Source organism: Zingiber officinale, chromosome 6A, assembly GCF_018446385.1.
Source record: "Zingiber officinale cultivar Zhangliang chromosome 6A, Zo_v1.1, whole genome shotgun sequence".
NCBI lineage: Eukaryota > Viridiplantae > Streptophyta > Magnoliopsida > Zingiberales > Zingiberaceae > Zingiber > Zingiber officinale.
This window is the reverse complement of record NC_055997.1, coordinates 112,009,664-112,081,586: the sequence shown is the minus strand read 5'-3', so window position 1 is coordinate 112,081,586 and position 71,923 is coordinate 112,009,664. Positions and strand designations below refer to the sequence as shown.

General features: G+C 41.3%; 3 protein-coding genes across 3 annotated transcripts; 1 reads left to right on the top strand and 2 right to left on the bottom strand.

Moving 5' to 3' along the window:
* The first annotated feature begins 37,206 nt into the window (after nt 1–37,206).
* On the top strand, nt 37,207–41,717 carry LOC121997457. The gene is made up of 3 exons (XM_042551869.1): nt 37,207–37,588; nt 38,440–41,077; nt 41,164–41,717. The coding sequence occupies exons 2-3, from the start codon at nt 38,624–38,626 to the stop codon at nt 41,437–41,439; spliced, it is 2,730 nt and encodes a 909-aa protein (XP_042407803.1). The 5' UTR covers nt 37,207–37,588; nt 38,440–38,623; the 3' UTR covers nt 41,440–41,717.
* A 934-nt stretch (nt 41,718–42,651) lies between these two features.
* Nucleotides 42,652–46,040, bottom strand: LOC121997458 (proliferating cell nuclear antigen). Its single transcript, XM_042551870.1, has 4 exons — nt 45,575–46,040; nt 43,785–43,937; nt 43,596–43,693; nt 42,652–43,190 (listed from the first exon to the last, which is right to left on the bottom strand). The coding sequence occupies exons 1-4, from the start codon at nt 45,891–45,893 to the stop codon at nt 42,972–42,974; spliced, it is 789 nt and encodes a 262-aa protein (XP_042407804.1). The 5' UTR covers nt 45,894–46,040; the 3' UTR covers nt 42,652–42,971.
* Nucleotides 46,041–48,503: 2,463 nt separating this feature from the next.
* On the bottom strand, nt 48,504–52,473 carry LOC121997459 (LIM domain-containing protein WLIM2b-like). The gene is made up of 5 exons (XM_042551871.1): nt 52,161–52,473; nt 51,007–51,106; nt 50,903–50,934; nt 50,027–50,116; nt 48,504–48,932 (listed from the first exon to the last, which is right to left on the bottom strand). The coding sequence occupies exons 1-5, from the start codon at nt 52,299–52,301 to the stop codon at nt 48,723–48,725; spliced, it is 573 nt and encodes a 190-aa protein (XP_042407805.1). The 5' UTR covers nt 52,302–52,473; the 3' UTR covers nt 48,504–48,722.
* Between the last annotated feature and the right edge of the window lie 19,450 nt (nt 52,474–71,923).

Sequence of the window (71,923 nt, the reverse complement as noted above, 5' to 3'; positions counted from 1 at the left end):
AGATGTGATTCATTGTTTGATACATTTTCTACCAAGACTAATATTCTCCTATTCTTTTCTCATCCCATATGTGAGTGGGGAGATTGTCTTTTATTGATGTTGTAGGAGAATATAAGCTTCCGGAATGGATGCTTGAACTAAACCGCCTCCGTCCTCCAGAAAGAGTTTTCAAAAGAAAAATGATGACTAAAAAGGATTTGTTTGTTACAAAAACTACTCCACTACCGGCGTGGATTCTTCTTCTAAATCTTCTTCAACCACTGAGAATTAAGGGGAGTTTGTTCCTTGCTTTTATTTTTGCTTTATACATTTCTTTAGTTTCATATTTTACATCTACAATTTACTTCCATACTTTGCATTTTGTTTAGTTTACATAGCATTTCATTTTGAATAAATTCTCCATGGAATTGTTCTAGTAATATTTTTAAGATGGTAAAAGTTTCTTAAATTTGATCATCAATTTTAGGTCATTGGACATAATTGGATGCTTTACTTACATGATATTGGTTATGTGGTGGTGAATTCCACTTTGATTAATTGAGCTTGATTGCATGAAAATTACCTAAGGAGGACCACTTAAAGCCTATACTTCATTACTTCCTTTTGTGTGGCATGTACTCATAGCAATTGGAACTCTAGAACTTACTTAGCTTCATTTCAAAATCACAATAACACATGTATGCATGGAAAGGAAGGATATTTTGTCATTCTTGTTCCATCATAATTTCTAATTTCTTTTCCCATAATTTTCTTAAAACATTTTCCTCTTGCATTTTAACCTTCTATTACCTTTGCTTGATTTATTTTATTGAGGGTTTTGGTTGAATTCTTGATGAGTTAGATTTTGTAAGGTAGACAGAGTTTTAAGTGTGGGGGATTGAATATTTTTGAAGTTCATGGAGGTTTGATTAAGAATATTGAGGGCAATTAGTTTTGGTTGAAATGATTCATAAATTGATTCCGGATACTGTTTCTTAACAAGCATCAATTGGAATTCAACACGCTATTATTCCAAGTGACAAATGAGAGACTCTGTTAAGATGATCATTGCAGCACCAAATGATACTTCTTTGTAAGATGAAATCTTTATAGCTAGAGTTGGCATCATCGTGAGTTTCAATTCTGGACTTTATTAAGAGTAAATCATATTTGGATTTTGATTGCTTAAAACTGCAGTGAGTTTGGAATTATGAAATTAGATCCTGACCTACTGGAAATTGCAGTGCAGAATTCAAGAAGTTGGTATGAGTTTCAAGAGATTATTTTGGAATTTTGTTGCTGTCCATTTACTTGGCTGGAATTTTACAAGACATGCAAGATTGAAATATGAAATTAGAGTACCAGTTGTGTGTCAATTCCTGATACAAGCATCTAGGCCTGTTAAGCTAAAATGAAGCATTTGGTCTCTTGTTACCATTTGGTTTGTCAATATTCTTAAATTTACTATGAGTCAAAGCAATAAATGAACAATGGAAGGGATTCTTGGAATTGTCCAGCTCTACTGTAGTGCAAGGAATCAGCAGAATGGTTGTTGTTGAAAAAGCTTTCTAATGCTAGTGTGAGTTCCTAGCATTTGGAATGAAATAGAAACCTTTCTTTCCAATTGATCAGAATTTCTGGAAAAGGGAAACTGAATTAACAGAAAGGAGCATAATTTACTTTTATGACAGTGTTTGGAGAAGTTTCGGTTCAGCATTGTTTAGAATTCAATTTCCTATTAATTCAGGGATAAATGAGGTGAATTAACAAGCTTAATTCTTCAATCTTTGAGCTAAGATTACTTTGAATTCTAGAGTTTGATACTATAATCTGGAAATTAGAATCAAGAATTCCTAATTAGTCTAAATTCTGTGTTTGGTTTTGATTTGCATATGTTGTGAATAAAAGGTAGTCCTGACTTGCTGAGTATTTGTGATAAGAGTTTGAAAGTGTAGGAACAACAAGAGTGCAGGAGGAGAATCATGGATACATGTAAATTCAATGTGACTGATTTTCTGAAACTGTCCAACCACAACAAATGCAAGGAATCAGTAAAAGAGAGTTGGTCAAAGTTGTAATTTTGAAAATGAATTCTGCTGGAATTTGTTAGTTGAATCTATGACAATGGTAATGGGATCACTGATCAGATTAGAAGTTGTGTGCTATCCTAATATAAACAGTTCCAAAGTGTTACATGCTCAGTATGAACTTTGTGAACACTTAATACTAAAGGTCCAGAATAAAATCAATCAAGCTATGAATGAATGTATCAACTTAAGTCTCTAGTGTGCCAAGTTTTTGTTGTACGTTTCTGGAATTGATGAAGTGCAGGAATGCAATGGTGTGAACTTTTCAACCTATTTGTTGATCAGGAGCAAGGAAATCAAAGTCTAAATTTGAATACAGAAAAATATAGGGAAATTCTGCAGAATGTAGTTTGATCCTTTATCCATTTGATGCTTGGTGTTCTTGCAGTTTCTTTCAAACTTGAATAACTGAATCTAGATGTCCTGAAATCAGGAATCAAAAGTTAGAAATAGACATTAACCTGAATTTAACCCTTGAATCCGAGCATCAGTTTATTAAGGTGATTAACTCTGAAATAATAGGAGAGACTATCAAGAAGTAAGAGATATTTACAGAGAAAAGTATCGGGAACCTGCAGAAATGGAATTTGTTGAAACTATAGGAAGTATGAAATCTATGTGCTAAGTTCTCATTTGCAGTCTCTAAGCAATAATAAGTCCAAGAGAAGCTCTTGATCTATGATTGTCATTTGGTATTTCTTCATTCCCAAGACCATTGTGATTCAATCTGTTTCTAATTTTCGATACAGAAATCTATAGAAACATATTATAGAAACTAGTTGATTCATATACACTGAACTTGAGAATTTGCTACCAAGCTACAAGTTCTGTAGAAGCCACTGATTCATTGTTCAGTAACAAAATATGTTTGCAGAAATCAATTTAAAGTTTTAGAATATGCACTGCCAAATGATACTCTCTCCTAAGCTAAACCATGCAAGTTTTTGCCTGAAGTTCTCTGAGATTTAAATTCTGGAACTGAAACTGTGAATTGCATAACAGAATTTTATTCTGGCTGTTGAAACTACAGGGAAGGTATTCAACTATGTATTATTTCAGTAGGGACATTTCAGGAAGATGAATGTAAGAATTGGGAGATGTTATCAGTGGTTATTAATTTTGTTTCAGTTCTCTACCTGTGTAAAGTGGATACACCTTTTAAGAGGTTGAGGGAACAAGTGCTAGCACAAGAGCATGTAACTCCAATGAATCCAGAATCTGAACTTTGAAGTGCAGAATTCAGAATCTGTGTCAACTTCTCTTACAAACTTCCTGGACAGTGATTAATCCAAGTTAAATGTCTAATTTGCAATGTTATTTGAGGTTATATATTCAGAAGCTTGGAAGAATGTTGTTGTTGGCTTTTACTCGGAATTTGAAAATTGCAGCAAGTGTTTTGTGGGAAATCAGATAAGGAAGAAGGAAGTTTACACAAAATTTTTATCAAACTCCAAGGAATGTTTTTCAGATTGTTAGTTACTTGAATCCTTAGAGTCATGCAGTAACCACTCCACTAAATTGCCTCTATTTTTGTTGAATTCGAATATGCAGAGAAAGAAGGACAAAAAAAAATCTGCAGAAAGGGAAATAGTGGTTAGAAGAACAACAAGAATTTAGATGGCATGAGGTGTTGCATTGTCCGAGACGGCCAATACTTTAAGTGTGGGGGAGGAAACTCTTCTCTATAAGATGATTTGAGATTGTTTTAGTTTCAAAATGATGGAATTTAAGATAAAAAGTATCAAGTGTGAAGATAGAGTATCAAGAATTGTGAATTGCTATCAAATTAAAAGAGAGGTTAGCTTGATCTTTTGAATTGGTAACGACAAATGGTATTCATCTCTTTTCACATCAAATTGATCAACTCATCAAGTATATTCCTCCAATACTCTCATCTTCTCATTTGCTTTATTAAATTCTTTTCTTTTGCCTATTTCATTTACTTTTATTGTTCTTCTTGATTTCATCTCAATTCTTGATGATAAAATCCTTTTGATTCATGTATGCTATGTTTTATGGTAGTGGAGAATTAGAAAATAAACAAGCTTATGGTAGTGAAATGTTGTGAGTGACATTGAATGAGCTCCACTTATATACATGCTTGAGTGTGAGAGTTAAAATAGGTAAATACCTTGTGAGATTGCAACTTGCTTAATTTTTTAATTAGATTGAAACTACCATACCTACTGATTATTGTTTGGATTGTATTCATGATTGTTTGTGATCTTTAGAGGACCTTAGTTAATTACCTTTTACCATCTTTTAGGTATTGCTAGGGAATTATTGTGGAGATGATTTTTAGGTTTTCTTGACTTGAACGGGACGCCCAAGACTAAGTGTGGGGGATTTGATAACCATGAATGTGCTATATTATCTTGATTCATAATGCATATTTTTAATGATCTTTTCATATCTTAAACTCATATTTACTTTACATTTCACAAATTACATTTGATCTTGGACTTAATTGTAAATTAGTTTATTATCATGGTATTTGATGCTAATATTTGATTATTATTTTGTAGGCATCAAAAGGGTCCCGGACCCGATCAGATCATACCACATTTAGGCTCAAATCTAGGGATAAACAAGACGATCAAGCCTTGGAGCGATTTGGATCGTTCATTGACGATCGGAGAGATCTGAGTCATCCGTCAAGGATCTGGTCCATCCAAGCCAAGAGGAAGTACATCATAGCCATCGATCAAGATCCAGAGCTTTTGATCCTGATCTGATGTCATCCAGCCGTTAGATGAGATCAAAGCGTTCTGGACCATTGGATCAAATTGAGGTTGATTTAAAACCTGAGAAGCTACAGTGCATTCGTGGAGCTCGACGTTTCCTCACGATTTACCACTGTTCATTCTTCTTCTTCAACGACGCCGCAGTTTCCCTTCCACACTCCAGATCCAAGGTTGAATTCCTTCATCGACAGTGAGTTTTAGACAATCCAGAAACCAGCAATTAAGGATCAATACTTGATTTGAGGGTGTTCTCCGTTTCATGATTTTGATTCCGTGAAGTCCATCTTCGGTAGATTTGAGGGCGTTCGTCATTCTGTTGACGACGATCTTCGGGTGCTGGCGAATTCAGGCATTGCGAGCTTGAAGAGGGTGTTCCCCACAAGCTATGAACAATGTCGGATGAGATGGAAGTTCATAATTTCACCGCCGATTGCTTGATGGGCATTCCCAGATACAATCTCTGCTTCGCAACAGAGAGGAAGGAGTTTGAGCTAGGTTTTGGGTGTGGAATGCAATTTGATTTTATGTTTCTTTTCAAATTGTCATGAATATGCTTAGATCTGATGATCTGATTCCTTTCTTTGCCATTTCATTTTGTTAGAGTTTTCTTTTCTGCAATTCCGTTTCTGATTTTCTTACTTGAAACCTGATCTTATTGAACGTTTGCAATTCAAATCTTGTTTAAGCTACATACTTAATTTGCAATCTGTGTCCTGTTTAGAATTTGTAGTTTAGTTTACTACTAGCTTGTGAATTTTGGTTAATTAGTTGGAAAGTCTTTGCTCTGTGCCATTACTCTTTGTGACTATGATTGAGTTTAATTGTTGAAAGCTTAACTTGTTGATTCGATTGTTTACCTCTGTTCATTGTAATTGAGAATGAGCTTTTGAGTTTAATTGTTGAATTAGATTGTAATTGTGAATTGGATGAGACTTCGGTAAATTGAATTGTTTAATGTAATGATGTAGTAGAAACTGAACTCAATTGATATTAATTTGATGAGATGGAAAAGAATCATGTTTAGATGAGATTAACCTTTCTTTGTTTCTGTTAGCGATTTTATTAGATGAAGCCAATTTGTAATGTGAATCAAATGGAAAAGCTTAATTGACCTTATTGATGAAATAATTCAATTTAAATTAATTTTAGAATTTGCACACAGTTGCTAGTTTTTCTTGGAAAAATACAACTTGGGACTCGTTACTACATCTCTTTTCTTGAGTACTTTGGTTCCCTATTTTTATCAATTTGGAGCGCCTAGTGACATGCAATACGGCGACTATTAGTGCCTCCAGCTTCACTGTGTGCACTCCTTCTGCCATGCACCCAAGGCGCCTCCAAGCTCCATGGAGGGTGCCTCGTGTACTGTTCATCAGAGGCAAAGTTTGCTCCTTTGTCCCTGCAAGATATGTTAGTCACAAAAATACCCTGCAACACAAAGTTAGCACATAATAATGAATATACAAAGATGTTTGGCAGCCACCGGACTGTCCGGTTCTGACTTCGGATTTTCGATCGGAAACCCTATGTCGAACCGACTCCTACTATTCCCTCAACGGAGAACGCGCCCTCACCTACTCCACTCAAGAGAGTATACCTGTTGTCAGTCCGGTCCTCCAGACCGGCTGGACTTTTGCTCAGCGCCCGAGTCTTCAGGTCTTTCCGTTGGACGTCCGCTCCACGACCCGCCCAGACTTTCACCTGGTTCACGACACCAGGACTTTTCACCTAGAGTACCCGACTCTTGGACTTTTGCCCAAAGACCTTGACTTGCCAAGTTTTTCCGCCTAGGGTTACCACCTCCTAGTACCTAAGGTTACCACCTTCTAGGGTTTTCCACCTACTAACTGCAGCTAGGACTTTTCCTGCAAACTCATTCAACCATATTAGATAACAAATAACCTTAATTTTGAATCCTTTTCCATTATCAAAACTCGGGTTCGATCGTCGAATGCTTCCCGCACCAACAATCTCAATATTTTTTTTATTTTAAGGTATAATATATGTATTTAAGGTTCAAAATTTTAAGATTTAGAAGTTCGATTATAATGGGTTTGAGCCAATAAGATTTTCCCTCTAGGGTTCATGCTTCCCTTTTGGATTATAGTGTTCAAAATTAAAAATTTTAGATGGTCACAGGATATATTATATATATTTAGGGTTTAAGATTTTAGAATTTAAGTATTGGGTTAGAATGAGTTTAAACTAATAAACTTTCCTCTTGGGTTATAGTTTCAAAATAAAAAATTTTAGGTACTTACAAGGTTTAATATATATATATATATATATATATATATATATATATATATAGAGAGAGAGAGAGAGAGAGAGAGAGAGAGAGAGAGAGGATGTTTTAAGAAATTTTAAAATTTTTTTAAAAAAAAAATATATAGTCAAGGCGTCTAGGCGCCCCGACCAAAACTTTTTAAAAAAATTAAAAAATTAATCGCTGCGAGATATCATTATACTCTAGTGAGGAACCCATCGCTGCACGATGTCATATTATATATATAATTACATGGATAGGCCTTTTTAAGTATTTATTTAAATGAGTTCATAAAGTTTTAATCAAATTCTCTTTAGGTGGCGTTTGGTTCACTCCTAGGAATCGGAATGGAAATGAGTATCATAGTATTATGGAATGAGAATATGTATAAGTTTGCGTATCATTCTCAAAAATAATGTTTGGTTAGTTGAATATTTTCAATCGGAATGAATCAAAATTTTCTTTTTTGCCCTTAGAGGAAAATAAGAGAAAAAATTAGATGTAAGAGAAAGTTGAATGTGAGAGAAAAATATGATGAAAGAGAATAATGAGAGAAAAAGTGTTATGAGAGAGAAAGTATAACGGGAAAAATAAAGAGAGGGAAAGTGTGGTGAGAGAAAATGAGGAGAGAGAACATAATAAGAGAGGTTGAGGAGAGAAAAAGAATGATGAGAGAGAAAATGTGATGATAAAAAAATAAAGAGAGGGAAAGTATGATGAGAGAAAATGTGGAGGGATTAAAGAGAGAGAAAATATAATGAGAGAGAATAATGAGTGAGAAAGTGTGATGGGAAAATAAAAAAGGGAAAATGTGATCAGAGAAAATAAGGAGAGAGAGTATGGTAGGAGAGATTGAGAAGAGAGAAAGTATGATAAAAGATAACGTGTGATGAAAAAATGAGGAGAGAGTTATTGGTGCGGTTAGCACTAATGGTCTAACTCAAGTTTTGATGAATGACAAAATAGGTTAAGTTAGTTTCATATTGATCTAACACTTTGACGAGTATGCAGGAGAAGTCCAGCTAGGTCAATGGGTCGACATGATAGCTGGCACGAAACCCAAACTAATCGATGGGCTGACCGAATGTCTGGCACGAAGTCTAGCTAGGTCAACGGGTTGACCTGATAGTTGGCACAAAGTCCAACTAGGTCAACGGGCTGACCTGATAGTTAGCACGAAATCCAGATGGGTCGAAAGGCTGACCGGATGTCTGACAGGTAGGTTAAGGTAAGTCACTGGAGGGGAGTGACTGTGAAGATGTGTTCCCGGGAAGGGAACATTAGGCGTCGATCCAACTTAGATCCATTTCAGAAATCTAAGTTGAGATCGTGACTAGATTCCGGTCTCGAGGAGACGGAATCTAATTACTACTTTTATTGCTATTATAACTTAACTGAGCGAACACCTTGTTTTGCAGGGTAGTTTTGTATTTTGCCTCGGACTAATGTTTTTTGCAGATTGCTGAAAAACAAAGGTCTGGGCGCCCGGAAGGGATCCGGGCTCCTGGAATACAAAGTTTATCCTCGTCGCCGCTTCGCCACGTTGAGCTTCATGGTTGGTTGGGCTACGTCACACTCCAAGCGCCCGGAAGGGATCCGGGCACCTGGAGCCTCCTATATAAGGAGGATGCACCCTGGAGCAAATAACTCAGAACAAGATCTTCTAACGCTTGCTCTTCTGTGCTGTGCTCCTGTGACGCTGCGAGGTTTCTCCGACAAGTGTTGTTTTTCTTTTCCTTATTATTATTGGTATTGTTTATTTATTAGCATTCCTGTAATTTAAACTATGTAATCATCTTTTCGAATTGCTAGTGAATCGACCAACGAAAGAACTCAACGAGTGCGGACCTTGGAGTAGGAGTCGACAAAGGCTCCGAACCAAGTAAAACGACTATTGTTAGCATTGATCATTTTATTATTCCATTGTGCACTTGACTCGAGTTTTTATGATAATTTTTTTCGCTATTCCCCCCCCCCCCCCCCCCTCTAGCGAATTTATCGATCCAACAAGTGCTATCAGAGTGGGTACCACTCTGAATTGGTGCACCCACCAATCGAACAAGGGGGGTCTTTTTAAAGAAAAATATATATCATTTGTGTTTAAAAAATGCCTTTCGTTTTTCCCTAGCTCCAAAATCATTTTCGAAAAAGTCATTTTCATTTTTTCACCATTCATCAATATTAGCAAAATAGTGTATTTTTCAAAATTTGTAACAATATTTTTTATTAATATTTTATTTAAAAAATAATAATTTTTTCGCATATTTCCTTATCTCCCACATTGCTTACCCCAAGACAAAGTCTTGGAAATTGTCTCTTGTCTATTTTTTTTTTTTTTTGCATATACCAATGTTTATTCAAGAAAGGCAGAGCATCCACGAACCACCACCATACGATCAAGAAGATCTCAACTACTGGAAGCGAAGAATGGAATATTTCTTAGGAAGTCTAAATTTTGATTATTAGTTGGTATTGAGAAAACCTTCTCAGGACTCAGAACTAAACAAAAATGTAAGTAAAATTATTTGTAATATTTTACCTAACAATGTTTTATGCAGACTAAAAAAGTACAAGAATGCATATGAGCTTTGGACCCAGTTGTTCAAGTTTCATGAGAAGCCAATGGAACTAGAAGATCAAGTCAAAATCAAATCTGGACTCGAATCAAATCCAATCGAAAAACATACTGAATTAGGGGTTGCGCTCAAGGTTAGTAATGTTTACCAAAAGACCCCTGCCGGTAGTAGTTTAAAAAATATGCATGTTAGTATTTCTGAAAATATACGTGAAAATAGTGTATTTGCTATTACATGCAAAAATACCCCTAGATATTATCTGATAAAACAAATCTAATTAATTTAGAAAATTCAGAAAATCTGAAAATAATTAATAACCCTAAAAATTCAAATGATAACCAAATCAATTTGAATGACTCTACCTCTAATAAAAATTCAACTAATAATATTAAAAATATTATTGTACATAAAAATTTAAATAAATTAATAAATTAAAAAAAGTTAAATATTAAAAATTCAAATTTAAACTTAAACAAATTTGAAAATTCAAATGATAATGATGACAAGGTCAATATTGATCTAAATAAAATTAATAAATTTCTTAATAAATTATTTAATAATCTAGACAATATCAATCCAAAAAATCCTATCAACCCCCAAGATAATTTAATTAACAAAAAATTAAATTTTAAAGACAAGACTAATCTAATAAATTCAACTAATCATATCAACTTAAAAGGCAAAGAAAATGTAAGGATAAATTCAAACACTTTGACAAAATCAAAACTAAATTTAACAAACTTAAATGTTAAAGATAACATGTTAACCAAAGATAGTCTAAAAAATTCAAAATTAACAATTAATAAAAGGTTAAAAGAAAAACCTTTAAAGAGATATAATTCAATTAATTCAAAATTAAAAATTAATAAAAACTTAAACATTAAATACACTCTTTTAAAGAAGGACAATTTGGCCAATTCAATTAATTCAAAATTAAAAATTTAAATTTAAAGTTACAAATTAAATATTAAATCTTAACCAAAACTAAAACCTTAATCGGATCAATAATTCAGGGGGAGGCTCCAAAATAGCTAACACCTCCAAAACAGACCTACCCGACAGGGTAACCAAAACCAATTGACTCGACAGGGTAATTAGGACTAGTTCAAAGGGATAATAGTTTAACTTGACCTACGGTACTGGTGAAGTTTTGGATGATAGTAGGTTAGGAAAGCTTAGTCTATGCATGTCTAGGAAGATATGGCTTCGGCCTGGTGCATTTGACTAAGTGGAACTAACTGAAGCTACCCCTTACGGATCCTAACTAGTTGCACCAAGGTTTTGTACTAAGTTTAGTGGATAGAACTATTTGAAAAATCTCGAAGGCATGATTACTTTAATGATGTCAAAGTGACTCACCATAGCCCAAAATTTTATCTAAAAAATGTTTATTTGTTGAGCTCAAAGCTAAACTTGAATATAACATAAAGTTAAACCAAACCTTAAAAATTGAACTTAACTTCATCTCACAAAGATTATAGGTTTCCCTGATTGAAAACATAGATCGATTAGATGCCTAAGGATTTCAAACCAAATCAAATCAAATCGAACCAAATCGAATCGAATCGAAACAAATCAAATCGAACTAAATCTAACTAAAATTAAAGTAAATTTAATTAAAATTAAATTAAATCTAATTAAAATTAAATTAAGTCTAATTAAAATTAAAGTAAATTTAATTAAAATTAAATTAAATATAATTAAAATTAAAAGTAAATTTAATTAAAATTAACTTAAATTAAATTAAAATTAAATTAAAAACTAAAATAAAATAAATTAGAATAAAATTAAATTAAAAAATTAATTTAAGTTAAAAAATGTTTTAAAAATTAACTTTAAAATCTATTTAAAAAATTATTTTAACATAAAAAATATTTAAAATCATTTTAAAAATTCTTTTATAAAAGTCTTTTAAAATTTATTTTAAAATCATTTTTAAAATCATTTTAAAAATCATTTTAAAAATCATTTTAAGAAATTCTTTTAAAAATTATTTAAAAATCCTTTTAAAAAATCATTTTAAAAATCCTTTTAATTTTTTTTTAAAAAATATATTTAATAAATTATTTTAGAAATTTTTTTAAAAAATTTATTTTAAAATCATTTTAAAAATCATTTTAAATCCTTTTAAAATTTATTTTAAATAATTTTTTTAAAATTATTTTAAAATCCTTTTTAAAAATTATTTTTTAAAAAAATCTATTTTAAAAAGTATTTTGAATATTAACTCAAAAATTTATTTAAAAAAATATTTTAACTTAAAAAAGCATTTCAAGTAAACTTAAAGTTAAACTAAATTTAAATGCTAATGAAATTATTAACATTTGATTAACTTAAAATTCTAAACTGAATCAAATATTTAATAAGTAAATAATTGAAGTAAAAAGTTCAAAAATTAGTTGTACTCTAAATTAAACTTGACCCTAAAACTTAACTTTAATTTAACTCAATCAATCTTAATTTTAACGTTAGTCAAAATCTTAATTTCACTGCAATTAAATCATAAATTAACGATTGATTCAAATTGAACTTTAATAAATTAATATTAATTCTAAATGATCCTGTCCGAATGTTGAATCAGCGGACGCTGGGCACGGGGCGCTCTCCGACTGCTGACGTGGATCTTCGACTGGTGGCACAAAGCTCTGGCGAACCTGCACAGAAGTCGGGCCGGGAAGGGGTTCCCGGCGGCGACCCTCCGACGCTCAAGTCAGGCGAAGCTCAAGAAAGAAACAGTGACTTCAAAACTCGTAGAATGTGTACCTCCGACGAAGAATGAGGGCCTTTATATAGGGCAGCGAAGAAGTGAGTGTCCACCTACCGAGGTGTACACGTGTCCATGGCCCATACCCCAGTAAGGACTTGTCAGTGAGCTTCCCTAACCCATACTGCTACAGTCTCAGCATGTCCTCGATGGGACAGCGGAATCCCCTGTCACAAGATTTGGAGCATGGCCCACAAGTGAAACATACCTGCTATCAGAAAAAGACGTTCCTTGTCCTTTTCCCCTTTGCTCCCGGCCGGGAGTCCGGCCCCACATCCGGCCGGACATATGTAGTGGTTTATTTGGGAGATCTTCCATCGTGCTTTGTGGAGACTATTAGCGATTACCTTATGGCTTTGGTAGGCGGGAAGTCCGCTCGGCCCGTGACTCTTGGCCTTGGAACCCGATTTCGACAGGCGCCTTTAACCATCAATCGAATATCGTCCGGTCGGCCGGATCGGACCCATCCCGGACCTTGATTCCAGGCGGCCGGCGGTAGTCGGTCGGACTCGACCCTTCCGGATGGACAGCGCCACTGTGACTTCCGTGTGCTCGACTCCAGTAGGGGTCCCTGTTCTTACTCTAGGATCACTTGCCTCCCTTGAGTCTAGTCGAAGGAGGCGAATAGTCCGATTGACTAAGGACGAGCGGCTCCTCCGTGCTGGTATCCTCCGCTCGACCAACCATAGAGGTAGCCTTAAGCGAATCAACAATGGCATTCACCAGATCCCCTCGTGTTCTGCGCCAATCTTCGACATTAAGGTTGAGCATGCTTTCATTAAATGCTCCGAATGATTGAATGCCACGTGGAGCACTGCCATCGGCGTACGGCAGCGGTGGCATGGTGTTTTGATGTGATCGAAGCGATTCGAAATAGACGGCTCGATGCATGCCTTGATCCCCGTGACCTGGATCCAACGGTGGAGGCCGCCTGGCCTTCACCCTATAAATTCTTCGTTTCCTTCTCTCCCTCACTTGCCTCCGCGATTTCGACCATTGCCCCCTGCGCTTTGGAGCTCCGGCGATCTTGCTTCTGCTCTCCGGCGCCTTTTTCTTGATCTCTTTCCCCGCAGCAAGGTTTTATATCTTTCCTTCCTCCTTTCCGGTGTTTCCTCCGCATTTCTTTCTCAGTTTCGATCCTTGAAACCTCCTTTCGTTTGCTGTTGTTTTTCTCCTGCCTTTTTGCCTTTTGATTCCTTCCGATCGGCCCATGGCTAGCTCTTCCAATCCCGAAGATCAGTCGCTCGGGCCATGGTACACCACCATGCAGTCCCGATTCGAACAGCGGGACTTCGATATTTTGACAGACAGTTTCGAAATCCCAGAGGATTTCGAAATTCGCTTAGCTGGTCCTTCCGCTCGGCCTCACAGGCCACCGCACGGGGCTTTCTGTGTCTTCCGAGACCAGTTTACCGCTGGTCTTCGTTTTCCTGTACATCCTTTCATCATAGATGTCTGTAATTTTTTTGGTGTGCCGCTCGACAGTTTAGTACCCAATACCTTCCGTCTCCTCTGCGGTGTTGTCGTTTTGTTTAAGATTCACAACATCCCCCTCCGACCGGAGGTCTTCTTTTATTTCTATTACCCCAAGCAAGACGAGCCGGGCACCTTCATGTTCCAAGCTCGGCCCGGCTTGGTCTTTTTCAACAAACTCCCTACTTCCAATAAGCATTGGAAGGATTATTTTTTCTACATCCGTATGCCCAATCAGGCAAACTTCCCGACCCAATGGCAAGTCAGTCTGCCCCCCACTCCCGAGTTGAAGAAGTTCAAGACCCGACCGGACTACCTCCACGCTGCAAATATACTGGCCGGTCTGCGACTTGACATCAACAAACTTCTCCACGAGGGAGTGATGTACATCCCATACGGACTCCTCTTCCGACCGGCTTCGGTAAGAACTTTGCTTGGGCATTTGCTTTAATTGCTAACTGATTTCTTTTCTTTCTCCTGCAGCAGACATCGTCATGGATTCGGTCATGGCCGGTGTTTTGAAGAGAAAGGCGGCGGCGCTAGAGGTCGTGGCAGCCAAGGAGATGGAAGCGCTGGGTATCCAGCCGGTCGGATCCCATGAAGGAGAGAGCAGGAGAGTCGGCCGCTCAAGCTTCCCAACAAAATGTGGCTAGCGGCGCCACCCCCAAGAGAACAAAGCCCAGGAAGGTTCGCTCGGGAGGAGGAGCGACCCTTACAAAGAGGCGTCAGTGGAGACTCCCTGGCTCGGCTACCTCGGTGTCCAACCCTCGGCGGGTCATCTGCTTGGGCAAGGTGCAGGGCAAGAAACCATCTCGTCCATGGGACGCCCGGATTGGGACGAGCCATTGCTCCGATGGAGGCTATTCAATCGGCACCCTTGCCAGCTCGTCACTCGGTCCAGCTCGACCATTCATTCCAATTTTCTGCTGCCTTGATCCCCTTGGTCGGACGATCCCGATCCTTTGTCGCGATTGGTCACTCTTCCTTCTGGTGAAGCTTCGAGCCGACCGCCCATCCGCGCCCGAGCACACCATCACCTTGAAAGGGCCCCTAGCTGAGATGTGGCCCGATGCTCGGGCACGCACAGCGCTGATCCCCCTCAGAAACTTGGCCAATAGCCACATGCGAGAGGCCACGGGGGTAAGTTTGCTAGTAAAGTTTTGTATGCATTCTTTCCGATCGGCCGATAATAACTATAATTTTCTTTTGCCAGAGATGGGTGGAGGAAATTGTGGTTTCCAACCGCTTGGCCTTGGTGGATGAAGAGCTACGACAACTGAAGGCCGCAGTTGGTCCGTCCGGCCTTCAGGGCCCTTCCTATTCCGAGCTGCAAAAAGAACTGAAGAAAGCTCAAACTCTGCTGGCGGCCGAGCAGAAGAAGACAGCCGACCAGGCCCATGCCCTGGCCGAGTCCGAGCGACAAGTCAAGTCGTTTAAGACAAAAATAACCCTGGCCACCACTCGGAAGAATACAGCTATCTCCGATATGGAGAAGAAGAACGTTGAGGCTCGGGGCCTGGAGCTGAAGATAAAGGAATTGACAGAGCAGCTCGACAGGGAGAAGGCGGGCCGCTCGGCCGACGCGGCTAAGATTCAGAATCTGAATGAGGCCCTTACTGGCTCCCAGGCGGCTTTTAAAGAATATCAAGATGCCGAGCCGAGTCGAGTTGCTGCCTTAAGACAGAGCTACATCCGCTCGCCTGAATTCTCGGAGAAAATATGCGAGCGGATGTACACAGCCTTCGACTTGGCTATGACCGCCACCCCCACTTATCTGAAGTCTAAGGGTCTTCTTCCGGAGTCTACTACTATTCCGGCCGGCAATCAGGTGGCGCTCCTGAATAACATTCCCAGGGACCTTTATGATTATATTGAGTAGCTTTCTGTAATTCGGCCACTCGCCAGGATATCATCCTTTTTTGTAATTGGGCCGCTCGACCTAAAGCTTTAACTTTAATGCAATGTTTTCCTTACATTTGCTGTCATTTTACATAACCAAAGTATGTGTTCATCCGCTCTCCCATTATCACCCCTCTGGTATTCGAAAGGGATTTTTACCAAGTGCCTGGCATTGCCCTGCCGTTCGGCTAAACATGTAATACTTCGCCTACTTAATTTTTCGCTCTGATAGCAGAGATCCTTCGCTATGTATCGAGCAAGTACTTTTTGGCTCTGGGCCGAGCGGAACATAGAGACGATTTAATGATATTGAGGGTGAGTTCCTGGAGCGATTGTATTCTTTATAGGCATTCCCCGCTCGGAGGGTTTATAGACGCCGGCTCGTCCCTCGATATTTAACGTCGGAGCTCGACGGTGTTCCGCTCGGACGTTTATAGACGCCGGTTCATCTCTCGATATTTAACGTCGGAGCTCGACGGTCTTCCGCTCGGACGTTTATAGACGTCGGCTAGTCTCTCGATATTTAACGTCGGAGCTCGACGGCCTTCCGCTCGGACGTTTATAGACACCGGCTCGTCTCTCGATATTTAACGTCGGAGCTCGACGGAATTCCGCTCGGACGTTTGTAGACGCCGGCTCGTCTATCGATTTTTAACGTCGGAGCTCGACGGCCTTCCGCTCGGAGGGTTTATAGACGCCGGCTCGTCTCTCGATGTTTAAGCGTCGGGCCGGCGGTCTTCGCTTCGGGCGTTTATAAGCGAAACTCGTCTCTCGATTTTTAACGTCGGGGCTCGGCGGTCTTCCGCTCGGAGGGTTTATACGCCGGCTCGTCTCGATTTTTAACGTCGGAGCTCGACGGTCTTCCATTCGGACGTTTATAGGCGTCGGCTCGTCTCGATATTTAACGTCGGAGCTCGCGGTCTTCCACTCGGAGGGTTTATAGGCGCGGCTCGTCTCGATGTTTAACGTCGGGCTCGGCGGCCTTCGCTCGGGCGTTTATAGGCGTCGGCTCGTCTCGATTTTTAACGTCGGAGCTCGGCGGTCTTCCTTCGGAGGGTTTATAGGCGTCGGCTCGTCTCGATATTTAACGTCGGCTCGGCGGCCTTCCCTTCGGGCGTTTATAGGCGGCTCGTCTGCGATTTTAACGTCGAGCTCGGCGGCCTTCCGCTCGGAGGGTTTTTAGGCGGCTCGTCTCTCGATGTTTAACGTCGGAGCTCGTCGGTCTTCGCTCGGGCGTTTATAGGCGCTCGTCTCTCAATTTTAACGTCGGGCTCGGCGGTCTTCCGCTTGGAGGGTTTATAGACGCGGCTCGTCTCTCGATTTTTAACGTCGGGCTCGGCGGTCTTCCGCTTCGACGTTTATAGACGCCGGCTCGTTTTTAACGTCGGAGCTCGGCGGTCTTCCGCTCGGAGGGTTTATAGGCGCGGCTCGTCTCGCGATGTGTTATGTCGGGGCTCGACAGCCTTCCGCTCGGACGTTTATAGACGTCGGCTCGTCTCTCGATTTTTAACGTCGGAGCTCGACGGTCTTCCGCTCGGAGGGTTTATAGACGCCGGCTCGTCTCTCGATTTTTAACGTCGGAGCTCGAAGATCTTCCGCTCGGAGGGTTTATAGACGCCGACTCGTCTCTCGATTTTTAACGTCGGATCTCAACGGCCTTCCGCTCGGAGGGTTTATAGACGTCGGCTCGTCTCTCGATGTTTAACGTCGGAGCTCGACGGTCTTCAGCTCGGACGTTTATAGACGCCGGCTCGTCTCTCGATTTTTAACGTCGGAGCTCGACGGTCTTCCGCTCGGAGGGTTTATAGACGCCGGCTCGTCTCTCGATTTTTAACGTCGGAGCTCTACGGTCTTCAGCTCGGACGTTTATAGACGCCGGCTCGTCTCTCGATGTTTAACGTCGGAGCTCGACGGTCTTCCGCTCGGAGGGTTTAAAGACGCCGGCTCGTCTCCCGATGTTTAACGTCGGAGCTCGATGACCTTCCACTCGGACGTTTATAGACGCCGGCTCGTCTCTCGATTTTTAACGTCGGAGATCGACGGCCTTCCGCTCGGAGGGTTTAGACGCCGGCTCGTCTCGATGTTTAACGTCGGAGCTCGGCGGTCTTCCGCTCGGGCGTTTATAGACACGGCTCGTCTCTCGATTTTAACGTCGAACTCGGCGGTCTACCGCTCGGAGGTTTATAGACGCCGGATCGTCTCGATTTTTAACGTCGGAGCTCGGCGCTCTTCCGAACGGGCGTTTATAGGCCGGCTCGTCTCGATGTTTAATGCCGGGCTCGGCGGCCTTCCGCTCGGGCGTTTATAGGCGTCGGCTCGTCTCGATTTTTAACGTCGAGCTCGGCGGTCTTCCGCTTGGAGGGTTTATAGAGCGTCGGCTCGTCTCGATTTTTAACGTCGGGCTCGACTTCCGCTCGGAGGGTTTATAGGCGCGGCTCGTCTCGATTTTTACGTCGAGCTCGGCGGCCTTCCTTCGGAGGTTTATAGGCGCGGCTCGTCTCTCGATGTTTAACGTCGAAGATCGGCGGTCTTCCGCCCGGGCGTTTATAAACGCGGCTCGTCTCTCGATTTTAAAGTCGGAGCTCGGCGGTCTTCCGAAGGGTTTATAGACGCGGCTCGTCTCTCGATTTTTAACGTCGGAGCTCGGCGGTCTTCCTTCGGGCGTTTATAGGCGCGGCTCGTCTCGATGTTTAACGTCGAGCTCGGCGGTCTTACGCTCGGAGGTTTATAGATGCGGCTCGTCTCGATTTTAACGTCGGGCAGAGCGGTCTTCCTTCGGGCGTTTATAGGCGGCTCGTCTCTCGATTTTTAACGTCGAGCTCGGCGGTCTTCCGGAGGGTTTTAATCTGGCTCGTCTCTCGATTTTAACGTCGGGCTCGGCGGTCTTCCGCTCGGAGGTTTATAAGCGCCGGCTCGTCTCTCGATTTTAATGTCGAGCTCGGCGGTCTTCCGCTCGGAGGGTTTATAGATCTGGCTCGTCTCGATTTTTAACGTCGGGCTCGGTCTTTCCGTCGTTTAGACGCCGCCTCGTCTCTCGATTTTTAATGTCAGAGCTCGACGGCCTTCCGCTCGGAGGGTTTATAGATGCCGGCTCGTCTCTCGATTTTTAACGTCGGAGCTCGACGGTCTTCCGCTCGGACGTTTATAGACTCCGGCTCGTCTCTCGATTTTTAACGTCGGAGCTCGACAGTCTTCCGCTTGGTGGGTTTATAGACGCCGGCTCGTCTCTCGATTTTTAATGTCGAAGCTCGACGGTCTTCCGCTCGTACGTTTATAAACGCCGGCTCGTCTCTCGATGTTTAACGTCGAAGCTCGACGACCTTCCGCTCGGACGTTTATAGACGCCGGCTCGTCTCTCGATTTTTAACGTCGAAGCTCGACGGTCTTCCGCTTGGAGGGTTTATAGACGCCGGCTCGTCTCTCGATTTTTGCGTCTCTCGATTTTTCGCCGGAGGTTTATACGCCGGCTCGTCTCTCGATGTTTAATGCCGGAGCTCGTCGACCTTCCGCTCGGGCGTTTATAGGCGTCGGCTCGTCTCTCGATTTTAACGTCGGAGCTCGGCGGTCTTCCGCTCGGAGGTTTAAAAACGCCGGCTCGTCTCTCGATTTTTAACGTCGAGCTCGGCGGCCTTCCTTCGGAGGTTTATAAGCGGCTCGTCTCGATTATGCGTCGGGCTCGGCGGCCTTCCTTCGGAGGGTTTATAGACGGCTCGTCTCGATGTTTAACGTCGGGGCTCAGCGGTCTTCCGCTCGGGCGTTTATAGGCGGCTCGTCTCTCGATTTTTGCGTGTCATCCTCTTCATTTGGAGGGTTTATAGGCGGCTCGTCTCGATTTTAACGTCGGGGCTCGGCGGTCTTCCGCTCGGAGGTTTAAAACGCCGGCTCGTCTCGATGTTTACGTCGGAGCTCGGCGGTCTTCCTTTCGGAGGGTTTATAGGCGGGCTCGTCTCTCGATGTTTAACGTCGGGCTCGGCGGCCTTCCGCTCGGGCGTTTATAAACGCCGGCTCGTCTCTTACGTCGGAGCTCGGCGGTCTTCCGCTCGGAGGGTTTATAGGCCGGCTCTTCTCTCGATTTTTAGCGTCGGAGCTCGGCGGTCTTCCGCGCGAGTTTAAAGACGACGGCTCGTCTCTCGATTTTTAACGTCGGGCTCGACCTTCCGTCGAAGGTTTAGAAGCGGCTCGTCTCTCGATTTTTGCGTGTCATCCGGTCTTCCTCTCGGACGTTTATAGGCGTCGGCTCGTCTCGATTTTAACGTCGGGCTCGGCGGTCTTTCGTCGGAGGTTTATAGGCGCGGCTCGTCTCTCGATGTTTAACGTCGGGCTCGGCGACCTTCCGCTCGGAGGTTTATAGGCGCCGGCTCGATTTTAACGTCGAGCTTGATGGTCTTCCGCTCGGAAGGTTTATAGGCAGCTCGTCTCCCGATTTTTAACGTCGGAGCTCGGCGGTCTTCCGCTCGGACGTTTATACGCCGGCTCGTCTCGATTTTTAACGTCGGGCTCGGCGGTCTTCCGCTTGGAGGTTTATAGAGGCCGGCTCGTCTCTCGATTTTAATGTCGGAGCTCGACGGTCTTCGCTCGGACGTTTATAGGCGTCGGCTCGTCTCTCGATGTTTAGCGTCGGAGCTCGGCGGCCTTCCGCTCGGGCGTTTATAGGCGGCTCGTCTCTCGATTTTTAACGTCGGGCTCGGCGGTCTTCCGCTCGGAGGGTTTATAGGCGGCTCGTCTCTCAATTTTAACGTCGGAGCTCGGCGGTCTTCCGCTTCGGAGGGTTTATAGACGCGGCTCGTCTCTCGATTTTAACGTCGGAGCTCGGCGGTCTTCCTCGGATGGTTTATATCGGCGGCTCGTCTCTCGATGTTTAACGTCGGGCTCGGCGACCTTCCGCTCGGGCGTTTATAGGCGCCGCTCTCGATTTTAACGTCGGAGCTCGATGGTCTTCCGCTCGGAGGTTTATAGGCGGCTCGTCTCTCGATTTTTAACATGGCTCGGCGGTCTTCCGCTCGGAGGGTTTATAGCGCGGCTCGTCTCTCGAATTTTAACGTCGGATCTCGGCGGCCTTGCCGGAGAGTTTATAGACGCCGGTTCGTCTCGATTTTTAACGTCGGCTCGGCGGTCTTCCCTCGGACGTTTATAGGCGCGGCTCGTCTCGATTTTTAACGTCGGGCTCGGCGGTCTTCCGCTCGGAGGTTTATAGGCGCTTGTCTCGATTTTTAACGTCGGAGCTCGGCGGTCTTCCTTCGGAGGGTTTATAGGCGGCTCGTCTCTCGATGTTTAACGTCGGAGCTCGACGACCTTCCACTCGGAGGGTTTATAGGCGCGGGCTCGTCTCTCGATGTTTATCGGAGCTAGGCGGTCTTCCGCTCGGACGTTTATAGGCGCCGGCTCGTCTCGATTTTAACGTCGGAGCTCGGCGGTCTTCCGATCGGAGGGTTTATAGGCGGCTCGTCTCTCGATTTTAACGTCGGAGCTCGACGGCCTTCCCCTCGGAGGGTTTATAGACGCCGACTGCGTCTCTCGATTTTTAACGTCGGAGCTCGATGGTCTTCCGCTCGGAGGGTTTATAGGCGGCTCGTCTCGATTTTTAACGTCGGGCTCGGCGGTCTTCCGCCGGACGTTTATAGACTCGGCTCGTCTCTCGATTTTAACGTCGGAGCTCGGCGGTCTTCCGCTTGGAGGGTTTAGACGGCAGCTCGTCTCTCGATTTTAATGTCGGCTCGGCGGTCTTCCTTCGTCGTTTATAAGCGCGGCTCGTCTCGATGTTTAACGTCGAGCTCGGCGACCTTCCGCTCGGACGTTTATAGACGCCGGCTCGTCTCGATTTTTAACGTCGGCTCGGCGGTCTTCCGCTGGAGGTTTAGACGCCGGCTCGTCTCGATTTTTAACGTCGGAGCTCGGCGGTCTTCCGCCCGGAGGCGTTTATAAGCGCCGGCTCGTCTCTCGATGTTTAATGTCGGAGCGACGCTTCCGCTAGGAGCGTTTATAAACGTCGGCTCGTCTCGATTTTTAACGTCGAGGCTCGGCGGTCTTCCGCTCGGAGGGTTTAAAGGCGCCGGCTCGTCTCGATTTTTAACGTCGGAGCTCGGCGGTCTTCCGCTTCGGCGGGTTTATAAACCGGCTCGTCTCGATTATTAACGTCGGGCTCGGCGGCCTTCCGCTTCGGAGGGTTTATAACGCGGCTCGTCTCTCGATGTTTAACGTCCGGAGCTCAGCGGTCTTCCGCTCGGGCGTTTATAGGCGCCGGCTCGTCTCTCGATTTTTAACGTCGGAGCTCGGCGGTCTTCCGCTCGGAGGTTTATAGACGCCGGCTCGTCTCTCGATTATTAAGGTCGGGCTCGATTCTTCCGTCGGAGCTTTAGACGCCGCTCGTCTCTCGATGTTTAACGTCGGAGCTCGGCGGTCTTCCGCTCGGAGGTTTATAGGCGCGGCTCGTCTCTCGATGTTTAACGTCGGAGCTCGGCGGCCTTCCGCTCGGGCGTTTATAGATGCCGGCTCGTCTCGATTTTTAACGTCGGAGCTCGGCGGTCTTCCTTCGGAGGGTTTATAGACGCGGCTCGTCTCTCGATTTTTAACGTCGGGCTCGACGGTCTTCCGCTGGAGGGTTTATAGGCGGCTCGTCTCTCGATTTTTAACGTCGGGCTCGACCTTCGCTCGGAGGGTTTAAAGGCCGGCTCGTCTCTCGATTTTTAACGTCAGAGCTTGATGGTCTTCCGCTCGGACGTTTATAGACCGGCTCGTCTCTCTATTTTTACCGTGGAGCTCGGCGGTCTTCCGATCGGAGGGTTTATAGGCGCGGCTCGTCTCTCGATTATTAACGTCGGGGCTCGGCGGCCTTCCGCTCGGAGGGTTTATAGGCCGGCTCGTCTCTCGATTTTAACGTCGAGCTCGATGGTCTTCCGCTCGGAAGGTTTATGGGCCTGGCTCGTCTCCCGATTTTAACGTCGGGCTCGGCGGTCTTCCTTCGAGCGTTTATAGACGCGGCTCGTCTCTCGATTTTTATCGCCGGCGCTCGACGGTCTTCCGCTTGGAGGGTTTATAGACGTCGGCTCGTCTCTCGATTTTTAATATCGGAGCTCGACGGTCTTCCGCTCGTACGTTTATAGACGTCGGCTCGTCTCTCGATGTTTAACGTCGGAGCTCGACGGCCTTCCGCTCGGACGTTTATAGACGCCGGCTCGTCTCTCGATTTTTAACGTCGGAGCTCGACGGTCTTCCGCTCGGAGGGTTTATAGACGCCGGCTCGTCTCTCAATTTTTAACGTCAGAGCTCGACGGTCCGCTCGGAGGTTTATAGACGCAGCTCGTCTCTCGATTTTTAACGTCGAGCTCGGCGGTCTTCCGCTCGGAGGGTTTATAGGCGGCCGGCTCGTCTCGATGTTTACGTCGGGCTCGGCGGCCTTCGCTCGGATTTTCGATAACGTCGGAGCTCGGCGGTCTTCCGCTCGGAGGGTTTATAGGCACCGCTCGCTCTCGAATTTTAACGTCGGATCTCGACGGCCTTCCTCGGAGGGTTTATAGACGCGGTTCGTCTCTCGATTTTTAACGTCGAGCTCGGCGGTTTCCTTCGAGCGTTTATAGCGCGGCTCGTCTCGATTTTAACGTCGGGCTCGGCGGTCTTCCTCGGAGGGTTTATAGGCGGCTTGTCTCTCGATTTTAACGTCGGAGCTCGGCGGTCTTCCGTCGGAGGGTTTATAGACGCGGCTCGTCTCTCGATTTTTAACGTCGGGCTCGGCGGCCTTCCACTCGGAGGGTTTATAGGCGGCTCGTCCCGATGTTTAACGTCGGAGCTAGGCGGTCTTCGCTCGGACGTTTATAGGCCGGCTCGTCTCGATTTTAACGTCGAACTCGGCGGTCTTCGCTCCTATGGTTTATAGGCAGCTCGTCTCGATTTTAATATAAAGCTCGGCGGTCTTCGCTCGAGCGTTTATAGGCGGCTCGTCTCTCGATGTTTAACGTCGAGCTCGGCGGTCTTCCGCTCGGAGGGTTTAGACGCCGGCTCGTCTCTCGATGTTTAACGCCGGGCTCGTCGGCGCGGCGTTTATAGCCGCTCTCTCGATTTTTAACGTCGGAGCTCGACGGTCTTCCGCTCGGAGGGTTTATAGACGCCGGCTCGTCTCTCGATTTTTAACGTTGGAGCTCGACAGTCTTCCGCTCGGATGGTTTATAGACGCCGGCTCGTCTCTCGATTTTTAACGTCGGAGCTCGACGGCCTTCCGCTCGGAGGGTTTATAGACGCCGGCTCGTCTCAAGATGTTTAACGTCGGAGCTCGACGGTCTTCCGCTCGGACGTTTATAGACGCCGGCTCGGCTCTCGATTTTTAACGTCGGAGCTCGTCGGTCTTCCGCTCGGAGGGTTTATAGACGCCGGATCGTCTCTCGATTTTTAACGTCGGAGCTCGACGGTCTTCCACTCGGGCGTTTATAGACGTCGGCTCGTCTCTCGATGTTTAACGTCGGAGCTCGACCGTCTTCCACTCGGAGGGTTTATAGACGCCGGCTCGTCTCTCGATGTTTAACGTCGGAGCTCGACGGCCTTCCGCGCGGACGTTTATAGATGCCGGCTCGTCTCTCGATTTTTAACGTCGGAGCTCGACGGTCTTCCGCTCGGAGGGTTTATAGACGCCGGCTCGTCTCTCGATTTTTAACGTCGGAGCTCGACGGTCTTCCGCTCGGAGGGTTTATAGACGCCGGCTCGTCTCTCGATTTTTAACGTCGGAGCTCGACGGTCTTCCGCTCGGAGGGTTTATAGACGCCGGCTTGTCTCTCGATTTTTAACGTCAGAGCTCGACGGTCTTCCGCTCGGAGGGTTTATAGACGCCGGCTCGTCTCTCTCAATTTTAATCGGAGCTCGGCGGTCTTCCCGGAGGGTTTATAGGCGGCTCGTCTCGATTTTTAACGTCGAGCTCGGCGGTCTTCCGCTCGGAGGTTTATAGACGCCGGCTCGTCTCTCGATTTTAACGTCGGGCTCGGCGGTCTTCCGCTCGGAGGGTTTATAGACGCCGCGGCTCGTCTCTCGATTTTAACGTCGGAGCTCGGCGGTCTTCCGCTCGGAGGTTTATAAACGCCGGCTCGTCTCTCATAGACGTGGCTCGTCTCTCGATTTTAACGTCGGAGCTCGGCGGTCTTCCGCTCGGAGGGTTTATAGGCGTCGGCTCGTCTCGATTTTTAACGTCGGAGCTCGGCGGTCTTCCTCCGGGGTTTATAGGCGTCGGCTCGTCTCGATGTTTAACGTCGGAGCTCGGCGGTCTTCGCGCGGACGTTTATAGACGTCGGCTCGTCTCTCGATTTTTAACGTCGGAGCTCGACGTTCTTCCGCTCGGAGGGTTTATAGACGCCGGCTCATCTCTCGATTTTTAACGTCGGAGCTCGACGGTCTTCCGATCGGAGGGTTTATAGACGCAGGCTCGTCTCTCGATTTTTAACGTCGGAGCTCGACGGCCTTCCGCTCGGAGGGTTTATTGTCGCCGGCTCGTCTAACGATTTTTAACGTCGGAGCTCGACGGTCTTCCGCTCGGAGGGTTTATAGACGTCGGCTCGTCTCTCGATTTTTAACGTCAGAGCTCGACGGTCTTCCGCTCGGACGTTTATAGACGCCGGCTCGTCTCTCGATTTTTAACGTCGGAGCTCGACGGTCTTCCACTTGGTTGGTTTATAGACTCCGGCTCGTCTCTTGATTTTTAATGTCGGAGCTCGACGGTCTTCCGCTCGGACGTTTATAGACGCCGGCTCGTCTCTCGATGTTTAACGTCGGAGCTCGACGGTCTTCCACTCGGAGGGTTTATAAACGCCGGCTCGTCTCTCGATGTTTAACGTCGGAGTTCGACGGCCTTCCGCTCGGACGTTTATAGACGCCGGCTCGTCTCTCGATTTTTAACGTCGGAGCTCGACGGTCTTCCGCTCGGAGGGTTTATAGACGCCGGCTCGTCTCGATTTTTAACGTCGAGCTCGGCGGTCTTCCGCTCGGAGGGTTTATAGGCGCTCGTCTCTCGATGTTTAACGCGTGAGCTCGGCGGTCTTCCGCTCGGAGGGTTTATAGACGCCGGCTCGTCTCGATGTTTAACGCCGGCTCGACGGCTTTCGCTCGGACGTTTATAGACGCGGCTCGTCTTTCGATTTTAACGTCGGGCTCGGCGGTCTTCCGCTCGGAGGGTTTATACGCCGGCTCGTCTCGATTTTTAACGTCGAGCTCGGCGGTCTTCCGCTCGGAGGGTTTATAAGCGGCTCGTCTCTCGATTTTAACGTCGGAGCTCGGCGGCCTTCCGCTCGGAGGTTTATAAACGCCGGCTCGTCTCTCGATTTTTAACGTCGGGCTCGGTTTTTCGACGTTTATAGATGCCGGCTCGTCTCTTGATTTTTAACGTCGGAGCTCGACGGTCTTCCGCTCGGAGGGTTTATAGACGCCAGCTCGTCTCTCGATTTTTAACGTCGTAGCTCGACGGCCTTCCGCTCGGAGGGTTTATAGACGCCGGCTCGTCTCTCGATTTTTAACGTTGGAGCTCGACGGCCTTCCGCTCGGTGGGTTTATAGACGCCGGCTCGTCTCTCGATGTTTAACGTCGGAGCTCGACGGTATTCCGCTCGGACGTTTATAGACGCCGGCTCGTCTCTCGATTTTTAACATCGGAGCTCGACGGTCTTCCGCTCGGAGGGTTTATAGACGCCGGCTCGTCTCTCGATTTTTAACGTCGGAGCTCGACGGTCTTCCGCTCAGACGTTTATAGACGCTGGCTCATCTCTCGATGTTTAACGTCGGAGCTCTACTGTCTTCCGCTCGGAGGGTTATAGACGCCGGCTCGTCTCTCGATGTTTAAAGTCGGAGCTCGACGGCCTTCCGCTCGGACGTTTATAGACGCCGGCTCGTCTCTCGATTTTTAACGTCGGAGCTCGACGGTCTTCCGCTCGGACGTTTATAGACGCCGGCTCGTCTCTCGATTTTTAACGTCAGAGCTCGACGGTCTTCCGCTCGGAGGGTTTATATACGCCGGCTCGTCTCTCGATTTTTAACGTCGGAGCTCGACGGTCTTCCGCTCGGACGTTTATAGACGCCGGCTCGTCTCTCGTTGTTTAACGTCGGAGCTCGATGGTCTTCATGGCAAATTTTTAACACAGCCGCTCGGCAGGAATGATAGCCATCCTTTTAATTAATTTCTGCTTCCTGCATTACAAGGACATGGGCAACTAGAATATACGTAAATATGTGTTACACCAGTGCACCTGTCATCCGGCACGATAAGGCTGGAGATGATTCGCACTCCATGGCCGATCCAGCTGACGCCCGTCTTCATCCTCCAAATAATAAGCGCCCGAGCGGAGCTTTTCAATAACCTTGAAGGGGCCCGCCCACGGTGCCTCTAGCTTGCCGACGTCGCCGACCGGCTTGACTTTCTTCCAGACGAGATCGCCGACCTGGATTGATTTGGGGATTACGCGGAGGTTGTAGTTTTGCTTCATCCGCTGCCGGTACGCCATCAGCCGAACGGACGCCTTGGCTCTTTCTTCTTCGACCAAATCCAGCTCCATGTTCCTCCGCTCGGCGTTGTCCTCATCGTAATTTTGGATCCGAGCGGACTCGATGCCGACTTCAACAGGAATGACCGCTTCGCCGCCATACACCAAGTGGAAAGGCGTGACGTCCGTCCCTTCCTTTGGAGTCGTTCGGATGGCCCATAAGACGCCCGGCACTTCATCTACCCAACTTCCTCCCAAGTGATCGAGCCGAGCGCGCAGAATGCGAAGAATTTCCCGATTGGCTACCTCGGCTTGACCGTTACTTTGGGGATAGGCCACGGACGTGAAGTGTTGCTCGATGCCATAGCTTTGGTACCAATCTTCATGCAATTTCCGGTGAACTGCCGTCCGTTGTCGGAAATCAGTCGGCGAGGGATGCCGAACCGACAGATGATGTTCTGCCAAATAAATTTTTTGACCATCTGCTCGGTGATCTTGGCGAGCGGCTCAGCCTCCACCCACTTGGAAAAATAATCGACCGCCACTAGCAGAAATTTTCGCTGCCCGGTCGCCATAGGAAATGGACCCACGATATCCATTCCCCACTGATCGAACGGACAAGAGACTGTTGATGCCTTCATTTCCTCTTCCGGCCGGTGGTGGAAGTTATGGTACTTCTGGCACGAAAGGCACGTCGATACGGTCCAAGCGGCGTCTGCTTGTAATGTTGGCCAGAAGTACCCTACCAACAGGATCTTCTTAGCCAGCGATTGTCCGCCCGGATGCCCACCGCAGGATCCTTGATGCACTTCTTGGAGAATATACGCCGCGTCTTCCGGGCTCACGCATTTCAGTAACGGGCGGGAGAAAGCCTTCTTGTAAAGCTGATCGCCGATGAGCGTGAACCGACCGGCTCTCCTCCTTAGCAGCTGAGCTTCATTCTGATCGGACGACGTGGCGCCCGAGCGCAGAAACTCCATGATGGGTGTCCTCCAGTCGCTCGGAAATGCGAGGCCCTCCATCCGATCGACATGCGCCACCAAAGATACTTGTTCAATTGGCTGCTGGATGGCGATCGGCGTCATTGAACTTGCAAGTTTGGCTAGCTCATCAGCCGCTTGGTTCTCCGCTCGGGGTATCTTTTGGATGATAACTTCTCGGAAGTCAGTCTTGAGCTTCTCGAAGGCTTGAGCATAAAGTTTGAGCCGAGCGTTGTTGATTTCAAAGGTGCCTGTCAGCTGCTGAGCGGCCAATTAGGCGGCCTGTAAGCCGGCTATAAGGGCCTCATATTCTGCTTCGTTGTTTGTAGCTTTATAATCCAGCCGGACGGATAAGTGCATCTTCTCTTCTTGAGGGGAGAGTAACAATATTCCAATCCCGCTTCCGAGCCGAGTGGACGACCCATCCACATATATTCTCCACATAGCTTCCGGCTCCGGCCTTTGCACCTCAGTCACAAAATCGGCCAAGGATTGCGCTTTGATCGCCGAGCGGGGCTGGTATTGGATATCAAATTCACTTAACTCCGTCGTCCATTTGATGAGCCGTCCGGATGCCTCTGGATTTAGTAGAACACGTCCGAGCGGGCTATTGGTTTTGACAATGATCGTATGCGCCAGGAAGTATGGACGAAGACGCCGAGCGGCGAGGACCAGAGCGAAAGCTAGCTTTTCGAGCCCAGTGTAGCAAGATTCAGCATCTTTTAAAATGTGACTAAGGAAATACACAGGCTCCTCTCCGCTCGCCCTCACCAGTGCTTAGCCGATTGCCTGCTCGGTCGAGGATAGATAAATACAAAGTGGCTCACCAATAGTCGGCTTACTGGGAGCGAATTCAGATATGCCTTTAAATCTTGGAATGCTCGTTCCGGTGAAATTTTGTAGCCTTGCGTAAGATCTTGAAAAAGGGAAGGCTCCGGTTGGAAATGAATCTGGACAGAGCGGTTATCCGACCGGCCAAACGCTGCACTTCCCTTTTCGGAGGAGGCATATCTTGTAGAGCTTTCACCTTCTGGGATTTGCTTGATCCGACTCGGTCTATGTACCCCAAGAAACGCCCTCCTTTTGCTCCGAACAGGCACTTCTGGGGATTTAGCTTGACTCCATATTTGCGTAGCGTTCGGAAGGTTTCTTCCATGTCCTTGAAGAGATCAGCCGCTCGGACGGACTTAATGAGAATGTCGTCGACATAAACTTCTAGATTCCGCCCGATCTGCTCTCTGAATACTTTATTCATCAAGCGCTGATATGTGGCCCCCGCATTCTTTAATCCGAACGGCATCACATTATAGCAATAAGTGTCGTCGGCCGTCACGAAGCTGACTTTTTCTTGATCTTCACGGGCGAGCAGCACTTGGTGATAGCCCTGGAAGGCGTCGAGCATACAGATTAATTCACAGTCGGCCGTAGAGTCCACCAGCTAATCTATCCGAGGTAGAGGATAAAAGTCTTTCGGGCAAGCTTTGTTGAGATCCCGAAAATCTATGCATACTCTCCACTTGTTGCCCGGCTTGGAGACTAATACTACGTTCGCCAGCCAGCTCGGGAACTGCACCTCGCGGATATGGCCGGCCTCCAAGAGTTTCTCCACCTCCGCTCGGATGATGGCATTCTGCTCGGCGCTGAAATCTCTTTTTCTCTGCTTCACAGGCCGAGTGTCCGGTCGGACGTGGAGCTCATGCTGCGCTACACTTGGTGAAATTCCGGGCAGCTCATGTGTCGACCAGACGAAGACATCATGGTTTCTTCTGAGGCATTGGACCAGCTCCTCTTTCTGCTTCACCTCCAGATCGGGCGCGATGAATGTTGTAGCCTCCGATCGAGTGGGGTGTATCTGTACTTCCTCCTTTTCTTCGTAGACTAAAGAGGGAGGCCTTTCAGTTATGGCGTTTACCTCGATCCGGGGCAATTTCCGAGCGGAACTTGCTTCTGCTCGGACCATTTCAATGTAGCATCGCCGAGCTGCCAGTTGGTCTCCCCGTACCTCTCCTACTTTATCTTCGACGGGGAACTTGATCTTCTGGTGGAAGGTTGAGACGGCTGCCCGGAACTCGCTGAGCGCCGGTCGTCCCAAAATGACCTTGTAGGACGAGGGAGAGTCCACCACCACGAAGTTCACTGTCCTCGTCCTCCTGAGCGGCTCCTCTCCTAGTGAGATGGCTAGCCGGATTTGCCCGACCGGCAGGACTTCGTTGCCCGTGAACCCGTAGAGGGGGGTTGTCATGGGCAGCAGCTCGGCACGGTCAATTTGCAGCTGATCGAATGCTTTCTTGAAGATGATGTTGACCGAGCTCCCTGTATCAATAAAAACGCAGTGGATAGTATAATTCGCTATTACCGCTTTGATGAGCAGAGCGTCGTCGTGGGGCACTTCAACTCCTTCCAAGTCCCCTGGACCGAAACTGATTTCCGGTCCGCTCGCCCGCTCTCGGCTACAACCGACTACATGGATCTGGAGCTGCCAGACGCCGGCCTTTCTTGCTCGGTTGGAGTCTCCTCCGGTCGGCCCATCAGCAATGATATTGATCTCGCCTCGGGAAGTATTGCTTCTATTTTCTTCCTCCCGAGCGGATGGTCGAGACCTTTCTCTTGACGCTCGGCGATTTTCCTGCCTTGGAGAGCGATGTCGATCGGGAGTCTGTTGCTGTCGCCTATCAGCTCACGCCCGGTCGGCTTCATGAGTTCTCTGTCGACGGTCGACTGAGGGAGACCGTCGGCCGCCATTCCGGGGAACGGGATGAGCCACAAAGGGAAGACTGCGACAATCCCTTGTGTTGTGCGTGTCCGTCCGGTGGAAAGAGCAGAACATCGGGGTACATTTCTTCTTTGGCTTGGGCCGGGCGGCAGCTACTTCTTGCACGTGAGACCGGGTATGGGGGGAGAGGATTGCTTCGGCCCTCGGTCCTCTGGGCGGCTGATGAGCGGCTTGCTGTTTCCGCTCGGCAGGAGGAGCCCGCTCGGTTGGAGTTTCTTTTTTCCTGGCCGCTTGTGCTTCCTCCACGTTGATGTATTCGTTGGTCCGGTGTAGTATATGGTCATAATCTCGAGGAGGCTTCCGAACGAGCGAGCGGAAGAAGTCCCCGTCCACGAGGCCTTGCGTAAAGGCATTCATCATAGTTTTCGAGGTGGACGTTGGAATGTCCATCGCCACTTTGTTGAACCGCTGGATGTAAGCTCGGAGCGATTCACGGGCTTCTTGCTTGATGGCGAACAGACTCACGCTCGTTTTCTGATAGCGCCGACTGCTCGCAAAATGGTGGAGGAAGGCCGTTCGGAAGTCCTTGAAGCTTGTGATGGATCCGTCCGGCAGCCTCCGAAACCACCGTTGAGCAGATCCCGAGAGAGTAGTAAGAAAAACTCGGCATTTCACTCCATCTGTGTATTGATGGAGCGTAGCTGTATTATCAAACTTACCCAGATGATCATCCGGGTCGGTTGTCCCATTATACTCGCCGATCGTCGGAGGCACGTAGTGCTTCGGCAAGGGGTCTCTTAGAATGGCCTCCGAAAATTGGCGGTTAATTCGCTCGGGCGATGCATCCGCTCGGGGGGCTTTTCCTTTTCTGTCATCCCGTCTAGGCCTTTCATCAGAAGAAGATCCCCGATCTCTGTTAGTTGCTGCGGCCTCGGGGGTGCGGAATAGGGCCCGATGAAATGCAACGGTGGCACGTGGTGCCTCCGCTAGGCCACCAGACGCTGACGTTGCTTGCTGCTCCGGCCGCTCGGCTGTGGCTTTCTGTTTTTGCTCCACAAGCTTGGCGGCCCTTATCTCGATCAAGGCGTCGAGTTCCTCCGTCGAAAGCGTCACCGTGTGTTGTCGTCCAGCCTCGTCCATTGTTTCCGTTCGGATGCAGGAGCGTTCCCACAGACGGCGCCAATTTGATCCTGTCCGAATGTTGAATCAGCGGACGCTGGGCACGGGGCGCTCTCCGACTGCTGACGTGGATCTTCGACTGGTGGCACAAAGCTCCGGCGAACCTGCACAGAAGTCGGGCCGGGAAGGGGTTCCCGGCGGCGACCCTCCGACGCTCAAGTCAGGCGAAGCTCAAGAAAGAAACAGTGGCTTCAAAACTCGTAGAATGCGTACCTCCGGCGAAGAATGAGCGCCTTTATATAGGGCAGCGAAGAAGTGAATGTACACCTACCGAGGTGTACACGTGTCCATGGCCCATACCCTAGTAAGGACTTGTCAGTGAGCTTCCCTAACCCATACTGCTACAGTCTCAGCATGTCCTCGATGGGATAGCGGAATCCCCTGTCACAAGATTTGGAGCATGGCCCACACGTGAAACATACCTGGTATAAAAAAAAGACGTTCCTTGTCCTTTTCCCCTTTGCTCCAGATCTGGATTCCGGGCGGACAGCTCCCTCAACATCCAGCCGGACATATGCGGTGGTTTATTTGGGGAGATCTTCCATTACGTGCTTTGTGGAGACTATTAGCAGTTACCTTATGGCTTTGGCCGAGCGGGAAGTCCGCTCGGCCCCGCGACCTTTTCCACTGAGCGCCGGAACCTTGATTTCGACAGGGCGCCTTTAACCATCAACCGAATATCGTCCGGTCGGCCAGCCGATCAGACCCATCCCTCTCCGGACATTCGATTCCACCGGGCAGCCGGTCGGCCGTCCGGTCGGACTCGGCCCTTTCCGGATGGACAACTGCCACTGTGACTTCCACGTGGCGCTGACTCCACAGGGCGGGGTCCTTTGTTCTTACTACCGGATCACTAAACTTAGCTAATCCTAATTAAACCTAACTTAAGTTACTTAATCAAAACTTAAAAATTAAGTTAATGAAAAACAAAATATAAATTATAACTATTATTTTTAATCCATTGATATTAAGTCAGTTAATACGAAATTTAATCAGATAAGTCAAGTAAAATAAAAGTTAATCAATAAATTATTGATAATGATTAACTATTATTAAGTTGGTAACAAATTACTTATTAATGAGAATAATTGATTAATTTTAATAATCTTATTTTTTTATCAAACAATTATACCAAGAAATACTTATGTAAATAAAATAATATATTCGATAAACATAAGTGTTATTAACACTGAATCACTTAAACCTTAGTGTTAAGGCATTGAAATTTAACCCAAACCTTAGTGTTAACTTAAGAGGGAGAGATAAATTAAGGGGGAGTAATAAATTCAGGAGAATATCAAATTTAGAGAGAGAATCATTTTTTTTTCTTAAAATTATGTCAGGTTCAAGAGGAGGATTAATTGCTCTCATACTTATTTTCCCTTAATTAAAAATATTTTGAAATTAGTTTTTGAAAAATATTTCCTTAAAAATATTTTAAATCTGTTTAAAAAATCTGACTTATTTTTGCAAATCTAATTTGATAAACTTATTTTTAAAACTAACTTTTATAAAACTAAGTTGTTTTTTTAACTTAGTTTTTGAATTGGTTTTGAAAATTGGGCTTTACAAACTTAGTGTTAAAAAATATATTTTACTTAGTTTTTGAAAATTGGATTTCACTTAGTTTTGAAAATTAAATTTTACAAACTTAAGTTTGAAAATTGAGTTTATCCACTTAGTGTTGAAATTTGGATTTTATAAACTTGTCCTTGACAACCTTACTTTTTGTAAAGTCAGTATACTTGAAAATTAGTCTTTATGTTCGAAAAGTGTTTTAAATTTACAAGCTTGAAAATTAGGTTAGACTCCCCCAACTCGACCTAACCTTAATTCAAATTTTCTGTTGCTTCTTTAATCACTTATTTTTATATATGTTCTGTGTTATTTTTGATGAATATAAAAGGGGGAGGGTTAGGTGGTTTAAGTTAGTTAAACAACAAAATACCACAAATAAAACAAGACTAACTTAAAAAATCTTATAATTGCTTGTTTTACTTGCATTTTTTTTACTAACTTAACCCAGGTTGTCATTGCATCAAAAAAGGAGAGATTGTTGGTGCGATTAACACTAACGGCCTAACTTAAGTTTTGATGAATGGCAAAGTAAGTTAAGTTAGTTTCATATTGATCTAACACTTTGACGAAGTGTGCAAGAGAAGTCCAGCTAGGTCAACGGGTCGACCTGATAGCTGGCATAAAGCCCAGATTGGTCGACGGGCTAACCGGATGTCTGGCACGAAGTCCAGCTAGGTCAATGAGTCAACCTGATAGTTGGCATGAAGTCCAGCTAGGTCGACGGGCTGACCTGATAGCTGGCACAAAGTCCAGACGGATCGAAGGGCTGACCGGACGTCTGGCAGGTAGGTTAAGGTAAGGCACTGGAGGGGAGTGACTGTGAGGACGCGTTCCCGGGAAGGGAACATTAGACATCGATCTAACTTAGATCTATTTCGGAAATCTAATTAAGTTGAGGTTGTGACTAGATTCCGGTCTCGAGGAGACGGGATCTAATTATTGCTTTTATTACTATTATAACTTAACTGAGCTAATACCTTGTTTTGCAGGGTAATTTTACATTTTACCTCAGATTAATATTTTTTGTAGGTTGCTGAAAAAACAAAGATCTGGGTGCCCGGAATGCAAAGTTTATCCTCGTTGCCGCTTCGCCAAGTGGAGATTCATGGTTGGCTGGGCTACGTCACACTCTAGGCGCCCGGAAGGGATCCGAGCGCCCAGAGCCTCCTATATAAGGAGGATGCACCCTAGAGCAAAGAACTCAGAACAAGATCTTCCAATGTTTGCTCTTCTGTGTTGTACTCCTGCGACGTTGCGAGGCTTCTCCGACAAGTGATGTTTTTCTTTTCCTTATTATTGTCAGTATTGTTTATTTATTATCATTCCTGTAATTTAAACTGTGTAATCATCTTTTCGAATTGCTAGTGAATAGCCCAACGAAAGAACTCAATGAGTGCGAGCCTTAGAGTAGGAGTCGACAAAGACTCCGAACCAAGTAAAATGACTATTGTTAGCATTGATCATTTTATTATTCCGTTGTGCACTCGACTCGAGTTTTTACGATAATTTTTTTCGCTATTCATTCCCCCCCCCCCCCAACCCCCCTCTAGCGAATTCATCGATCCAACAAGAGTATGTAATATATAGGAGAGAAAGTGTGATGGAAGATAATGAAGAGAGAGAGAGAGAAAATGAGGAGAGAGAGTGTAAGATGGGAGAGAATATAAGGAGAAAATGGTAAGGATTATATGTGATGAGAGAGAAAGTGTATTGAGAGAGAAAGTATGATGAGAGAGAACAAGGAGAGAGAAAGTGAAATGTAAGAAAATTTGAACAAATATATTGAGAGTATTTTTGTCCAAAACTTAATTTTTATTCTCATTCCTATCAAAACTCAAGAAAAGAGGTGAGTTTCATCAATACCCAAGTTTTTGAGTTTTATTCTAAAATCTTGATTTTATTCCCATCAATTAAATACAAGGTTTAGAAATGAATTAGAATTTCTAAACTTCTAAATCAAATGCCACCTTAATAATTTGATGGATTGAGCTAATTCGATAAGTACGTTCAAAATTGGTGGCTCTATGTGAGGAAGGTAAAAAAAACTCACCTAACTTAAAATATATAAGTTTGAAGGTTAGTGATAACAGATATCATAAATTAATTATTAACTTAGAAAATAATAAATTAAATATTTAGAATTACTTTTAGAAAATAATAAAAAGATTAATAAAGTGTTTTAAATAGAATCTAATGTAGGAGGATTAAAATAGAAGGTGGTATTAAATATTATTTGTGATTATGATTGATATAGCTAGTGTGATTTACAATATTTGGGAAGTTACAATGCCCAATTTTACAGTTTGATAGACATTGCAGCTAGGCAGCTTGGCCATGTAAGGTAGCTCGGTTATACCAAGAGGCCAGACTAGGAAGATCAACTATAATAGACAGCTCGATCATACAAGACAGTTCAACCATACTAAGTAGTTCGATCATACAAGACAACTCAATTATATAAAGCAACTTGATCTTACTAAGCAACTCGACCATACAAAGCAGTTTAGCCATAACATGCAGCTCAGCTATACCAAGCAACTCGACCATATCAAGCAGCCCTTATCAAACAGCTCGCCCTTATCAAGCAGCTCGGTCATAGATGGTACTTCAGTCATACAAGACAACTCGGTATTACTAGGCACCTCAGTCATACAAGACAACTCGACCATATAAGATAGCTCAGCCTTACCAAACAGTTCAGCCATACAAGGCAGCTTAACCATACAAGACAGTTCAATGACTTCAAGTTATACTATATCTGCCTTGTTCGATCTCAACTTCCAACAATTCTTGACGATCACAATACATTGCAGCACAACCACCTCTGGCAAGATAGTCTCTATTAGTCCGTGTTAACCCGATTAGAGGAGGATGAATAACCTAAAGAAGAGTTAAAGAATTTTTCTTATTTGAAATTTTAACAAAGATAATTAACTAATTAAGCACAAACAATAAACATAATACGAAAACAACTTCAAGAAATAAGAAAAATGCGAAATTTAGTTCATGAGAATTTTTTTTCTCTACTGATTTCCTACTTGAGTAAATGAATGAGTGATAGCGTCGGAGCTCTTCTCCCCTGGTGGAGTCGGTGAAAGTAAACAAATAATAAAGGATGAAATGGTAAAATTTTGAAATTTGAAAATGTTTTGGCGAATTTAAATATCGGACGAAAAGATAAACTTCCTGGGCCAACCTAAAAAAATCTCAAAATTTTATCCGTGCGCCATTTCTATGGAACAACACGATATTAATCATGTTTACCCATAGCCCACTACCGATCTCATACGTCACGTCTACAGATCGATCCTGGTACGCTGGCGGGTGCAAATCTGGGAGTACAATACCGAGACGCTCCGTGTCCCATCAGCGCGCGGGACCATTTTCCCACTCTGGCCGATTGATTACCGATTTCGTGTATTCGTTGACGGCGGTGAGCCCCACTGTTCCGGCCCTCACACGTGCCTTTATCCGACACCGGGTCCCTCTCGTCCTTTTCTACCCAATAAATAATAATGGCTTCTCAGCCCACCCGCTTCCTCGCCTCCCTCAGCCGCCTCCTCCCTCGCTCTCCCTCTCTCTCTCTCTCTCCCTCTCTCTCTCTTCGCTGTGGCTGGTACTCCGGAAGAAAGAGACAGAACCTAGCGACGCTCCTCACGCCGTGATCTCATCACGATCATCCCAATCCATCCACCTCCTGAGAGAAAGATCGATCCTCGCAGCTCGAAGTAGGTTGGTTCTCGGTCGGCGACGCGAGTGGCGGAGCGGCATTTCTTCCGGGGTTTCATAGTTGATCTTGCCGCTCAGGGTCGCCTCTGCATAACTGCATTGTGCTGAGAGAGCGAACTGAGGAAAGGCGAAGCAGATCTGAAATATTCGGCAATTAACCAATTTCTGATACTTCGTGGTAGGTGGACTCTTCGGGTTCTTGCTTTAATTCGATTCTCTCCCCCTCTTTCTTGTTTTTTTTTTTCTGTTAACCACTGCATACAAATGCTGCCGAGCTTGTTGCGATTTTTTTTTTAAAAAAAAATTGAGAGATCTTTTTCCTGTTTTGGGCGTTCCATTCGAAAGGAAGACATTTTTGGAATTCGAAGTTGGATTCATATAATGTCACGAGAATGTGGAATGGTTTATTGTTATGTTGGCCGCTCCGATTCAAAAGGAAACAAATTTTGAATTAGAAGTTGGACTCGTGCAATGCTTCACGAGAATGTGGAATGTCTAAGTAGGGTGTTAGAATCGCGTGCTGAGAATAAGATTTAAAATCTCCGGCCATTCTACTTCATCCTGGTACTTCATGGGTGGTAGTCTCATGCCTTAGTTCGATTTTTCCTCTTTCCTGTTTCTCTTTTCTTTTGTGTTATTTAAACCATCGCATACAAATGCTACCTAGTTCATTGCACTTGGTGATCAGTACTCTGGAAAAAAAATGAATTTTGAGGGGGTTTTCTCTCACGTTGGCTGTTGCGAAACACAAAAGAATTTTTTCCTTTTCTGAATTAGAAGTTCGATCTGAGTAAAGTTTCACCAGAATGCGGAATTTCTAAGTAGTGAGTTCGTGAATTGCGCTGGGTTCATTTGGTTGCTTGTAGATCGTGCCCTATTCTTCTCACCTGCTCCTTGTGAACTGTGTTTGATAGCGATGGTTCTGAACTTCTGATTGAGATTCAATTTCATTTTATTAGTAGCAGCTGTATGCTCATTGGAAGAGAAAATTACAGATTTAACTTTTTCTCCATTTTTGTGTGTACGCAGAATCGTGCAGTGACATATTGAAAGATACAGATGTGAAGTATCCGTCCGTTTCAAGCTGAGAAGAGAATCTAGAAATTTCTGGAACTTGGGAAAATTTGCAACTAGTTCAGCTGTGCTGCACAAAATTCTAGCTGCGATCAGGGCAATGAAATTGCTCGTACTACAGTAAGAGTACCAACAGATCATGGCATCTCCAACCCTAAAAGCAAAAGATGAAAGCATGCTTGGAACAAAACAATTCCATCAGCAGAAGAAAAGAATCACAACTCAGACCCAATCCTCAAAATCCCCCAGCAAGCCTTCCCCTAGTAGAATAAAGAATGTTGACTTCTCAGAGAAGGTTGGGGCACTCAAAACAGAAAAGCTCCCTCGACAAACTGCTAAAGATAGGGAAGGAATCAAGAAAAATTCAGTTATGTCACCCTTATGTACTCCTCAAAAGCCATGGCCTGGTAGGAAGGTTATTGAGATGGACGAACCAGTTAAGAACATGTCAAATGTGCCCTTGTATCTTAGGCGCTTGGAGAAACATGATAGCATCCATGAAAAGGCTCTGAATGTTGGAGTTCTGGAGTGGGGACTTCTTGAGAAATGGACACATGAGAAGTGTGCCACGGATGGGACGGGCGGAGACTGTGCATCGAGTTGTACGGAGTCCTCTACGCTTTCTACATTTGGTTTTTCTAACCAATCTTGTGGAACAACGGCTAGTCCTTTTTATCAAGGTAAGAAATCTTCTGTTCTTGCTCATAAGAAAATGTCATTTTTGGGCAGCCCAACTATGACGCAGAAGAAGGTAGTAAATAGACTTGAAGAAGGCATTTCTGATTCGAAGATCTCTTCTATTATGCTTCCTAGTGTGGATTTTAACCCCTTAGATCTCCAAAATGACAAAGATATGGGAACTTGTTTAGATTTTGCAAGCGTGTCTGGTGAAGTACATCTAGAATCACAATCTACCACTTCACCTTCAAGAATTAATACTGATCATGCTACCACAATCAGGCTTGGTGAGGATCATGATTGTATCTTGACGGAAGCAGGAAAGTTTGCAGACTTTACCAATATTATACCCTTTACCAAGAATACAAGGCCACCTTTCCATAACAATGGAGGAATTTCGAGTTTTCTTCAACCTAGTGCAGATAGTGGACAGCTTAGTTCTGGATCTACAATAACTACTGACTATTGGCAAAGTGAGTCAAACGACAAAAGCCATTCAGGTGATGTAGTTGAGGATTTTGAGATCATGGACAAATTTTCTAAGGTTCCTTATTCATGCCCACTTCCTCTGGCCATTCTGAATGATGAACCTGATATACCATGCAATGTTCCACTGGTAGAAACAACACCAATTGATAAATCAGTTCGAGGAAACGGGGGCATTGACGTATGCCCTAGTGGTTCTTGTGAGAAACTTGAATCCAATGCTACTCAGAAATCAAGAAAATTTGAGGCTAAAGCAACGTCTTCAGCAGGGAAGAAGTCGACCATCCATCCGTCTAGTGTGAGACCAACTAGGATGAGTAAGAGTTCTAGTTCAAAAGGAGGCTCATCGGAAGAGCTCTTTGAGTCAATTTCTCTTCTGTACAATTCCCATGGAGAGCAAGTAACCAGAAATAGTAAAGGCCGACAAAGTCCATTGAGGAGGTTACTAGATCCAATAATGAAGCCAAAGAACAATCTTCATTCAACTGGGAAAGTTGCAGCCTTACCTGGTCAGCATTCTGGTGAACTAAGAACTGATAAATCATCCCCGGGATTGAACAAACAGTCAAAGACAAATGTTAATTCTGTGTCCCAAACAAGAGACAGCATTATTACTTCGAAGGAATTACCTAATGATGGTATAGGAACTCAAACTGACAAAAATCATGCAACAAACATGAAGCAGGCTCTTCTTCAGCTGGCATGGAAGAATGGTCTTCCTTTGTTCATGCTCTCGTCTGGTGATGGTGAGGTACTTGCCGCAGCAATAGCAGGAAGCAGTGCTCCCCACATTGACAATCTGGAGTGCATGTTCCATATATTCTCGATAAATGGTTCAAAGAAGAAAAACACATTTTGGAGCAGCTCTGTAAACAAGGACAAGCAACATCAGTTGATCTCAAATGTTGTTGGTCAGTTGAATGTTGCACTTGGCGAGGTAAAGAGCTTTCGCCATGGAAGCTTTGATTATGTAAGAGAGTTTATCTTGCATGACGCTTACAAGTCTTTTGATTCTTCGACTGCAAGTGAGCTGGCTGCGATTGTTGTGCCAACACCACCATTTAGAAAACCTAACTCACGCACTCAGGCCTACATCTGTAATTATGGAGGATCCTTATTGACAAATTCAGCTGGAAATTCAAGGACATCACCTGGTGAGAAAATTTTGCATTCTTATCAGCACAATGGCAAAGGTCATTCTGGTATATCAGTCATAATTCCGAGCGGCATTCATGGTTTGGCCAATGATGGGGAGCCCTCAACTTTGATAGAAAGATGGAGATCAGGAGGTGATTGTGACTGTGGAGGTTGGGATGAGGGTTGCGCCTTAACTATTCTTAGTAACAAATTTCAAGCGCACAATTCATGTGGTTCATTCCAACCTTATCAAACTGCAGATGGCACTTGCCGATTTGAACTATTCACTCAGGTATATTCTCTCAACGAGCATAATGTTTGGAATTTTTCAAGCAACAAGTGTTTATGAAAAAAAGTACTGATGGTTAAACTTTTCAGGGAGCATCTCAGGACACAAGGCATGCCTTCAGCATGGTTTCTTTCAAAGAGGGGCTGTACACCGTTGATTTCCAGGCGTCAATTTCTCTACTTCAGGCTTTTGCAATTTGTTTAGCAGTCATCCATGGCAAGAAGCCCTATGATCATTCAACCCTGCGAAAGAATTTGCAGGAACACAATGTCAACGATGGATCAGGGCAAGCTTCTACTACTCGAGGTGACCCTAACAGCTATGTGCGAAATCACCCGCCTGTTTCTCCTATTAGAAGAACTTAAAGTCTACCGATACGGTGTAGTGCGCAGCTTCTGCAGGAAGATTCTTGCACCTCTAGAAGATCAAGGCAATATAGTTTGAATAAAATCAGCAATTCAATTGGGGCCTTGGGCACAAGCCTCTCCGGCGCCACGAAGTCATACATAGTATTAGTATCATATAGCCACTCTGAAATGCTGTAGCTTCCATTTCCTTGGCAACTTGTAGGTCATCTTTGTTTTTCATGTAAAGAAAACCATATCTCCAAGTAATAGTATGAGGAGGCTATAGCTGCGAATCATTTTTGAGTTATAGATAGTATCTTTCTCCTTCCATGTCAACATGGCTAGAGATGTTTGACTTGCCATTGATGATACCAACCAACGTGAGCTTTTGGAGGACAAGATTGTTTGGTTACTAGTTTTAGTCTATTGAAGCAGGAAAACTCGTGCCTTTTTGAGTTGCCAAGCATTTTATGTTTTGAACAATAGAGGAGAGGCTTAGCATTTTGCAAACTTTATTCACTGCTACTGCATGAGAAGAACGGAGAAGCATAGAATTAGGAATCATGCACTACTCTCTCTAGTAGAGAACGGTTCGTTTGCCCAGCTACTCCATTCTTTGCTACAGCAAAGGGTTTTTTTTTTTTTTTGAACTCCTTCAATTAAACTTGATCTGTTGGTGTCATTGAATTTGCTGATTCAGTTCAGCTTGCTTGTATTTTGCGTGAAGTCTCTTTGATGCTATCTAGTCCAGAAATCACCTGTCTAGCCCAAATATGAGGAACTCCAGCTTACTTGTACTTGAGATCAACACACGTCATAGTTTAATCATTTGAGTTGAGACAGAGATGTATCAATCCATAAATAAGAGATCTTATCAAATATCCACACAAGTTATCAACAGAACTCTCCAAGGACATTAAAAACTAGTTTGTCTAGCTTTGCTGATTGATTGTAATCAGCTATAACTTGATTATTTCCTATACTTGTTGCAGTTAACAAGTCCAAGGCAATATCTTGCCATAACCAATGACAATAATTAAAGCATTATTTCCTAATACTCTTACAAACTGATACCAGAACCTATTTGGATGATTCTGAACAGATCGCTACACACTGAACAAAATTGCTCTTGATCCCTCCAAAACTATTGCTTAAAGAAATAAACAGATCCTCAATTCATGACCCTAGAACAAAAACTTTCAAATGCAACTGTGTCAGACTTAAATCAGATAGGGTGAAATAACCACATTACATATTAATTAGAGTTATCTCATGTCAATGGATACAATTTTGAGTGTAGGTAAGCAATAATATAGAGCTCCCAAGGTGAACATTCACAATCACAACCTTTGCAAGAAGTTTTTGGAACTCAGTCACAACCATCAAATCCTACTGAAACCAACAAAGAAATATCATAATGCAAGAACAGAGCTTTTACTAACTGAATCGGACATTCAAAACAGATAAATTTTCTAATTAATCCTTAGAGGAAACCAGTACAAACTCTTGAAGATACCCTGAAGGCAGCACAAAACTTTTAACTACTTTTATTACTTCATTTCCTCATCTTCTTCGATCTTTGGTGCCAAATAATACCTCACATATCCCATGTCTGCAATCTTATACTCAACCACAACGGGCAGATCAGACGACAAGCTGATCGATACAGTCTCAGAGAGTGGTGTTGCCTTGGTGAAAGAGTTCAAATACCTCAGAGCAAATGTTAGTGATACAGGCTCTTGCATCTCTATGATGGTGGCTTCCTCAGGCTTCAGCATACAAAGACATTGTAAATTTAAGTAGCAAGAAACGTTTCCATAAGTGAAAATACGCACTTCTAATAAACTACATAAGTGAAACTACGTCTCTCCCTTTAACCTAAGTAAACTAAATAAATGAAATAGAATAATAATTATTATAATTTAATCTTCATATAATCCATTTCATTTCTTTTTGGAATATACAACATTTGCTTATATAAATATTTTGATCTTTGGAAATCATTCCTTATTACTTGTGAAACATCTATTTCACAGATTATAAGATCAGAATCATTATTTTATTCTTATTTCATGTTATTCCTAGGATTTATTCGCTGTGGGTTTCACTCAATACAAGTGTTATAAGAATTGAGGGGACAAAATTAACATATAGACAAAGCAAATGCAAGGTACCTTATCTACAGTCTTGTTTTGCCTGCAAACAATGTTGGCAGTTCCTATATCTCCTGCAGTAGAAAACTTGACTCCTTCCTTAGTCACTGAAATAATCACTGCCATGTTCGGAGCCACAATAAATCAACAATGAACAGAAGAGCAAAAACATTATGATGGATTCAATGAAGATTAAGATGACTGATGTACCAGTATCTCCTATGCTGCTCAGATCTTTGCAAATCCTTGCAAATTCTCCCGAAGGCATTTTCACAATGGCTTGGTATTCAGCATCTGGAATGCCAAGATGTTCACTGTCTATGTCCATCAGCTTCATCTCAAAATCAGCAATCTTGTCTTGATCTGATCAAAACCAGGAAAACAATGAACAAAAAAAGGTACTCAAACCCCACTTGCATGATTGATATCAGAAGGAAAAACTTCATCACTTCTTTGAAACAAGCATTCTCAAACATTTAGAGGGCACGATGTAGTCATAGAAATGTTTGGTAAAAATAATCACAATAGGTAGGAAATTTAAGACTAAGCTTCAACTGTTTTAAGTAGCACATATTCTCAACCCCTTGGAGGGCACAATGTGAAGTGGAAATAATTTCACAAGCACGATATCAGAAGGAAGCCTTCATCTACTTTAAGTCAAAAATACTGTCAGAATATGATTGTAGACACATACAGTGAACATAATCACCGAAGGTAGCAAATTTAAGACTAATCTTCATCTGTTATCCAAAGCCTTGGAGGGCAAAACATGATCTTAGAAAAGTGCAGTAAAGATAACCACAAGAGATAATGAGTTTAAGACTACAATTGCAAGAGTGATACCAGGAGTGGAATCTTCATCTGCTTTAAGTCACATATTTCTCAAACACTAGAAGGCAATTTACTTATGGAAATGGAAATAATCATAAAAGGTGGCAAATTTAAGACTACACTGGCAAGAGTGATATCAGGACAAGCTTCATCTGCTTCAAATTGCAAGTATGCTTGAACATTTTGGAGGGCAGTGTGATCGTAGAAATGTGCAGTAAAGATAATCACAAGAGGTAACAAATTTATGACAGCGCTAGCAAGAGTGGCATCAGAAGAAAATGCTTCATGTGCTTTGAGTTTCAGTCGTATATATTCTCAAACATTTGAAAGGCGCAATGAAATCAGAGAAATGACCAGTGAGGTGTCACAGAAGGTAGAAAATTTAAGACTACACTTGCAAGAGCGACATTAGAATAATTAGATTCATGTACCTTAAGACGCACATATTCCCAAAGACTTGAAGCAGACAATGAGGTCAGAGGAACAGTTGCAATTGTCATATCAGAACACTCGAAAGCACAATGTGATGGTAGACACGTGCAGTAAAAGCAACCACAAAAAGGTAGCAAATTTAAGAATCTAAGCAGTAAAACAAAGAAATCACTGATAACCAGGGAAATAAATAGATATAAGCAAGGTACTTGAACCCACTTACACGAGTGATTATCAGAATGAAAGGCTTCATCAGATTAAGTTGTGCATATTTTCAATCAGTCGGAAGGTAAAATGTGATCGGAAAATGTGCAATTATTGAAATAGAACAGACGTAGCAAATTTAATAATTAGCATCAGATCAAGAAATCGCTGACAAAGTGTAAAAGATTAGAACTTATCAATATTTAAGCAGCAAATATTGTCAAACATTTGGAGGGCACAGTGTGATTGTAGAAATTCAGCAGTGAAATCAATTAAAAAATGTAGCAAGTTTAAGACTATCAATGGCTGATTGAAAAAATCACTGTCAAAAAGAGAAAAAACGGAAACATACACATTTCCTCAAACACTTGGAAGACACAATGCGTAGTGTATTGAAAAAAAATCACAAAAAGTATAATTTTATACTATAAACGGCAGATCGAAGAGATCACAGAGAAAATGAAAAGGAATGGAAGTGACCTTGCGATACTTTAGCGAGAAGGAGATTTACAAGGCTAAGTGAATTTCCATACTTGGGCTTTCGAACATGAAGGTGACGGTGTCGCTGCCGTCGTCCGCCTTGATGGTGATGATGTCGTCTGAGCCGGCGCAGCGGAGCATCTTGGAGACGTTGCCGAGGTTCATCCCCATAGAGAGGTTGCGGTCACAGCGGTAGTGCTCGAAGCCCTCGGAGCGGAGTAGGAGAGCGACGAGGGCGACGTGGCTGGAGTCCATGGCCTGGAGAGAGAAGCCGGTGGCGGAGCAGTCGAAGTTGGCGTCGGTGACCAGCTCCTTGATGGCTTCCAGCACCTTCTTCAAGAGGCTTCCTTGCACCAACCGTAGCTCCAACATCTTCTCCTCCTCTTTCTCCCGCCTCTTCTTCCTCCCTGATCTGCTTTGTTACTGGTTACACGACCCCGTTGATCGTCGGCTCCTGATCTAGGGTTTGGGAGGTGAAAGAGAGGGGGGCGTGCGCGGCGTTGGTATATGCGAGCAGTGAGGTTTGGCGGGAAAACATAATAAAATAATATGTTTCCCTCCATTCCACTCGCGGTTTTTTTTTTCTCGTTCCCCGAATGGACCAGGAGCACGCGGTGCCGTGGTGGTTCGGGTACGAGCTGCCTCACGGGGTTCAGCGCGGCCTAGCCCTAAATTTGTCTTGTCAAAAGCGAGTCGAAGCTAAAATGGGGCATTTATAGTCGCCACGGTCTAGTCGAGTTTGTATTCGGATAGTAATTCGTTAGGCAATGGTTAATTTTCACGGGATTTATTTCATTCTAAGTGTCCTCCTACTTAAGAGGACACTGCGTAATTTATTTCTCTGTGAAATAGACATTCGAAATTAAATCATCTTTTACGACATTTAAAAGACTTAAAATCAATTATATAAATTTTTTTCCGGTATAAATTTAGTATTAAAAATCCAATCTTAGTAGTATAATTTTTATTAATTAAAAAATAATTTAAAATCATTCGTATTAATCAAAGAGTGTTTCAAAGGTCAATGATGAGAGGTAAGACGAATTCCTAAATAATGAGGATTTAAATCTCATCTAGAATACATTATGTTTGTGCAATTAGCTTTCAGAATTTAAATATTTGATAATGTATCTAAGTCTAATCAATTTGATCGAGGATTAATCCAAATATAATTTGATGTTTGAAAAATAAAAGTCTAGTCAGGACTAAATAATTAGTAAGGTAAAGTCCTAATAGAAGATTTGACAGATGAGAAGTCTACTGAGTGACTAATCATAACTAGAGGTTATGTAAGGGAAAGTCCTAGCGAAAGGTTAAGCAGGTGAGAAGTCCATTGAGTAATTAGTACTAACTGGATATTAGGCAAGGAAGTCATGGTCAAAAGGATTGGGCAGGAAATCTCGACAGATTAAGGGCATCGGGCAGAAAGTCCTGATGGTTGAAGACACCAGGTGGGAAGTCTGGATAGATTGAGGATCGTAGGTCTAGCGAAAAGTCCCGAGGGTCAAGATCAAAATGAGTAAAAGTTCAAGTAATTCTGGAGAACTAAAGATCTGGTAAGGTAAAATCCTAAGAAATAGACCTTAGATGGTAAAATCTCGACTTCAAACAAAAAGTAAGCCTAGTAGATTAGACTTGCTCTAAAGTAAGCCTTAAGTAAGTTTAGTAGGTCAGACAAACTACGATTAAGACTTAAGTTGCTTGTCTGTTGTTGTATGTTTATTTTGCTGGTTAAAACCTGGAGCTAGAAGTAAGATTGGAAAGCAAACAGACACAAAACAAGCAACTAAGTAGCCTGGATAAACTCTAGGCACTTGGATGGTCCAAGAGCTTGGATATGTTCTAGGCACTTAGACGATCCAGGAGCCCTTATTGATTCCAGGAGCCTGAATGGTCCAGATTTAGTCTAAGAGGATCAACTCATGACGTGACACAAATATCCAAACATCCAGACCAAGGGTTTTAGATCAGGACAGACTGGGAACTCGGAAGGGTTTCAAGTTTCTGAAATTGATTTTTATAGGTGTTGCAAACAGGAGTTTCAAATCATCAATTCTCCACTCGAAGAAGAACCATTGAAACTCTACTCGTACAATCGGGGAAGACCTAGGAGGGGTGCACGACACTCAAGAGCTTCTGGACCACGACTACGGGGGACCGGCTGTGAATGGTTCTGTGGCTGAAAGGTCTAGGAGTCGATTCTCGGGGTGTCACTGCCTGGGGTTAACGTCTCCGCTATATACTTTCCACCTGTGTACCTGCATTTACCTCCCTCCATATCCGTGGGACCGGCTCTAGGGGGGCCGCTGATGTGGCGGTTCCACATTTTTTTTCTGGACCACGACAACGAGTTTGTTTGTTTTATTTATAAATTGTTTATTTTCTATTATATCCTTTTACTTGTACTTAAACTATAAGACGAATTTCTCCGTCTCCAGAAAACTTCCAAGCACATTAAGTGCGTAGGGCTTGGACATACTGACTATGAGATTGAGAACTAAGTAAATTCGTTATATTTTCTGTCTTATCTTTATTATTATATATCCGCTATGTATTAATCTCCTCCCCTCTCTCTCGACAGCATCGATCCTACACATTACACCTAAAAAGTTTGAAAAACTTTTGACGCTAAACCGTCCGTCAGAATCCATTTACATTTCTCAATTTATCCTAGTAGCTAGCGAAATGTTCTTGTAAAACCGGACCGATCATTAGTCATATTATAAAAACTAAATATCTAGATTACAAAAATGAAAATGTGTTTCAAGGATTTCATTAAATATATAACATATGTAAAAAAAACCTATTTCATGCAAAATAGTCAAATTTGTTTCAAAAATTTCATCAAAATAACACGACTAAGTAAATCTGTGAAAACAAAGCATCAAATATTTTCATTCCCCTGTGACTTTAAACACAAGAAACAAATTGGAGTGCATAATTCTCATTTGAATTCATTATTTCCACTTGAAGAGAAACATGTGAAGAGGGGGAAAATGCCATAGAGATTAAACAGAGGAGCAGTTTCTTTCTCCCGAGTAAGTTTTGTTACAGATTCCGCATAACAAAAGGAAGCAAAACAACACTGGAAACCAAGATCACAAATGTCTTAGTAAATCAAGCAACGACAATAGGGAAAAGGAAAAGATGAGAGCTACACTATCATGGAGAAGATATAAATAGCCACGAATCTGCCTCGAACTAAAGATCTGGGGCAGTTGCTGCAGTGCGCTTGATCGACGCAGACTTGATGAGGTGGTTGTAGCTTCCTTTCTCCTTGAAAAGTTGTGAGAAATGGTGTTTGCAGTAGAGGATCCCTTCAAGGGCTGCATAGTTGGAAGGGGTAATTGAGCAGCCTCCATGAGAACACTTGAAGCAGGACTTGTGGTAGGCTTGTCCTTCAACAGTCACCTGAAGGAATAACTACCTTGATCACTAACCAAAAGGAGGGGCAATAGGACAGATAACTTGGTTTACGGGAAATGCTTTGTGAGTATAGAGAAGGTTGGATTACTGATTGTTTATAGTAATTAAATTTTATTAAAAGGAAAATCATTGGCTGATGATTTCCAATAAACTATGAGAAATTGCTAAGTATTCCTATGAATTGCCATTCTATTCATTATGAATTCTCACATAATATTTAGTAAAATGTCATTCGCTGACCCAGACACCTCACACGGCTAGCCCTACAGTCATATGTAAATCAAGAAACCGAGCAGGGCACCGCATGGGAGGGAATTTCCACCAGCTTCGCTAGGAATCGACCCTTGCTCGATTATACAAATCTACCATGTGGACTATGCCCTAGGGGCTATGAATTCTCGCATAATAGATATTTGAATATTTAGCTACAAAAGCGAATTTGGAACAACAATTCCTATGGAATTACGTAATTCACTAGTAATTCACTATTGATAACAAATAGCTACTCCTTGGCTTATTCCAAGATTTACTGTTAGTTAAGCAGATCTAGGGGAGTAGCTGGATTGGTTGTGCTAGGCAAACCAGACCATAGGAGAGGTCAATTAGCAGGAAGGCAGACCAACAACCATCAAACCTGTTGAGCAAGATAGGTGCCAATTGGACAAGTCGACGGGATGAAGTAGACCATGAGAGTTAGATGAGCCAAATAAAATTTTTTATATACAAATAGAAAAGTATATCTCCTCTATTCTTGACAATATCTTTATGAACCAAATATAACACTAGTTATTTCACATTTATTTCATACCAGGCATCAAAGTAAATACATTTTCATATTCTATTCCACATCTTGTCCATCCTCTAAAAATAGTTATTTTTATATCTTACACTCCTTAAACCAAATGCACAAGGAAAACATCAACAAGGTAATTCATGAAGATTTTGACATTAGAATATGACAAATAATGGGGGGAAAAAATAGATTGACAGAGGCCATCATTTTAGATTAGGCGTGATGCTTAATTAAAGAATAAAACAAAGTAAAAAAAAAAAAGAAGAAAAATATACTTTGAACCAACCTTTTCCAGAGGATATGCTGTTTTGCCACATGTAGCACATTTCTCCTGTGTTCCTGAAAACATACTGGCAGCTTTGCTAGCAGATCTCGTCTGAATAGAAGATATGACAAACACGTGATAAATTGATCTGAAATGGAGTACTTTATCAGACAACCTATTTACCAAAATGTACTCATAATTTTAAAAAATAAAAAATAAATTAAAAGAAAACACTATTTTTATTCTCCCTAAATGTCACATGCTGCGAATCAACTTGCCACAAGATTTAGGCACTAAAACTACATTTTTTTAATAGTTGGAAGCATGTAATGTTATGATTTTCATGACCCAAGCTAATATAATTATAAATTAACTTGCATTGCAAAAAAAAAGGCATTGAATAGTGCATAAAGTGTCAGTTGCAAATCAAATTACAGGAAGATTTAGTGTGTGTGTGTGTGATTTAGACACCTAGAACCACTCAAATGTTCAAGTTGAAGTGCCTCAAAGAAAATAAAAAAGAGATAAACTTTTTATAGTACGAGCTACTTTACAAATTAATTTGCATTGAGGAATATGATAAAGAATATAGGCAAAAATTTTGGCCCATAAAAAATATCTTTTGACACCTAAATTTGAAATATTCAACTTGGGCATTTCAAGAAAAACATTGGATAATTTTCTATATTCACAATAAATTGATTAGGAAAACACCTCACGATACATTTTAGAAGGAAAAAAAAATCATAGCTAGGGATGTTATGGAAAGGTGATTGCTCTTATTGAAATGCTATTTATAAGGTAAAATGGTATTTGAAATGTAACTAGATGATACAACAAAGGATGACTGGTTTGAAACTAAACAATGAAGAAATTAATAGTTAGATCTTTACTGACCAGTTCTGGAGCTTTATCAGCAGATTTTGCAGCTGAAAAACAGGGAAATTTAAATAAACTTGTGAGAAAGATCAAATTATTTGTAACTGGTTATGAAGACTCACGTGATTGAAAATTCTTGTTGAAGTTGCCAGATTCCTTGAAGAGTTGTTCAAAGTGAGGCTTGCAATATAAAACACCTTCCATTGATGAATATGTACTTAGCTGAGGAGAATGGATAAGTAATTAGAAGCACTACTATTTTATCCTGCCCAAATTCAATGACTGTAAAGTACCTCCGCAATAACTGCAGTAATATTTAAACAAAGTAAATCATCATTTTTTCAACATTTACTAGTGTTTTCATTGGAAGATGCAACAAACAAAAGATGAAGAGCGAAAAACTCTTCTGAATGCTAAATCATTATTTATGCAATTACGAACCGCTTTCTACAAAAAAGCTTGAAATTTCTCATAACGTGATTTAACTTATTCAACTGACAGTGGTTAATTATCATACCTAGCAATATTCTATCAAAATTAAGAAAGTTGAAACCTAATAGAACCAAAGCGTTGCAGCCTTCCCATCATCATCAGCACCTCGACATTGAAGTGGTTGCAGTCTTGCAGATGGTCCTATCGAGCTACAATTTCTTATTAGTAGCATAAACTAGAAACAGGTTCTGAGGAACAACTCTCCTTTTGTCTTTGGAGTTCTAAATTAAGCAATGATGCATAACTTGCATTGATTCATATTGCCATCGTTTTGAGAATCCTGATGTGAAAAATGTCAAGCCCAGGCACTCTGCAATCTGCTTGCACTTGAATAGTAATCTTGCTCACTATATGCCGTCAAGCAATGAACCATTCTAGATTTACTCAATCTTGATATATATTTTTCTGAGGAGACTACCTAAAGCAATTTAGTCCTAATAAGTTTCCAACACAAAGAAAGATCCTAGACAAAATTGCATTTTGTAGCAACAGATTTACAAAGGAGTCAACTATTGGACTGCATAATATGAGTAACAGGATATGGAGACAAAATTTCTGCTTTTAGCATGATCCGAAGATGGAATATTTAGTTACTCTACATAACTAGCTCGAATATCAGATCTACAGCATCGATCATTGACCAGGAATCCCGACGTTCCAAGTTATTCGAAACGCATCGGACGATCACGTCTTACTCAAACTCGCAACTTCCAACGAAAAGAAATGATTACAAACAAAGTCAAATCCCAAAAGGGAGAACACAAAGAGAGGCGAACGACGATACCGTGAGGGTTCCTTTGCAGTGATTGCACTTGAAGCAGGACTTATGGAAGACGATTCCGTCGGCAGTGAGCTGATCCATGAGGTAGACAGTCTTGTCGCAGGCCTTGCATTTCTGCTGCGTGCCGGTGAAATTGAAAGCCATCTTTCCCCCTTTTGTCCTCCGCCGACCCAACTCCTCCCCGTCCACCGCCGACGGGTCGATCCGGAAGTGAAGCCGACGAGGAACAGATCGGGATCTCTCGTTGTTCTCCGAGACCGGCGGCGACGCCGATGAAAACAGAAAGAAAGCGAGGGTCTTCTGCCATGCGCGAAAAAGCACCTATAAAGTGGTTCGCGCATGCTGGGCATGCGATCCGTTGTTTGGTCTGACCACGGACGTTAGTTACCTGTCCACTAAATCGACGACACGTCGTGACTTTTTTTGTCGTGGACCCACCGTCATGAATTCCACTCCTTTGCATGTTTTTTTGAATTAAATGTGTAGCTGTTATACCTACCCCATTTCTTACTATTTCTGTCCCTAATTGCACGTCCACTAGCCACACGATAGGGAGTGCATTGAAGAAAAAAAAGGAGTAAAATAATCATTATAACAAATTTGATTGGATGGCGTCGGTTGAAGCTATCTTCGTCGACGGCTGGTTGCTATCTGTGGGATTTTGCGTACCCCACGGGAGTTACCCAGCTCTGACCCGTCGGATGAATGGACAACCAGATGGACCTCCACGAGATATTGACCCACTGGAAGTTAGAGAAACGGGGTTGAATGCGCTGGCCCACTTCTAAAGCTAGCTGTGTTTTATATTAGGTGGATTATTTGTGTATTTGTACTGAATTTAATGGCTAAAGATGAATATAATATAATAACTAGTCTAATCTTTAAGAATTTAATTTGATATATTATTTTTTAAAAAATATAGATAAGGATTGAATACAGGACAAAATGTAATGCGAAGAGAGCCTACTATATCTCTCTAGTAGGATAAAATTGTATTTGTTTTTTTCTCTCTTATTTAATATGACTTTTAGAATTTATATTAGAACCTTGATAGTTGATAATGCCCCCGCATTATTAAAAATGTCAAAGTGACAAGCACGTAACATTTTGCTGACTCGGAAATTTATTTTCTAGAAGACTTAAGTCTATATAATACGATAGACTATTGTAATATTCGGATTTTCCATCACCATGAGATATCCAATTAACCAGCGGAGGATAGATTTATTAGAATAGAATAAAGATTAATTTTTTATGGGTATATCTCTTAGCCACTTAACGGTAAGATATAATTTTATAATTTTTTTTTCTTTATATAATATAGGCGAATAGACGGTGAGAAATATCAATATAAATATAATCATCTTTATTGCTGGATATATATTTCGTTTGACTTTTAAATTATAATAGTAGCATTCACGTAATAAGTTTTAATCATGACTAATAATATAAAAACAATAATAATAAATTATTAAAATGTTCTTTTTATAATTCTATTTATTTATTTATCAGCTCTATAAATTGATTAATTTTGAATCGTCCTGGTCATCAAGATAAATCAAAAAATACTCATGGAGATCCATCCAGATAGCCAACATTCTTACGCCTATGATGTACATTATTTGTATACACTTTTATTCATATTTTAACACACATTTATTTACATTTCTTGATTACATTCTATGCTGTTGCACCCTATTTTATCATTATTTCTCCCTTTGTGAGAGATCTGCTCTTTGTTGTTTTCTGATTGATAGATTACAATTTGGAGAAGAAATAGAGATAAAACACACCTTGAAGCTACACTAAGAAGAAGTACAGGCTGGTCATGCCTCTTGGCATGGTCGTGCCTCCCCAAAGTCAAAAGTCAAGGCATGGTCGTGTCCCTTGGCATGACTGTGTCTCCTACATCCGGGAGTCGTGTGTCGTCTAGAACCCAAAAGGGGCATGACCGTGTGGACCTACACGACTGTGCCTCCCATGCTGTAAAGAATACATGACATGGTCATGCCCCATGACACGGTCTTGTCTCTCAACGGATAAAGAACTGGACCCAGCAAAAGCCAATAGGGTCATGTGGATCTACATGGTCGTGCCTCCCCTGACTTGAAGAACAAGGACACGACAGTGCCTTCTCTAGCTCAGAATTTCGGGACACGGTCGTGTCCAAGAGACATGATTGTGCTTCCTCATATTTGAACTCTTGAGATCTAGCCATGACACAACTCGTGTCTCACGTGGTCACGTCTCACCTATAAATAGGGGACTTCTTCCCCCTTTAAAGGAAAGGAGAGTTTTCCCCTTGAGGAGACTCAAGGTCAAGATCTATGCTTCATCTATGCCACATTCGACGATCCGAGGCCATTTTCGACATCTCCATCTTCTCTGGATGCAGATTGGATCTGAAGACCCGATATCACAATTAGATAAGCTTTCCTTCTCTCTTCTCTCTTCTCTCTTCTCTCTTTTCTCTGGAGTTGTTTAGGAAGCTTATCATCTTAATGTCTTTTGATTCAATTGTCCTTGTCATGACATAGATTCACTTGTTCTACGATTAAGGGAGTAATTGTAATGTAAAATTGATGTGAACTCTATGGATTTGCTAATTTCCATATAATGACATGTTTATACCTTATATCCATTTAATTAAATGTGTGTGTGAGATGTGTTTATACTTAATTTTCATGTTTTAATTTATTGGATGTATAGATCCCTCACCCCGTAAAGGAGATGCCCTAGATCATATAACCGGGGGGTCTCGTGACAAGGGATATCCCTTTAACTTAACTTTCAAAGGCGTTATCTTAAAAGGGAGGATAATTTACTACATGGAAGAACCTAATTAGGCTTAATGGGTTGTTCCTTATTACATGTTAATAATAAGTGTATTGTATAATCTAGGATCGTATGACCGGGGAGCCCTAGGTGATAAAAGGTAATCCTTTAACCAAACATCCTAGGCTATTTCTACTACCTAGGGACATCAGGTAATCAAAGGAGCAACACTCCGACACGACTATCGCAGGAAGTATCGGGATTTAGTTAGACTTCCTACATTGCATAAGGATAGAGGATAGGAGATGAACAATCCATAACACATTGATCAACATTACAATGAAATCAAACTCCTAGACATGTTATCCTCGAAATTCTCTTTCTCTCTTTTACTTCCTTAACCTTAGTTTGTAAGACTTCAACCAATATTTCGATTGTCTAGTTAGCTAGTCGTGTAAACTCACTAGTGCTTATCAATCTTTGTGAGATCAATATTTTATTACTAACGAGGTAACAGTACATTTAAGTTGGTACGGTTAGCACTAACGGTCTAACTCAAGTTTTGATGAATGACAAAGTAGGTTAAGTTAGTTTCATATTGATCTGACACTTCTACGAAGTGTACAGGAGAAGCCCAGACAGGTTGACAGGCTGACCTGACGTCTGGCATGAAGTCCAACTTGGTCGATGGGCTGACCTGATAGCTGGCACGAAGCTCAGACGGGTCGACGGGCTGACCTGACGTCTAGCACGAAGTCCAACTAGTTCGATGGGATGACTTGATAGCTAGCACGAAGTTCAGATGGGTCGAAGGGCTGACCGGACGTCTAGCAGGTAAGTTAAGATAAGTCACTGAGGAGAGTGACTGTGAGGACACGTTCCCGAGAAGGAAACTTACACTACAAAAAAAACACTCATATAGAAGCGGTTTATTAGGAGCGGTTGTAACACCACTCTTGGAAATCCAACAACAGAATCAATTTGAACTAAACCGTTTCTATTGTCTTACCTTTTCAGAACGGTTTTGCAACCACTTTTGTTGAATAGCTTTAGCACTAATTTGATTAAACCGCCGCTATAAACCACTCTTAATGATATAACTTTTAGAAGCAATCTTGAAACTACTGATATTGGGCATCTTTAACAATGGTTCTATGTCAAACACTGCTAGTAACCGTTTCTATTGCTCTAACTTCTAAGAACAATTAACAAACTATTCCTACTAAATAGTTTTAACATCATTTTGTGTAAAGTGACATTATAAAAGGCTTCTATTGCTCCATTGTTTTAGAATTAATTTTCAAAGTGCTCCTATTATATAGTTTTAACATCAATTTGAATAAACCACCGTTATAAACCACTCTTAATGATATAAATATTAGAAATAATCTTGAAACTATTGATATTGGATAATTTTAGGAATGGTTCTATGTCAAATGTTGCTACTAACCGTTTTTATTGCTCTAACTTCTAAGAACAATTATCAAATCATTCATACTGAATACTTTTAATATCGTTTTATGTAAAATGTTGCTATAAACCGCTATCAAATCATTCAAACTTTGGTCGGTAATATCTAATTTGTTTTTATAATCAAAGTTAAATTCAACAGGTATTATATAATTTTTTACTAACCAAATTTATTTTTTCGGTAATATTTAATTTATTGTTTATCAAAATTAGATTTGAACGGTAATATTTAATTTTTTTACTAGTGTAAATTAGGTTTCACTAATAAATTAAAATATTTATTGATTATACTTATTATTAATTTTTTATATATTTTTAAAAAATTTGGACATAGCATTTTTATGTTTAATTTTTTTAATAAAAATATATTTAATATTAAAATAGATTATTTCTATTTAAATTTTATTTCTTTCACAATTTCTATTTTTGTTATCAATTTTTATACTATTGTTTTCATATTCTCATTTATCCACTAATTGTTATAAATATTTGTTTTATCTGGATGTTAAAAAAGAATTAATTACTAATTAAATATTTTTGACCAGATAAATTTAGTTAATAACTTATCGAAGTTAAAATTGATCAATAATATTTTTAAAAAATAACAATTAAAGGATATCAATCCGACGAACCCAACTTAACGGACCCAACTTAAATTGATAGCTCTATCCCGAGGAAATAGTGCAATGGATCACAAGACATTGAAATTATCTACGTAGCAACAGTTTTGTGTCAAATACTGCTACTCACCATTTTTATTGCTTAACTTCTAGGAATAATTTTCAAATCGCTAACAACATTTTATTTAAAGTGTTGCTATAAACCATTCTCTCTTCTAATGGATAAGAATTAGTGCGACAATAAACCACTTATATTCTCTCCTCTAATGGGTAATGCCCCTAGGGCATAACACAGATGGTGGACGCATGACATCTCTAGTGTAATGGTCAGGAGTCGATTACCAGGAATTGATGACCTGTGGTCACCCACCATACGTTTAACACATGTGTATCTATATTTACTTTCTTTCATATCCATGGGGTCGACACGAGGGACTTGCTAAGGTAGCGAATCTATTTGTTTTCTAATGGATAAGAATTGATTTGCAAACTATACATGTTTCAAAGAGCACTCGTCTAAATTATAGTAGTACATAAATAAATAATATAAAAGAACTTGTAAAAAATTAAAAAAGAAAAACGTGTAATTTTTTTTAAAAAAATAGAAAAACGTGTAAAAAATTTAAAAAAATTGTGTAAATAATAAAAAAGGAACTATATTTAAAAATATAAAAGGGAAAACGTGTAAAAATTTAAAATAGGAAAAATGTGTAAAAAAAATAAAAAAAGGAACAGCGTGTAAAAATTTAAAAAAGGAAAACCGTGTAAATAATAAAAAAGGGAATACGTGTAAAAAATATTAAAAATAAAAACATTTAAAAAATAAAAAAGGAAAAAACCGATGATTGACTACATCGTACTATTGTCGTTTATTCAGTATTATTGATAATGGAAGATTTGTGGAGCATGTTTTGCTTAATTGGAAAGGGGATTCCGTCATGTGAAAGCTAATCGTGACAGTTGAATATCTAAATTTCTCACATCATCTAACACCTTTAGTTGTTCCACGGCAATCTAAGTGATGATCCATTCAATAAAATCATGTGAAAACCCTACCCATCTAGCATCCATCGTTGCTGCTATTTTTTTCCCGTCGAATAGCTTCGATCTCTTGTGATGAGTTTGACGACAATGGGTGTGACGACGACTAAGAGTGGCCATAGCAAGGCCAAGGGGGCGAAGGTTGTTTCTTGGTTGCAGAAGGCTGGCCTCCAGTTCCCGATGGGGTGCATCACTCACTAACTTGGGGTCGATCGATACTCTTAGTGTATTGGTTCCGGTGCACCGGTCTCTCTCTATAGTCCTCGAGTACATAGATGCTGACGTAAACTTCGTTGTTTTGTTGTTTCACTAGGGATCCCCTTCTCTACCTAAATTTATATTTCTTTATTGTTCAAGGTGTTAGAGTTGGCCAAAAATGACGCATCATCCCAAAGCACATTCAATTGCTCATGAAAAACAACGAGGAGTTTGGCAGGCTCCTAGCGTGTGCGACGATTTCCAATGATGGGTCATGCCCAACATCCATCGGGCTTTACCGCCCAAGAAGCAAGGCGGAGGAAGAGTAAACCAGAGATCAGATCACCCTCACAAGAATTCTAGGTTTTTTTTTTTTGTTCATCTTCATGTTTTGATTGTAAAAGAATCTTTAGAGTTGTAATTAAAAACATATTTTAATTGTAGTATTCGCAAGTATCTAATCTCAAATCATATTGATTTATTCATCATCAGGCACGATTAACATGATAATTTTGATTTACATAATTGATCAGGTAGCTTAATCCGTAAAATTATTTAGATCACTTTTAATCAATCAATAGGTTGTACTTTTAAGCATAGTTTAAAACAAATCTAAAATTTCTAACATCAATTTTGAAATTATTCTTATTTTCATGACATGTAAGAGCACGGGTTCAAGAGTGGTTTGTAGTCCTCTTAAAGCATTTAATAATGTTCCTTTATCCATGACATTTAGAAGTGGTTTGAAATCACCTATATATTGTGAAAACTGTTATTAAACCTTATGAGTTCTAGAGCAATTTGAACCGCTCCTATATTTTTAGCTTTAATAACGTTTTGAAATGCTCCTATACTCATGACATTTAGAAGTGGTTTGAACCGCTCCTAAATTTCTAGTATCAATAGTGTTTGGAAATCGCTCTTATATTCATGGCGTGTAGGAGCGGTTTAAAATTGTTCTTACACCTAAAGGGTTGTAGAGCGGTTTAAACCGCTCCTGGATTTATACCTATAGAAGCGGTTTGAAACCGTTGTTATATTCACAACATGTAATATTGGTTTCAAACCGTACCTACATAGAATAATAGGAGCGGTTTTTCACCTTGTACAAACGGTTACAAAAACTACTACTATAGGATATAGGGACGGCAACAAGAGGAACGATTTTACAACCGTTGGTAAAAGTGTAGGAGCGCTTGAAAATCGCTTTTAAAAGTAAAAAAAAACGCTCCTATATGATTTTTTTTTTTTTGTAGTGTTAAGTGCCGATCCAACTTAGAACCATTTTGGAACTCTAAGTTAAGATCTTAACTAGATTCCGGCCTCGGTGAGACGAAATCTAATTACTATTCTATTTAATTATAAACTATGCTAACACTCTGTTTTGCAGGATATATAATTTATATTTACCTCCTGACTAACGTTTTCTTGCAGGAAGGAGATTGCTTGAAAACAAGGGTCCGGGCCCTTAGAGGCAAGTTTTATCCTCCAATGCACGTCGACACGTGGAGCTTCGTGATTGGCTGGGCTACGTCACATTCCAAGCGTCCGGACGGGATTCAGGCGCTCGGAGCCTCCTATATAAGGAGGGTGAAGGTTGGAGCAAAGACTATTAGTTAGAGCCCTAGAGCCAATCATTTGATGATTGTATTATGGACTTGTTGTATCATATTCTTATATGAATAAAAGCATTTATTTTTTTGTTATTATACTTACTTGTATTGGTGCCAAATAAACTAAGTATAATAACGCCCTTGAGTAGAAGGTTATTACTTATATCAATCGGTTAGTTGAACCGATGGTGAGATGATATAGGGAACACTACTCTCAATCATTCCTAGTCGAGTATTAACATTCAGGGACAATGTTAATGCAATAAGACTAGCATGTAGGTCAACTCGATGACTTGATCTCACAAGTCATGGATATAGAGATATCAAGTTGACACATGGGTATGCATTGAAGAATGTATACTGAATGACCCGCCATGAGAAAGTATCATGGATCGTTATATGAGTGTCATATACTTTCTCATGTGGCTATTAGTATGACTAATAGTCCTTAGACCTGAAGTCACCATGGTTCCCTACATAAGGAGTTATATATTTTGGTTTCGTCAAACGTCACCCGTAACTGGGTGGACTATAAAGGCGATTACTGGATATGTAACAAATTATGCGGAAGGGATGTGAGTGATGTAGATGAGATCTATCCCTCCCATATGACGGGAGTGACATCGATATTCTTGATAGAGTGAGACCACGAAGTGCATGGCCATGCCCAAATGAGTCAATATGAGATATTGAGCTCATTTAATTGAGTGAGTCTACTTGGAGTTCAAGATTTAGATTGATTAGAGGATTACACGGTCTATGTCTCACATTGATCAATCTAGATGTCTAGGATAAAAGGACACTTGTCATATATTGTGAGGAGTCACAATTAGTAGTCACAAGGTGATATTGGATCTCAACATTCTTGTAACTTGGGTAGTAATGATGTGTTACTAGATACCGCTCATTACTTATGCTCTTAAATGGGTTTAGGGGCATTGCCAACATTACAAGAACCTATAGGGTCACACACAAAGGACAATTAGATGGAGATTAGGTTCATATGATGAACCAAGAAGATTAGATTCATTTGATGAATCAAATTAGATTAAGAGTAATCCTAATTGGGCTAATTGAGTTGGACTCAAGTTGATTCATGTGTTCAATGAGTCTAATTTAGATTATGACTCATTGAATCAATTTAATTAAATGAATTAGATTCATTATATTAAATTGGCTTGAATTAAATGGTTGGATTAGATCAACCATGAGAGAGATTAAGTCAAGTTTGACTTGACTTGAGAGGAAGAGGAAGAGGAAGAGTCAAGTTTGACTTGACTTTATGCCACATCATTTGTGACTTGGCATTAAGTGGCCAATGATGATGTGTCACATCATCATAGTTAGCACATGTGTGTGCCACCTAATGGAGGTTACAAATTCCCTTTGCTTTAATGTGGCCGACCACATTAAATGAGAGGAGTTACACATGTGTGGCCGGCCACTAAGGGGAATGAAAGGGATTCATTTTCATTCAAGGCATTTTTGATTCCATCTTCTTCCTTGCTCTCTCTTCTTGCTTCCCCTCTCCTCATCTTGCCGAGACCTTCTTGGACTGCTAGCACACTCTAAGGTTCTCCCTCCATCGAGTTGTTCGTGTGGATACTTCTAGAGGATTGTCTACTTTGACAATCTTGAGATCCGGCACCTTGGACGAGCGGGATTCGCGAAAGGCACGCATCAAGGGTAAAACTCGTACTCTAATGTAGATCTAGAGTTTGTAAACTCATACTCGTAGGTTTTTCGAAAGTTTTATTCTTCGCACGGATCCGGTGGCGGGGGTTTCGGGGTTTCCGCGACGCGATAAAGCGATTTTCGCGGCCTGAAAATCCCAACAAAGACAACACAACACAAGATTTTCCACTGTTTGACCTGTTGTGCTCCTGCGACGCTGCGACCGACAAAGTGTTGTTTTTCTTTTTACTCTTTATTATCGGTATTTCTTTTTCCTTAAAAGTAATTTGGTAATTTACTTTTATAATATTTCGAATTACTAGTGGATTGTCCAACGAAAGCACTCAACGAGTGCGGGCCTTGGAGTAGGAGTCGACATAGGCTCCGAACCAAGTAAAAAATTACTTATGTTAGCATTGTTTTGTTTTATTGTTTACCGCTGCTTAGTCACTTAAATTTTTAATCGCTATTCACCCCCTCTAGCAAATTCACTATCCAACAAGTCATATCAGAGCTAGTACCGCTCTGATTTGGTGCAACCATCAATCAGACAGGGGGTGAAATTCTTTTCTATTTTCTTTTTCGGTTTTCAATTTTTCATTATATTCCAAACTGGTATCGTTACCTTATTGGAAATCTTCTCGTCGCAATTAATCTGAATTGGTGTAATGCCAATTCAGTTTTAGATATTTTTCTTAATATCGCACTAGTAATCCAAGACAAAGTCTAGGGATTTCTTGCTTTTGTTTGTGTGTGTGTACATGACAAATATGTCGCAAATTGAAGGTTTCAGCATAGTACATTCCTCCTATTCAACGGAGATAATTTTCCATATTGGAAGAAGCGGATGGAGGTCTACCTGAAGACCGATTTCGATCAATGGTTCAGTGTCACCAGAGGTGACAAGGTGCCGGTCGACAACTCCGGAAATCCACTGGACCCGGAACAGTGGATTCCGAACATGAGAAAGAAATCCTCTACAGACTTCAAGGCTCTCAATACACTACAATGCGGGCTGACGAAGGAAGAGCTGAACCGAGTAGGACCGCACCAAAATGCGAAAGAATTATGGAACAAGCTGGTCAAACTACACGAAGGAACGAGCGACGACAGGGTAACAAAGCGCGATCTCCTTTTAAATAAATTATTTAATATTAAAATACAGGAAGGAGAAACAACGAGTCAACTTCATGCGAGGATCAGAGACATCCTCAACGGACTCCATACAATAGGCCACCAAATGGAGAATCGCGATCTAATCAGGTATGCATTAAATGTTTTTCCACGTAATACCTTGTGGGCATCTATCGTGGATGCCTATAAAATTGCAAAAAAAATATCTAAATTAAAACTCGACGAATTATTTTACGAATTAGAATTACACTAGCAGACTAACGCTAGAATCGAGAAAGGTGTTGCTTTGTTTGCAGGTTCCTCCAAAGAAAGGATAAAGACCAAACCTGAATATGAAGATGAGTCTAACTAGGATTCTGAAGATGAAGAGTACCTGGTGAACCTGGTAAGGAAGATGTTCACTAGGAGGAAGAAGAGCTTTAGCAAAAAGGACCTGCAGGAGATCAACTCCCCATCTGAACCAAGGAACGTGACTTACTTCGGGTGCAACAAGAAAGGTCACTACAAGAACGAGTGTCCGAGATTGAAGAGCAACAAGTCGAAGACATCCAAGAAGAAGGCTCTCAAAGCAACCTGGGGCGACTCTTCCTCAGAAGAATCGGAGGTCGAATATCAGAAGCACCAGAGTCACCTCGCGTTGATGGCCCTCGAAGAAGAATTGGACGACGAATCAGAAGACAGGTCCGAACCCGAATCAAGCCACGAGTCCGTACTCATTTCCGAAGGTCCCGAAGAGGTATGTTTTAATTTGAATAAGAATTTTTTTAGAATTATTACTTGTTTAAATAATAAATTAACAACAATAGAAAATGAAAATAAATTACTCCTTGAGGAAAACCAAAACCTCAAGGAACAAATCATAAATTCCAATCCAACTCAAGACCTAACACTTGAGGAAGAAAATTTAATAATAAAAACAGAAAATAATAAATTAAAAAGTATGTTAGAAAAATTTACAACAAGATCTAAGAGTTTTGATTTAATTTTAAATAGTCAAAAAACAGTCTACAATAAAACCAGACTTGACTACAAGTCAAGTTCAAATAAAATATTTAAATCATTAATAACCCAACATAAACAATAAAATAAAGCATGGGCTCCGAAAGAGTGCTTAACCATGCAAGTAGGAATTAACCAAAATTATATATCTAAAGATAAAATATATTATATAAAATCTGATAAACCAAAACACAAACCTAGACCAACAAAATCAAAATCAAAAAATTTTAGAACTCATTAAAAATCAGATTATCATCAAGTTAAATATAGTTATAAAAGTAATAGACTCAAATCTAGAATTAAAACTTAAAAACAATAGACCAATAATTCAGGGGGAGGCTTCAGAATAACCGACACCTCCAAAATTAACCTACCCGACAGGGTAACCAAAACTAATTTACCCGGTAGGTAATTATAACTAGTTTAAAGAACAATAGTTTAACTTGACCTACGGTACTGGTGAAGTTTTGGATGATAGTACTTTAGGGAAACTATGTCTATACATATCTAGGAAGATATGACTTTGACCTGATGCATTTGACTTAGTGAAACTAACCGAAGCTATTTTGGAGCACGTTTTTTTGAACTAAGGGCCTTCAGAGAGAAAATTAAATATTTAATTTCTTTAAAATGCTTTGACTCGAAAGTGGTTGTTGTTCTAATATCCAAGAAAGTCTAGTGCCTCGTCACAGCCTAGAAGTCAATTATTGAAATAAATATTTAATTGACTTACTTTGAAACATTTAACTAATACTTTAAATTGCTTATCAAAATTTCTGTTAGAAAAAGTCTGATCATTAAAATTTATTTTTTTTTGAAACTTTAATCTAAACAATCTCTTGAAATTTTTTATGAACTAGTTTTTATAAACTACTTTCAAATGTTTGTAAAAAGTTTGTTAGAAATTATTTAAAAGTTAATTTTTCCAAGAACTTTATCACTTATCTGTAAGAAAAGTTTCAAATGTTAAAATTTTCTAAATGTAAATTTTTTTTAACGTTAATTTCAACATTATATGATTTTTTTTCCTGCCTTAAATATGTTAATTTTTTTTTTTCAAAGCTTAAACTTAAATTTTTTTTTTGTACCTTAGGCTTTTTATTGTTGTTAAGTAGACCTTTTTTAATGTACCACATTTTTAATGTGATCAGAAGGGGGAGTAGTATAGATTATGTCTAGGGGGAGGATAGTACAATTTTTTAATTTTTATACTTGTAAAAATTTTATAACTGCTATTTTATAATTGTTATTTTTTTGTGATTTTACCCTAACTTAATTTGGGATTTGCTTACATCAAAATGGGGGACATTGTAAGTATTTCGTGGTAGTTTTGATGTGATCAACCAAGTAAAGTTAGGTCATGTTGATATTTAGCCCCTGTGTCTAAGTCTGTAGGAACTTAGAAGCACAAGAAGTTGAGCGAAAGACGCAGCTAGCGAGAAGGACGACATAGGAGAGAGCCGACGGACTTGGTGGTCCGAGGTACGAGGTGCTGTGGAAGAATACGCAGGCGGACGAGAAGGAGGCGCGTGATGTTTTTGAGGGACGAGAAACCGGAGCGAAAGTTTGCTCGAAGGCCGGAAAATGAGTTCGGGTGAGCCTTATTCCGGATGGTTGAAATCACCTAAGCGAGTGAAGCCAGACCAGAAGACCTAGACCAATGCGAGCTGAATCGGAGTGGAAGGTCTGGATAGAAAGTCAACAAAATGTTGACTTTTCGATTCCGAGCGCTCGAACCCTTCCGAGCACCCGGAGCAGGTTTTTATCTAGAACGTGACGTGGCGGGTTCTGTTACGATGGGGATAAAAGTTTATCCCCCAAGTGTGTGAAACCCTTCTAGGTGTCCTGACCAAGGCTGTAAATATAGCCCTGGTCTCAGAAACTAAAACACAACACTTATAATTGATTCCTATTCAGTTATGTTATGTAATCTAGTGCTTTAATTGCTGTAAAGAGCCTTCTCCGCCTGAAGGAGAGTTTAGTGAGCGTTCAACTTCCTTGAATTAACAACTTCCTTAGTTGTAACCAAGTAAATTGTTTGTGTCTCTTTCTTTCTTTATTTAAGTATCTTAATTCTTTTATGCAAGTGTTAGTTTATTAAGCTGTAAAGTTCGAGGAAGATTTGTTTTATTTTACAGGGCCAACCACCAAGGGTCCAACACCAATAGCACTTCATAGAATCCATGATTCAGCCAATGACTCTTTACTAGTTAACTGCTACAGTGTACCAGTCGACTGACACAATATAAGTCAATTGGCTATAGTACCAGTAGATTAGTTTTCACAGCAATTTCAGACTGGATCAATATCCATTGGGCATAGAAATATTCTGTACCCTACCCCAGTCGACTGATCCATATGCAGTTGACTGGTAAAACTCTAAACCTAAGATTTTACCCCAAGTACAATCTCTCATGCACTCATCCTCTCTCACACAATCTCGACCTTGCTTTCTAGCCATCTTCCATTAGCCTTGCATCCCTCGGATGCTTCCCCATCCTTCACATCTTGCCTTCAAGATACTTCCTTCGTCCCTATCCTCGTCGTCGGGTTTTCTCATGACCTTTCCTTTTAGCTTCCTCCATTAGCCTTGCCTCCCTCAGATGTTTTCCCATCTTTCACGACTTGCCTTTAAGAGCTTCCTTCATCCCCGATTTTTATCCTTATCAAGCCACACTTGAACTTACCTTGGCAAGACTACACACTTTGAGTTACACTACCAAGACTCCACCCTTGGACTTTTCCCTTGCCAAGATCCCACTTGGACTTTCCTTGTTGTACCTGCATCCTGTATACTCATAAGCACATATCAAATACAACAATAACCTAACTTAAACCTTTGTCCAAATATCAAAATATAGGGTCACACCAATTGCTCCAACAAACCTCTCAAGTATGAAATCAAATTAATTTGTAATCACCATGGTCTCATTTCTTAATTTTTTTTAATTATTCTTTTTCAAAGTTTTATAGTATGACTCATTAATTTAATACCTCTATAGTTTATATAATTTTGTATGTCTCTCTTATTCTTATATAAGGGAACTAGAATACTTATCTTCTATTGATTAGGCATTTTTTTCATAATTAATATCATATTAAATAATTTTATAAGTTATTTAATACCTTATTCCCCTAGACACTTTCATACCTTTATCGAAATATCATATGATCCAATGACTTTTCCATTTTGTATCACATTTAAAGCTTGTTCTATTTCTAAAGTTTGAATTCTATGATAAAAATTTAAATTTCTATACTCATTTGATCTGTTTAAATTATCTAAATTAAGTTGGCCACCTAAATCTTCAATAAACAGTTGATGAAAATGTTTTTTTCACCGCTTTTTTTTATTTTTCATCATTTATTAGTACACTATTTGATTCATCTTTAATATATCTTATTTGCATAAGATCTTTTATCTTTTTTTTCTCACTTTAACTATTCTATAAATGTCTCTTAGCTTACTTCTTCTTTTGCATTTAATTTTTGATACAATCATTTAAAAGTTTCTTTTTTTAACTTCATTCACTACTTTTTTAGTGTCTTTTTAAGCTATTATATATATATTTTAAAGTTTTCATTATTCTTACAGATATATAATTCATTATAGGTTGTCCGAATTTTCCTTTACTTTCTCCTATAGTTTATCATTTTATCACCAAGATTCTTTATTTGGTGGTGTATATCCCTTTGACTAACCGAATATACTCTTGGCTACTATTTTTAATTTTAATACATCTTATTGTTGGAGTAATCTGGATGCCTTAGGTTTTAATGTTTGAGCAAAGGGTTAAGTTAAATTTATTGTTGTATTTGATATGCGCTTGTGAGTGTGCAAGAGACAGATACAATAAGGAAAAGTCCAAGTGGAGTCTTGGCGGTGTAAGCCCAAGTATGTAGTCTAGACAGCGTAAATCCAAGTGTGACGGTGGGGAGTCTCTTGGCAATGGAAGACCCGACAATAAAAGACAAGGCTGAAGGAAGCTCTTGAAGGCAAGACATGAAGAATGAGAAGCATCCGAGCGACGTAAGGCTGATGGAGGAGGTTAAAAGGCAAGATCGAGGTTGTGCAAGTAAGAACAAATGCATGAGAGATTGTACTTAGGGTAAAATTTTAGATTAGAATTTTACCAGTCGACTGACAACTGGACTAGTCGATTGGGCTAGGGCATAGGATGTTTCTGTGCTTGACGGATGTGAAAATCAATCAATGGATATTGTAGTAGTCAATTGTCACCGTAGTAATTACGGCAGTAGCTACTGTAGCACTTATGGTAGTAGCTACTGTAGCAGTTGGCTAGCAATTATGGCAGTCGATTGGTATTGAGTTATTGGGGTGTAACGATTGATTTTTCGTAGAGATCAGTCGATTGCTAACTTTACCAGTGGACTGGTGGTGGGAAACAGAACTTATGTTTTCTTCCGAGCTCTATTTAATAGAGCTCAGGATGGTCGACCATGATTGACGAAAATAGAGATGGTTAACTGTAAGACTCCGTTAGTGTCGAATGTTTTAAATTAGGATATATATATATATATATATATATATATATATATATATATATATATATATATATATATATGAATTTGGTATCCTGCACGCCCGCACAGTGCGCAACAACTGTGCGCGCGCGTAGGATATCAGTGATTTTAGTTTTTTTTTTATTTTTTTAAATTTTTGAATTAAAAAAATAATTAAAATATTTTTTAAAAATTTTATTTCTAGGGTTCAGGCTTTGGGTTATAGTATCAAAGTTATTTTGTTTAGATTTTATCTTTAGGGTTCAGACTTCCCAATTAAATTATATTGTTTTGTTTTTTTTTTAAAAAAAATAAAATTAATTTAAGTATTTATTGAGTATTGTAATATGTTAAGAGGATATATTAATGTATTAAGAATTTATATAAGGAAATATTAATTTTTTTAATTGATTTTTTGAATTTAAAATATTTAAAAAAATAAAAAAAACAAAGCGATCTCCTGCGACGTGCACAGTCACACACTGTGCGCACCGCGCAGGAGATCAACTATATATATATATATATATATATATGATAATAATAGTAATAATAATACCATTAAGAATAATAATATCCATGATAAAATAAAATATAGAATTTTAGTTGGAGTTGATCGTGTGTATATATATACATATACACAGACACACTCAAGTTAACAAATAAAAGAGAGGAGATAAAGGAGTTGCCTCGGGAGTTCTTCGTCGCCTCCTCTCTTGCCGATTCCCTCTACTGCACTCGCCACGCCGCCTCGTCGCCCCGACACCGCCTCTGCCGGAGCGAGCCAGAGCAAGCCGGTGCCTCCTCCTACGCACCCTACAGTGATGCCAAGAAGAAAGAGGCACGTGTCATCCATTCTGTAGGTGTAGGTGTAGATGTCGGCAAGTATATTTTCCTAGAGGGTATGAAAGGGTACTTTCTGTTAGGGTCGTAAGGTGAATCGGGGTTCTTGTTTTTGTCTCGGATCTTCCCTGTGCCGCAGCAGATTTGGGAAGAGGCTATTTGATTTCGAGGGTTGCACGATTTTCTTGTAATGAGTTGGCTTCCTTGATACAGATTTAGGAGTTGTAGTGTGTTTTTTTATTTTTGTTTGTTTGCTCTCTTGTACTGATGTTGCTAAGGTTTCTTCTTATTCTTCGATCAGATTTGGAAGGTAGGGGTTCTGATTTGTGGATGATCATATTCTTCTCCTCGAGGTGTTTTCTTTCTTGTTCTGTCAAAATGGATTTCTATGGCTGGATTAGAATTGTGGGTCATGGGGCATGTTTGGGGCCCATGCATTGCTCGACAAAATGTTTGTTCGAATGCTAATTTGAATTGGCTAGCGAGGGCTTAAGGCCTATGCCTAGGGCACAAATAAAATTAGGGCCTATTATTTTTATTTTTTTTAAATGTATGAGTATTTTTATTAAATTTTTAATGGCTAAACATCATAATAAAGGATCGGATACTACACCAAAGTTGCAACATGCGTATACATGTGACGCTTCAATTTTGCTACAATGATGCTTTGATTTCCGCTCCTCATTAACTCATTATATCAATCAATTAATTCCATATTAATTACATTCTCCTAAAATTCTATCTACTTTTTTTTTCCATCCAATTTTATAATAAGATAATCCATCAAATCATCTTATTTGTTCATGAATGTGCTCTGTATTTTTTCTCTCTCACGTGTGATTCATTGATTCTCAAAGGGCATCCTTCTCCTTCCTAACTTAGTAGTATTTTTTTTCTCAAAATATTTTTTATTTTTATGTATAAATGATAAATTATAGATGAAATAGATCCAAATATTCTTGAAAAAAAATAGAATATTAACAATTACATGAAATTTTTTTCTCTATTTTTTCTTTTTTCCCGTGCAAGCAAAATATCAAATTGTTACCATCATAATTCACCACAAATCTGATTTATGCACTTAAAAAAATCATAAAATATGAATATAGTCATAGAATTTTAATACTTAAAGTACACTTGGTTTATTATATACTTTTTAAGTACATAAATCAGGTTTTTAAATGCATAAATAAAGTTTTAAAAAGCATAACTCAATTTTTTTTTTTAAAAAAATCTTTACTTAATTGATCCGGTAGTAAAGGAGGGGTCCTGTACGGACAGAGGTTAATAATACGTGGAGGTCAAAGTCGAGACGATCAACGTAAAAGGTGGGCCGAGCGGAAGGCCACCTTGCCGATCGGCCGCGACAGAAGGCCAGGTCGGCAAAGGTGGGTCGAGCGGAAGGCCACCTTGCCAATCGACCGCGACAGAAGGGCAGGTCGACGTGGAGGCCACCTTGCCGATCGACCGTGGCAGAAGGCTAGGTCAACATGGAGATAGCTTGGCCAAGGGTCGAGTTTCCGATGCTCAGGAATCCACGTACGATAGTTGATTGGACCGAGTGGCCCACTCGCTCGGTCTCGCTTGCGTCCCCCGAACGACCAGTGTGGCCGAGCATCTCTCCCGCTCGGCTCGATAAAAGACAGAAGGTGTAAAAGAGTACAAAGAGGACGACCAAAGATATCCTTCCCAAGATCTGTGTCACCGACAGACAGCATAGTCGTCGACCGGACTAGACAGAGAATCGTACAGTGGAAGTTTCCACTGTCATGTCAGAGATATGCCCGGACAGTTGCGGTATGGCATCAGGCGTGCTTTTCTGACACATTCATTTTGAGATATGTTTGGGGAAGCGTGTACGCGTCGATGAGCGCGCACGCGCCTCCCCGGGGGTCTATATAAGGACCCCCAGGCTTCGATAGAGGTATGCAACCAAATATACTGTAGCTACAGTTCTCATTACTTGGCCTCCATTCTCTCCTTGCCTGACTTGAACGTCGGAGGATCGTCGCCGGGAACCCCTTCCCGGTCTGGTTTTGTTGCAGGTTCACCGGAGGCTCACGTCATCGCAGAGATCACCCGAGAACAGTAGAGCGACATCCCCAGTTTCCATCGACTCAACGCTTGGACAAGATCATTAATATTTATTTATTTTATTATAATATCATCAAATTAAAGCTATATGGTGTAAATTAAGTTTTATTGTTCATTTAATTCTAAGTAATTATATTGTATTTTGATAAAATAGTAGGGATTTATTTTTCTTTCTATTATTATTTTAATATAAATATCTATGTTAAAAAATAATGTGATTCTAATATACAAAACATATATGAAAAAAAAATAAAAGAATTTATTAAATCTCATTATAGATTTATTATTAATAATCAAAATTAAAACTCAAAAATAATATAATTAAAAATTTAAATGATAACCTAATTAAATTTTTACTAGAAGATAGTATTTAAGAAAAAAATCTATTAAAATAACTAATAAATTTATAATATATATATATATATATATATATATATATATATATATATATATATATATATATATATATATATATATATATATATATATATAACTGAATATATTTATTTGTTGAAAAAGCTCCGATCAAGAAAATCAATCAATATTTCTTTTCTAAATGATTAAACTTTTAGATATTTTTCTATAATTTATTATATTAAAAATATGATAGAAAATAGTTAATATATTTAAAAGAATTAGGTAAACTATTTTATTTTAAATTATTTAGTAAAAAAATTATTAAAGGTTTAAAAAAAAATTTGCACCTCGTGAAATCTTGAGACGGCCCTGAGCGAGGGACTCAATTTTATGCTGTTTTGATTTATAGTTTGGAATGTGATTTCAA

What these genes read in the sequence shown, in the direction of transcription:
- LOC121997457 (XM_042551869.1), top strand. Translation starts at nt 38,624, where the DNA reads ATGGCATCTCCAACCCTAAAAGCAAAAGATGAAAGCATGCTTGGAACA. An exon ending in GATTTGAACTATTCACTCAG is followed by an intron (nt 41,078 to 41,163) that starts GTATATTCTCTC and finishes TAAACTTTTCAG; the next exon opens with GGAGCATCTCAGGACACAAG.
- LOC121997459 (XM_042551871.1), bottom strand. Translation starts at nt 52,301, where the DNA reads ATGGCTTTCAATTTCACCGGCACGCAGCAGAAATGCAAGGCCTGCGAC. An exon ending in CTGATAAAGCTCCAGAACTG is followed by an intron (nt 50,117 to 50,902) that starts GTCAGTAAAGAT and finishes TCTTCTATTCAG; the next exon opens with ACGAGATCTGCTAGCAAAGC. An exon ending in CAGCATATCCTCTGGAAAAG is followed by an intron (nt 48,933 to 50,026) that starts GTTGGTTCAAAG and finishes TTATTCCTTCAG; the next exon opens with GTGACTGTTGAAGGACAAGC.
- LOC121997458 (XM_042551870.1), bottom strand. Translation starts at nt 45,893, where the DNA reads ATGTTGGAGCTACGGTTGGTGCAAGGAAGCCTCTTGAAGAAGGTGCTG. An exon ending in CTTCATGTTCGAAAGCCCAA is followed by an intron (nt 43,938 to 45,574) that starts GTATGGAAATTC and finishes GGTTTTGATCAG; the next exon opens with ATCAAGACAAGATTGCTGAT. An exon ending in GAGCAGCATAGGAGATACTG is followed by an intron (nt 43,694 to 43,784) that starts GTACATCAGTCA and finishes CGAACATGGCAG; the next exon opens with TGATTATTTCAGTGACTAAG.